Consider the following 72,089-nt stretch of genomic DNA (forward strand, 5'->3'; position numbering starts at 1 on the left):
CAGCCCTCCTGTAGGGGGCCCAGGCACACAGGGGGGCCCCAACAGCACGGGGAATTGGTGTGGTCGGGTGGCGAGGCAGTTATAGGAGGAATCCCTGTGCGGCTCTCTGCAGCAGCTGAAAGCCAGTTTCTCCCTCTCCTACCAGCTTTCAGCTGCTGCAGGGAGAGACACAGTGCATCATTCCTGTTATTGCTTCTCCGACACCGATCCCTCTCCCTGTTCTGCCTGCTTTTGACCCCCCCCCTTCCTGTGTGTCCCCCTTTCACAAAGGGCCTGGTATGGATTGTGACGGGAGGGGAGGGGGGGGATGGGGGCCACACGATTATTTTTTTTCTGTTTTTTTTTTATTGCTGGAAATTATTTTTTTACATTCAGAAATGCAACACACAAATACAAATATTGAAGTGTACATTCAGAAATGCATAACGCATGTTTACGGTCCATTGAAGTCTATTACACGCAAAATGCAATCTGCTGCGACAGCCGCATAGATGTGAACCTAATAAAAGAGTTTGGAATGCTGGGGAGGTGGGAAAGATCAGCAGATCATGTGAGCACTGGGATCGGCTGTCACAGTGGTCACATGATTGGCAGTTGGTCCCGCCACCTACCAATCATTAATAGGACCAAGAGCTGTCTCAGTCTCTGTGATGGAAGTGTGCAATGAGGGTGCTCTCAAAACAGAAACACTGGGCACCCAGTGACACATATGTGCGGTATGTGGGTGTTAAAGCGCACGCTTTTTATGCTGCAATTATGTGTTATGCAGTGGCGGCCGGTGTGTTGGGGCGCAGGGGCGCTGCCCCCATCCATGCGTCCGGCCCCCTAATCTGCATGCAGGGCGCCGGTCGCATGGAGCTTAATGGGGATTTTTTTTTTTTACATCACCTGATTAGAGCCAGAGGTTTTAATAGGGCAAAGCAAAGGGTGGGCTCGGGGCGCAGAGCAGTGCGTCCCGATCCCACCCATTGTGTCACAATAGCGAATGAAAATTCAGCATGGAAATGTTTACATTTGGGACGCATAGATTGGACCCCTCTTCATTAAAGTCCACCCACCGAGAGGCCTCCTATATGTGTACAGCCAGTAGGAAGAGGTTAAAGTGGTTATAAAGGAATTTTTTTTTTTTTAAACAAACATGTCTATATTTACCTGCACTCTTGCTGGTGCCCCCAATAGGAAACCGATTCCCATGGGGGCACTGGTGTGGACTCCACACAGACAGCGGGACCTAGCCCCGCCCTCTTCTCCCTTTTCACTGGAGTTGAAGGACTGGAGCTCCCACAGCTACCAATCTTCTCAATGAGGAGGGAGACAGCGGCTCTTGTGCAGATCGCTGGATTGGATCAGGCTCAGTTAAGAATGGGGGGGGGGGGGGTGACAGGTTGTGTTTAACCTGCAGCAGAGAAGGTTTTCTTTCTTTTTTTTTTTAGCTCAATGCATAAAATGCACTAAGGACCTTGAGGCTTTGGGGTGTACAAATGCCGCAGCTGCGACACTTTGCTGCAAAAACGATCCCCCGTGTTGCATTCGGCCAGGGCCATCTTACTAAATGGGCACGCTGGGCAGTTGCCCGGGGGCCCCACTTGCCTGGGGGGCCCCACCTGCCCAGCGACCCGGCCAAGCATTATTTCCGATTCCCGTGTGCATCCCGCCGCCGAACTTAGCAGGTGGCAAGCGTCTGTCGGTCCTGCCCTGCTGTCAGGCCACTTGGGCCGTGGAGGGGGAGCCCACAACTGCAGGAATGCCTGTCCTCCTCCACAGGAACACACAGGACAGTCGAGTGACTCCCGTCCGTGTGTGTGTTCACCGGACCCAGCCATCAAACTTGGAAGCTGTCATTAGCCTGGCACTGCTGTACCAATAAATATCATCAATAATTTTCATTTTTATTCTCGTGGGTGATTGTGTAGGCGGAGCCCCAGTGCACTGCATTGCCCAGGGGCCTTTAATGTTCTTAAGATGGCACTGCGTTCAGCTGCCAGTACTGCTGCCGAAAGTGACCCATTCAAGCAAACAGGGTCGTGCCGCAAACACACAGCAACCATTGCCAATGCATGCAGTTGCAACACAGTGGTTTACGTGCGCACAAGGTGTGTAGGATGTGCTTGGGCACACTCTAATCACCTAGTGCTCATTAACATTATCGCTCTGTGTTCAGGTGTAGAGATGGGTAAGATCTCTCTCTTACCGGCTCTGCCATAAGAGAAGTGCTTACGTACTTCTCTTTCACTGTGTCAGCAGGGAGATCAATGTATCGGGGCCATATATATCTAGACACACAAACACATGCATATGTGTTTGAGCTTTGGGGTGCAGACCCTAATGCTATAGACTGCGCACACCTATAGATGCACCATTTGCAGGGCTAAAGCAGATGTGAAGAGGTGACATGTTGGCTGTCAAATGCCTCTGTAAGGCGATTCAACTGCTGATCGCTTTTCAGCAGAGTGGCAGTGACACCCCTAGTAGAAATGCAGCTTAATGGTTGGTTCACACCTCTGACCATGCGTATTTTTTTGCACGTTTTAGCACAGCATGTTTCTGGCAACCCAATCTTTCCAGTTGGCTGCCCTAAGCATGTGAAATGTGAAAAGAAAGTGCAGGCATGAATTTCTATTTGCCCCACACTAAAACACATACTACCGCGGTATCATGCGTTTTGATGGGCGCAAATGCATATGCGTTGGTCAGATGAGGTGGCTGCCATTAAATGATTATTGACATATGCGCACGTCTGCAAAAGGCAACGCGTTTTCATGTGGTTCAGGAAAATTTTAAGTGCGTTTCTAGACCACACCTGGAGTGAACAAGTCCTTAGACTGTGTCCACACCTTGGCGTTTTAAATCGCGGTTGGATTTACTGCGATTCTGCCTGCAATTTCAAAGTGTGAATGTTTAACCACTTTAAGATGGGAAGGATTTGCCCCTTTAATGACCAGGCCCTATTTTGCGATTCGGCACTGCGTTAGTTTAACGGACAATTGCGCGATGGTGCGACGCTGTACCCAAATAAAATTGATGTCCTTTTTTTCCCCACAAACAGAACTTTCTTTTGGTGGTATTTGATCACCTGTGCGATTTTTACTTTTTGCGCTATAAACAAAAAAAGAGCGACAATTTTGAAAAAAATATATATATTTTCACATTCTCCTATATGACATTCTCAAAAAAAGAAATTAAAAAATCTAAATTTTTTAACATTTTAGGCCAATTTGTTTTCTGCTACATATTTTTGGTAAAAAAAAATCGCAATAAGCGTATTTTGATTGGTTTGCACAAAAGTTATTGCGTCTACAAACTAGGGGAAAGATTTACGTAATTTTTATTGGTTTTTTTTTTAGTAGTAATGGCGGCAATCTGCGATTTTTAGCGGGACTGCGACATTGCGGCGGACAATTTTGACACTTTTAGGGGGACCAGTGACATTACTACAGTAATCGGTGCTAAAAATATGCACTGTTATTGTAATAATGACACTGGCAGGGAAGGGGTTAACCCTGTGGGTGATCAAGGGGTTAAATGTGAGCCTAGGGGAGTGATTCTAACTGTGTGGGGGTGGGGGGGAGGGAGGGCATGGCTTCTGAAATGACCATAGAGAAATATACAGAAGGATCACAGGGGCTCTATGATCATTTCAGGGAGAAGAACGGTCAGCTGTGTTTACAACAGTCGACCGTCCTTCTCTCTCAGCGGGGAGCGATCGCGGGTGTCAGGCGGCAATCAGAGTCGCCTGACCCGTGCTTCGGCTTCCCCGCTGCCGAGTGGGGGCGGGAGCGCGCCGCCGGCGGTGCCCGCTCTCCCACTAGCTTCCCGCGCGCGTCCGACGTAGGTTTACGTCGGTTTGCGTAGGAGAGCCACCCTGCCGCTGTAAAAAGGCGGCGGGTAGTCGGGAAGGGGTTAATTGCGGGATGCACATTTGAGCTGCCCTTCATTTGAATGACACCTAAATAAATCGCGCTGCATTGGCGGCAGCCCGCATCAGGTGAAGCTCGTCGCCCCCCAAAAAATGGCTTCTTTTGGGTAAAATGCTTCACACCATGCGGGTTTCCGCGATTGGCGCTCGGTTTATTGTGTGGCAGACCCGCAACGCGGTATTAGATGTAATTTAAATGAATTAAATCTCAAATGTGCTTCCGGCGATTTGTCATTTATACATAGATCGCGGGCAGAATCACGCCAAATCTGCTAATGCCAACGTGCGAATGCAGCTGTAGAGGAGGCAAATGTTCAGAAACACCCCCATTATCCTGTATTGTAGGAATATAACAAGGTTGGACCAGAAAGAATGATCTCTACTATCAGTGATCAGTTAAATCAGAGATAAATGTTATCAGCGCCTCGTTAGCGCAGTAGGTAGCGCGTCAGTCTCATAATCTGAAGGTCGTGAGTTCGATCCTCACACGGGGCAAGTATTTTATTTCTTGTCCGGGAAGTCCCGCTTCCTCTATAGTCCTCTGTGTTTGTCTCACATCGTTACATTGTATCTCTTTTATGTTATTTTGTATCGCAACGTCTATCAGGGGCGGGACCTTTAAGGGTCATCAAGAGATGAAGTTACACCAGTCGGTGGGCGGAGCCGAAGCTACTAGACTGAGGGGGCGGTACTGTTGTTGGGCGGGGTAAAAGGCTGACCTGGAAGCTGTCAGTGTTTGTAGTAAAGGGCAGTGACGGGCGGTGGGCGTGTCGAGGAAACCTCCAGTGTAGCCAGAGGGCGGGGCAATCCAAGCATACTCTGATGTGGATGGTGGAGGGAAGGTGGGTGTGTCCCGCTGTCACAGAGAGCGCAGAAAGCAGGCGGGGCGGTGGGCGTGTCTCGCTGTCAGAATTAATCCGCAAGGATGCAGAGGAAGGCGGAGCGGTGGGCGGATCCCGGGTGTGTGCACGGAGGGGGCGGGGCCCCGCTGTCAGGCAGGCTCCGGTCAGGGATGGCGGTGTGCGCCCGGCTGTGCGGGGTGGGTCAGGCCGGGGGGTGCCGGCGGAGGGCTCCGGTGGAGGAGGAGGAAGAGGAGGAGGTCAGGGCGGACGAGGCCCCCCGCTCTCTGCTGCAGCTGCCGCCGGAGATCCTGGTGGAGATCTTCTCTTGCCTTCCCGGTACACAGCTTCCCCTCCTGGCCCTGGTGTGCCGCAAATTCCGCCAGATCCTCTCCACCGACACCATCTGGAGGAGGCGCTGCAGGACCGGTGAGATCTGGGGGGGTGGATCACTACCAAGGTGTGTGTGATGGGGGAGGGGGTATATGAGGAAGGGGAGGGGGTATCTGGGGGGTGTGATGGAGGGGAGGGGGGGTATATAGGGGGTGTGATGGAGAGAGGGGTATATAGGGGGTTTGATGGGGAGAGGGGTATATAGGGGGTTTGATGGGGGAGGGGGGTATATAGGGGGTGTGATGGGGAGGGGGGTATATAGGGGGTTTGATGGGGGAGGGGGGTATCTGGGGGGTGTGATGGAGGAGAGGGGTATATAGGGGGTGTGATGGAGGAGAGGGGTATATAGGGGGTGTGATGGGGAGGGGGGTATATAGGGGGTTTGATGGGGGAGGGGGGTATCTGGGGGTGTGATGAGGAAGGGGGTTTATAGGGGGTGTGATGGAGTAGAGGGGTATATAGGGGGTGTGATGGGGAGGGGGGTATATAGGGGGTTTGATGGAGGAGGGGGTATTTGGGGGTGTGATGAGGAAGGGGGTATATAGGGGGTGTGATGGGGAGAGGGCTATATAGGGGGTTTGATGGGGGAGTGGGGTATATAGGGGGTTTGATGGGGGAGGGGGGTATCTGGGGGGTGTGATGAGGAAGGGGGTATATAGGGGGTGTGATGGGGGAGTGGGATATATAGGGGGTTTGATGGGGGAGGGGGGTATCTGGGGGGTATATAGGGGAGGGGGGTATATAGGGGGTGTGATGGGGAGGGGGTGTGATGGGGAGAGGGGTATATAGGGGGTGTGATGGAGTGATGGGGAGGGGGGTATATAGGGGTTGTGATGGGGAGGGGGGTATATAGGGGGTGTGATGGGGAGGGGGTATATAGGGGGTGCGATGGAGAGAGGGGTATATAGGGGGTGCGATGGGGAGGGGGGTATATAGGGGGTGTGATGGGGAGGGGGTATATAGGGGGTGCGATGGAGAGAGGGGTATATAGGGGGTGCGATGGGGAGAGGGGTATATAGGGGGTTTGATGGGGGAGGGGGGTATATAGGGGGTGTGATGGGGAGGGGGGTATATAGGGGGTTTGATGGGGGAGGGGGGTATCTGGGGGGTGTGATGGAGGAGAGGGGTATATAGGGGGTGTGATGGAGGAGAGGGGTATATAGGGGGTGTGATGGGGAGGGGGGTATATAGGGGGTTTGATGGGGGAGGGGGGTATCTGGGGGTGTGATGAGGAAGGGGGTTTATAGGGGGTGTGATGGAGTAGAGGGGTATATAGGGGGTGTGATGGGGAGGGGGGTATATAGGGGGTTTGATGGAGGAGGGGGTATTTGGGGGTGTGATGAGGAAGGGGGTATATAGGGGGTGTGATGGGGAGAGGGCTATATAGGGGGTTTGATGGGGGAGTGGGGTATATAGGGGGTTTGATGGGGGAGGGGGGTATCTGGGGGGTGTGATGAGGAAGGGGGTATATAGGGGGTGTGATGGGGGAGTGGGATATATAGGGGGTTTGATGGGGGAGGGGGGTATCTGGGGGGTATATAGGGGAGGGGGGTATATAGGGGGTGTGATGGGGAGGGGGTGTGATGGGGAGAGGGGTATATAGGGGGTGTGATGGAGTGATGGGGAGGGGGGTATATAGGGGTTGTGATGGGGAGGGGGGTATATAGGGGGTGTGATGGGGAGGGGGTATATAGGGGGTGCGATGGAGAGAGGGGTATATAGGGGGTGCGATGGGGAGGGGGGTATATAGGGGGTGTGATGGGGAGGGGGTATATAGGGGGTGCGATGGAGAGAGGGGTATATAGGGGGTGCGATGGAGAGAGGGTATATAGGGGGTGTGATGAGGAGAGGGGTATATAGGGGGTGTGATGGAGAGAGGGGTATATAGGGGGTGTGATGGGGAGGGGGGTATATAGGGGGTTTGATGGGGGAGGGGGGTATATAGGGGGCATGTGCATTGGGATATTGGGTATCCTCTGGGGTATGTATGTTGTAATGTGGAGTATGTTATGGGGTTTGTATATTGGGATGGAGGGTATCCTCTGGAACATGTACGGTATATTGCAATGGATAGTATCCTTTGGGGTATGTTTATTGGAACATGTGGTTTGTGTATTGAGATGGAGGGTATCCTCTGAGGCATGTATATTGTGATGGAGGGTATCCTTTATAGTATGTTTTAGTATGTGGGGATACTCTCTGGGTATGTATATTTGGATAGAAGGTTTGTATATTGGTATGTTCCTCTGAGGTATGTATATTTGGGATGGAGGGTATCCTGTTGGGTATGTGTATGGGGATAGAGGGTATCTTCTGGGCTAAGTATGTTGAGATGGAGAATATCCTCTGGAGTATGTATACTTGGTTGGAGGGTATCCTCTGGGGTATGTATACTTGGGTGGAGGGTATCCTCTGGGGTATGTATACTTGGGTGGAGGGTATCCTCTGGGGTATGTATACTGGGGTGGAGGGTTTCCTCTGGGGTATGTATATTTGGGATGGAGGGTGTCCTCCTGAGGTATGTATATTTGGGATGGAGGGTGTCCTCTGGGGTATGTATATTTGGGATGGAGGGTGTCCTCTGGGGTATGTATACTTGGGTGGAGGGTATCCTCTGGGGTATGTATATTTGGGATGGAGGGTGTCTTCTGGGGTATGTATATTTGGGATGAAGGGTGTCCTCTGGGGTATGTATATTTGGGATGGAGGGTGTCTTCTGGGGTATGTATATTTGGGATGAAGGGTGTCCTCTGGGGTATGTATATTTGGGATGGAGGGTGTCCTCTGGGGTATGTATATTTGGGATGGAGGGTGTCCTCTGGGGTATGTATATTTGGGATGGAGGGTGTCTTCTGGGGTATGTATATTTGGGATGGAGGGTGTCTTCTGGGATATGTATATTTGGGATGGAGGGTGTCTTCTGGGGTATGTATATTTGGGATGGAGGGTGTCTTCTGGGGTATGTATATTTGGGATGGAGGGTGTCTTCTTGGGTATGTATATTTGGGATGGAGGGTGTCCTCTGGGGTATGTATATTTGGGATGGAGGGTGTCCTCTGGGGTATGTATATTTGGGATGGAGGGTGTCTTCTGGGGTATGTATATTTGGGATGGAGGGTGTCCTCTGGGGTATGTATATTTGGGATGGAGGGTGTCCTCTGGGGTATGTATACTTGGGTGGAGGGTATCCTCTGGGGTATGTATACTTGGGTGGAGGGTATCCTCTGGGGTATGTATATTTGGGATGGAGGGTGTCTTCTGGGGTATGTATATTTGGGATGAAGGGTGTCCTCTGGGGTATGTATATTTGGGATGGAGGGTGTCTTCTGGGGTATGTATATTTTGGATGGAGGGTGTCTTCTGGGGTATGTATATTTGTGATGAAGGGTGTCCTCTGGGGTATGTATATTTGGGATGGAGGGTGTCTTCTGGGGTATGTATATTTGGGATGAAGGGTGTCCTCTGGGGTATGCGGCCCGCCAGGGTCCTAAACCCGGCCCGCCGGGATCGACATGGGGCTGACTACCTGTCACTCACTGAAGCTCTAATATGCTTCAGGAAAGGGTGGACCCGAGGAGCAGAGCACTGCGTCCTAGCCCACCCATTTGTGTGACAATAGCGATTGAAAATTGTCTGAGACCCGCTTCCTGATTGGCCGAAAGGCGAACCCATGCCATTGGCCGAGGAGGAGGCGGGAGGACTCAAGGAGACGCCGCGGCTGCAGGTAAGTGCACTGACTGGTCTCTCTGCACGCTGTGGTCACTCTGGCATCGAGAGGGGGCACGCTGTGGTTTTATATATATATGTAACAAATATTCTATTGTTTTTCCTGTTTTTTTTTGTGCACTACAAATAAAATATGCGCATTGGAATTCGTTCATTTTTTTTTTTTCAAACTATAGTCCAGCCCCCGACAGTGTCTGAAGGACCGTGAACTGGCCCCCTGTTTAAAAAGTTTGAGGACCCCTGCTTTAAAGGGCTTCAACAAAATCTGCGTTAAACATTGCTTCTGTTATTTAGAGGACTTTTGTTTAGTTTTTCTTTTTTTGGTTATTTATTTTTTTAATTTATCGTGTTCTTTGTATTTTTGTTTTTACCTTTTTTTGTGTAGATTTGTGTTCTGTCAATTTATACGTTTTTATTTATTTATTTATTTTGCTCATTTTCTTTCTGTACACTTAAAAAAACCTTAAACACTGAGACCAATAGTGAAAAAAAACAGGCCAGGATGGTTGAAAGAAGTTAATTAAATCCCATTGCACCATTAAAACCACCAAAACCCACCTTCATCTTTCCTTTCCCATTGACTAATGCAGTTCACCCAAATTTTAACTATGTTTTTAGCAAATTGAATTGAAAATTCTCACTGTAGCTCATCTCTAGAGGTTACCAGTTGAGGTAAAGGCATGTGGTGGTGGTGGTGGTGGGAGGAAGGTTTGCAGACCTCATCTGTCAGCCGCTGATCGCATGACACGGTCATGCAATCTGAACGATAATTTGGCAGAAAATTAATTCTTCTGGTCTCTTACTTTCCATCAATGTGATGGAGCAAAAAAAAAGAAAAAAAACTTTTTTAGTTCAAAAGGGTGTCTGTTGTTGGGGATCTAACACCTTTTTGGTCTGGAAGGGGTTACGTAAGGTTCCTGTTGACAGGGTGACCTCTGCATGCGCTGTGATGTGACACACGTTGTGTAACTCAAACAGTCTCATTTGCCACTAACCTCCCCTATCAGATCGCAGGTTGGAGGGGAGGCACACAGTCAGCGGGTTCATGTGGCATCACCCAGGAGTTTTGTAGATGACTCTTTTCTGTATCACAAACACAAACCCGCCACACAGTGAAGGCCTGTGTGTGAAGCCTCGGCTGTAAGCTGCAAACTTCTGGTTGGTTCGCTAGGCCCATGCAGGTGCAATGTTGTGCGTGCGCTTTCTGTGCATTGTGTGTGGGGTAGCCCAAACATTTCAATGGGCTGCCTTACCTACGAGAATTGTGAAAAAAGTAGTCCCTGGTACAGCTGTACCAGATTCTGGGTGCAACAGTTTTAGTATATCTACCCCAGTGTAACAAGAAACGGGTAAAGACTGTCTCGGTGTAACAAGAAACGGGTAAAGACTGTCTCGGTGTAACAAGAAACTGGTAAAGACTGTCTCGGTGTAACAAGAAACGGGTAAAGACTGTCTCGGTGTAACAAGAAACGGGTAAAGACTGTCTCGGTGTAACAAGAAACTGGTAAAGACTGTCTCGGTGTAACAAGAAACTGGTAAAGACTGTCTCGGTGTAACAAGAAACGGGTAAAGACTGTCTCGGTGTAACAAGAAACTGGTAAAGACTGTCTCGGTGTAACAAGAAACGGGTAAAGACTGTCTCGGTGTAACAAGAAACGGGTAAAGACTGTCTCGGTGTAACAAGAAACTGGTAAAGACTGTCTCGGTGTAACAAGAAACTGGTAAAGACTGTCTCGGTGTAACAAGAAACTGGTAAAGACTGTCTCGGTGTAACAAGAAACTGGTAAAGACTGTCTCGGTGTAACAAGAAACTGGTAAAGACTGTCTCGGTGTAACAAGAAACGGGTAAAGACTGTCTAGGTGTAACGAGAAACTGGTAAAGACTGTCTCGGTGTAACATGAATCTGGTAAAGACTGTCTCAGTGTAACAAGAAACTGGCAAAGAGTAAGACTGTCTCAGTGTAACAAGAAATTGTTGAGACAAAAAAATTGCTGACACTTTTACAAAATCACATCAAAGTCTTTTACCGTGATGATACTCAACATAATTGAGACTGCTCGTGGATCTAAAGAATCTGAAAAAGGCTGTCGCAATGTAACAAGCAACTGGTAAAAACGGCCTCAATGTAACAAGCAACTGGTAAATACTGCCTCAATGTAACAAGCAACTGGTAAAAACGGCCTCAATGTAACAAGCAACTGGTAAAAACGGCCTCAATGTAACAAGCAACTGGTAAAAACGGCCTCAATGTAACAAGCAACTGGTAAATACTGCCTCAATGTAACAAGCAACTGGTAAAAACTGCCTCAATGTAACAAGCAACTGGTAAAAACGGCCTCAATGTAACAAGCAACTGGTAAAAACGGCCTCAATGTAACAAGCAACTGGTAAAAACTGCCTCAATGTAACAAGCAACTGGTAAATACTGCCACAATGTAACAAGCAACTGGTAAAAACTGCCTCAATGTAACAAGCAACTGGTAAAAACGGCCTCAATGTAACAAGCAACTGGTAAAAACTGCCTCAATGTAACAAGCAACTGGTAAAAACTGCCTCAATGTAACAAGCAACTGGTAAAAACGGCCTCAATGTAACAAGCAACTGGTAAAAACGGCCTCAATGTAACAAGCAACTGGTAAAAACGGCCTCAATGTAACAAGCAACTGGTAAAAACGGCCTCAATGTAACAAGCAACTGGTAAAAACTGCCTCAATGTAACAAGCAACTGGTAAAAACGGCCTTAATGTAACAAGCAACTGGTAAAAACGGCCTCAATGTAACAAGCAACTGGTAAAAACTGCCACAATGTAACAAGAAACTGGTAAAGGCTGTTGCAATGTAACAAGAAATTTGTAAGACAAAAATACTGCTGACACTTTACCAAATCACATCAAAAAGTCTTTTGCTGTGATACTCAACATAAATGAGACTGCTCGCTGATCTAAAGAATCTGACAGGGACTGCTGCAATGTAACAATAAACTGGTACAGACTGTTTCAGTGTGACAAGCAACTGGTAAAAGCTACCACAATGTAACAAGAAACTGGCGAAGACTGCCGCAATGTAACAAGAAATTGTTAAAAGCTGCTTCGATGTAGCGAGAGACTGCTGACACTTTCACATCAACCTCTTATACACAACACAATTGAGACTGCTTAAGGATCTAAAAAATCTGACAGAGACTGCCTGGATATCAGAAACTTGCTGACACCCTGCAAGAGACTGCTAAATTCTGCTGACCTTCTCCAATAGAGTGTTAAGGCCATCTGCCGTGTTATAAGCGACAGCTGCTTATGCAGTATTACAAGAAAGTATTAGAGACTGCTGTAATATAACAAAAATCAGCTAACACTTAATAAAGAATGTCAGTCTTCTACCACATTACAAGAGATTGTTTTGACTTCTGAATCCATACATCTAACTGTTGGAGACTTTTTTTTTCTTCTTCTACTCCCTATTCTCACAGCAGCCATTTTCACTAAGGGCAGATGAATCCATTTCCCTCTACTTCCTGGACTTTGCACATTATTTAAAGGGGAAGGCACTCGTGATGTAGCCTTCCCAGGATGCATCTGTGAGATCCTGGTGACATCACCAGTGCCTCACCCAACCAGAAACTGGTAAAACAGTAATGATTAGTAAGGACTTGTACACACCAGGTGTGACCATGTGGGTGTGAATAATTCTTAATGGCACACCCATGTATCTAGGAAACACGCATGCCAGAATACATGGTATTGTGGTACGGTGCGTTATGGTGTGGCGTGATTTGAAAAATTGCGTCATCACCTTTTGCACGTTCATTGCGCATACAACGGCCCATTGAATGTACTGGGACTGCTTATGCTGCTAGCGGGTGCCATGTTAAAACTTGCCGCCAAATCACGCACCTGTACGTCATTTGACTTCAAGTGGCTGTACCGGGGACATGCGTGCAGCTCACCCCGGTACCGGCTGTTTTGGCCGACAGTCGGCTCTCTTGTAATAACAACCGAAGCGCCTCGCTCAGGCTCTCCCGTCCCACCGGGAGACCCGAGCTTACTAGCCAGTACGGAATAAAAGGGGGGGAGGGTACCCTCACACCCAAATGGTATATAAATATGATTAAAAAATCTTAACGTACATAATCAATAATAAAACCATAACAATGCAATAAAAGTGGTCAGTGTAAGTGATATAGAAGGAATAAATGACAGGTTTCCTCTGTCGGGTAATTCCTGTGTGCTGGACTCATGGAAAGGATCCCTGGATCGTCTCACTCACATTTACAATATGTATTCAGTAAGATTGATACAGCCTCATATCCCCATCCATCATAGGTACGTAAGTATCCCAGATGATATGCAAGAAGAAGGCCTCGTATAGTGATGTACCGTTTTAAAATGAATGCTTTATTTAGAATAAGTAAATGTACTCGCATAAAAGAACTGGTAAACGACCATACAAAGGATTAGGGGCCGCAAAAGCCTCGTTAGCGGCTGCTTCCGGGATGCTATGCGTGTCAGCGGGCCTGATCTGCGTTCCAGTGGGGCGGAAATGACGTAAACCGCGCACGGCGCGTTTCGTCACCATTGACGTCATCAGGAACGTCTCACTTTAGCACCTTGTATGTGCACATATGCACTGTAGCACCTTTTTGTTTATATTTATATAATCTTTATTAGTAGAATTCATTTTATGTTCTGGATTTTCCCATTTTAAACCAGACATTTACTGTTCACTTCGGCACTTTATATTTATTCCTTCTATATCACTTACACTGACCATTTTTATTGCATTGTTATGGTTTTATTATTGATTATGTACGTTTAAGATTTTTTTAATCATATTTATATACCACTTGGGTGTGAGTGTACCCCCCCCCTCCCTTTTTATTCCATACCTACATCCACATACAGGCAGCGCCACCTACCTCCCTACACCTTACTTTTTATTGATATAGTCTTTTTGACTATATTTTGAGGTTGGCTGCAGCCCTATTCTTTGTTCCTTAGTGCGGAAGTTTTTACCCAGTTTTACTAGCCAGTACGTCCGCCAGCTATTCGGAGACCCATACAAAGCCGGATTCAGCTTTAAATGAGTCGCCACTATGGTAATCTGGAAGCAATGACATGACATCACTTACAGTTTACCCGCATCTTAACTGCACCATTTTTTTTAAGATTGAAAGTATTAAAAAACATGGATTGTGGAATTTTTATTTTTTTTTTATAAATGCTTTCAAGTGCAAATGAGGAATTTGGGGTCTTATAGACCCCAGATCTCTCTATAAAGAGTACCTGTCACTGCCTATTACTGTCACAAGGATGTTTACATTTTCCTTGTGACAGCAATTAAAGTGATAAAAAAAAAAAAAATAATTGAAAAAAAGAAATAATAAAAAATATATATATATAATAAATATATATATATATATATATATATATATATATATATATAAATTCAGTGCCCCCATCCCCCCCTGTGCTAGCAAGCAAAGTCGAACGCGTGCATCGGTCCCGCACATGTGAGGTATCCCCAAGAACGTTGGATCATGGGCAGTAATTCTAGCACTAGGCCACCTCTGTAAATCTAGAGTGGTCACCTGTAAAGGCTTTCAGGGCCGGTTCACAACATAAAAATGCAGTCCGAATGCTTTTCTACATGCGCATTTTTGACACGTTTTTTAACCTTGAGGGCTGGTTCACACTCCAGATCCATTCCGGATAAGCGTTTTCTTAAGGAGTTTTTATGCTTTCCGGTGCTATTTTGATGTGTTTCCAGATGCTATTTTCTTCTTTTTTCACTGTACCGGGGTCTGGTGTGTTTTTGATGCATTTTACCGCATTCCAGTATAGTCCAGTGCAGGCTAAATGCAGCATGTTCTACTTTTTTTTTTTTGTTTTTTTCTGGAACTGGAACGCACTGGTGTGAACTATGTCATTGGAAATCATATAATCTACTATCTTTGCCATTTTGATGCAGGAAGAAAAACGCACTGGACTGCATGTGGTGTGAACTGGCCCTCAGTTGGGACATGTGTGTTTTTGGTGCGTTCCGGTGCGATTTTTTTAATGTGTTTTACTGTGTTCCGGTACAGTCCAGTGCAGAAAAAAATGCAGCATGTTCTACTTTTTTTTTTCTTTTCTGAAACTGGAACACAGTGGAACTAACTGCACTGATGTGAACTATGCAATTGAAAACCATGTAACTTACTATCCATGCATTTTTTTTTGATACAGAAATGTATATCAATTAGGAAAAAGGTACTTAGATGTGTTTTTTATTTATTTTTTTTAAATTAACCATTTTCCGATCACGCTATAGCCGGAAGACAGCTACAGCACAGTTGTCCAGTTCTGGGAGGGCATCTATTGACGTCCTCTTAGAACCCCGCCCCCTTGCGCGCCCTCGGGGCATGCATCGGGCCCTCTTTATGATTTCTGTCCTAGGGACACAGCTGATCACAGATCGAGGTAAAGGGCTAATCACAGCGGCCCTTTACCACGTGATCAGCTGTGTCCAATCACAGCTTCATCATATGTAAACAAATGCCGGTCATCGTCATTTCCTTTCCTGAGCACTGTCACAGCGTGAAGAGAGGAGAGCGGATACCCGACCTTTCCTGTGACAGGGGACATTTACACTGATAGACTGCACTGCAGTGCCCTGATTATCAGTGCAGTCTCCATCAGCGCTCATCGGGGGTGCGGCCTCCAACAGCGCTCATCGGGGGTGCGGCCTCCATCAGCGCTCATCGGGGGTGCGGCCTCCATCAGCGCTCATCGGGGGTGCGGCCTCCATCGGCGCTCATCGGGGGTGCGGCCTCCATCGGCGCACATCGGCGGTGTGGCCTCCATCGGCGGTGCGGCCTCCATCGGCGCACATCGGCGGTGCGGCCTCCACCACCGCACATCGGCGGTGCAGCCTCCATCAGTGCAGCCTCATCACATCAGTGAAAAATTACTTATTTGCAAAATTTGATAACAAAAAGTAAGAAAGTGTGTGTGTTTTTTTTTTTTTTTCTAATTTTCTGTCTTTTTTATTTATTTATTTTTTATTTGTTATTTCAAAAAAATAAAAAAAGCCCAGTGGTGATTAAATACCACCAAAAGAAAGCTCTATCTATCTAAAAAAAAAAAAGAGAAAAATGTCATATGGGGACCGTGCAATTGTCGAAAAGTGCGACAGTGCTGAAAGCTGAAAATTGACCTTGGCAGGAAGGGGGTGAAAGGGATTAAAATAATGACAGTGCAAACATCCACATACAGAACATCCACATACAGAAATAGAAGGAACAATGTAAATTAAATGGCGCCTGTTTAGTATCATTTTAAGGTCCTCGTCCCTGACTCAGTTAACCCCACCCAAAGTCTGCCTCGGGCAGGCCTGTCCAGACTCCGCCCACTTACAGGAGTAGCCAGACCTAACCCTGCCTCTGCTCATGTCGGGACTGCCCACGAATAGCCTGTGTACACTGTAATGAATGCCTTCTTGAGTTATCCAATAGGGGTGACCCTGTGATCCCAGGACACGGCTTCATCTGAATATTAAGGTCCAAGATGCGGGACTGTCGCATCTATACATTATAAGTTAATATGTGATCATTAGTGAACGGCTATGAAGCAATATAAGGTTGACGTGACACATAAATGCGTGACGCAGCGTTCAGCGCAGGTTTCATGTGACCCGTTGGATGTCATGCATGTGTTAATTTCCTGGCATAGGCTGTTCTGTTTCTTCTATTAATTGTGATCGGCTAATTGGGGAATTCCTGCACTTCTACTGATGATAAAAAGATAGCGCCTTCTAATACGGCGACTTTTATATCCACTTAGCGCTCTCTGGGGACCCGCGTGCATAATTACAGAAGATTAAAGTCCTCTCGCTGGAAGTGGTGTGCAGAGCTGCCAATGCCGGAGCTGTCATCTGCACGGGAATAGGGGGGGTAATTTTCTTCGCATCTCTGCCAGATATTAGAGCTCCAAATCTCCGGCCCCCGGGCTAAAAATACCGCCTGGCGCAGCTGGCGACAATGGCGTTCCCAATCTCGCTTTTATTCGGAGTCTCTGATCGCCCCTCTGATCCCTCATTAATATGCAGCACTCTGCGCTGCTGAAATTAATCCTTACTGCTGTTTAAAGTCACCCCGTCTTGTCACACACGTGGCCTCATCGCCAAGCCGCCTGTTTTATCGCTCACTTTTATTTGAAGTGATTCACTAAACTGTCAGCATTCTGATGTCATAAGCTAGTTGTTTTGTACACAATAAATGGATGTGCGGGAAATCTTGCTTGCGAGTAAGCACGGGTGGACTACAGAACCCCCCCGACCCAAAGGCGGCAGACAGGTGCATGTCCATGTGTAATCCCAATCCAAAAATGATGCTCCTGTTTTGTTCAGCAGGCAGTACCTGCCTCCGCCATTACCCCCGAGCAGTAGTGTCACTGTAGTGGAGAATTAAAATGGATCTGTATCTCATGAAGAAGCAGGGAGTGCATAACTAGCATTAAACAGGAGGGGGAACATGCTAAAGGCACACGCAAAAACAGGCTGCTTTGGCTTCATACTATGTAAAATGTTCAGATATAAAGTATATAATTAAAAGGACTTTCATGACTTTGCATCATAGTGCTGTGTGGGGAAAAAAAAAAAACTTTCTTGAATATGGTGCATAAGCAAACATGGACAAATTTTGGGATTTTACAGTTTAGTTCAGGGCCATAGTGCATCGCACCGGCTTGTGAAAACTCCATTCCAGCACAGTATGTGGCCCTAGGCTGAGTTCCAAGTCTGAGCACCGCACAATGTAGCCTGTGTTTCTCAGCAGTCTATTAGAAAGCTGCAATACTGCATTGTGGGATCCTAGTGGGTGGGGCTGAGACCCGACTTGGAGGCAAGTCAGAATTTATAGTAATATGACACCAAGGCAGAAGCTCCATGGTTCTGGGAGGATGTCACATGACCTCCTCCTAGGTGCGCGCCTCCTGCGGGCTCTGACAGCCGAGCTGTGGCTTGATCAGGCTGTCCCGGTACCATGTGATCACTGTGATTGGTCACAACGATCACACAATCCCGGGGCCAGCCCGGTACACTGACAGTTGTACACAATAAATGGCTTTCATTCATGGCCATTCATTGTGCATACCTCCCAAATTTTGAACTTTAGAATGAGAAACACTTGAGGGAGGAAAGGACCTGCGGCACACATATGGGGCAAAATGGGTGTGGCCAAATGCTTAAGAGTGGGAGGGGCTGAAAGGACAAGGTTTAAAAAAAAAAAACATGCTTCCTTGTACTTATATAAAAAGCTTTGATTGCTGTGCCACAAGCTGGAGACCCAAGGACACAAACCCCAGCACAATAATTAGAAAAAAATAATAATAAAAATAAAAAGCTTCCATTACAGTTGTTTTTTCACAAACTGTAGAAGAGTGCGTTACGCTAAGTGTGGAAGGATTCAGGTGTGCATTTCATACAGAGTGCAAGGTTCAGGGGTGCATTTCATACAGAGTGCAAGGTTCAGGGGTGCATTTCATACAGAGTGCAAGGTTCAGGGGTGCATTTCATACAGAGTGCAAGGTTCAGGAATGTGTTAGGTGCAACGTCTAGGAGTGTGTTTTTTGTACAGAGTGCAAGGTACAGGAGTGCCTTTTGTACAGAGTGCAAGGTACAGGAGTGCCTTTTGTATAGAGTGCAAGGTACAGGAGTGCCTTTTGCACAGAGTGCAAGGTACAGGAGTGCCTTTTGCACAGAGTGCAAGGTACAGGAGTGCCTTTTGCACAGAGTGCAAGGTACAGGAGTGCCTTTTGCACAGAGTGCAAGGTACAGGAGTGCCTTTTGCACAGAGTGCAAGGTACAGGAGTGCCTTTTGCACAGAGTGCAAGGTACAGGAGTGCCTTTTGCACAGAGTGCAAGGTACAGGAGTGCCTTTTGCACAGAGTGCAAGGTACAGGAGTGCCTTTTGCACAGAGTGCAAGGTACAGGAGTGCCTTTTGCACAGAGTGCAAGGTACAGGAGTGCCTTTTGTACAGAGTGCAAGGTACAGGAGTGCCTTTTGTACAGAGTGCAAGGTTCAGGAGTGTTTTTTGTACAGAGTGCAAGGTTCAGAAGTGTGTTTTGTACAGAGTGCAAGGTTCAGGAGTGCGTTTTGTACAGAATGCAAGGTTTAGGAGAGCACCCAGTGAACCCATTGCACCCATGGATGATATGCCACTGGGATTAGGCTGTATATAGGAGTGGGTTAGGGTAGTATATGGGCAGGCTAGGGTAGTATATAGGCAGGCTAGGGCAGTATAATGGAAAGCTAGGGCTGTATAGTGATTTTTGAGCATGACAAGTTATGCAACATTTTGCCATCCGGCAGATCAGCAGCCACTACTAGAAGAAATTATGGACACCCTTTGTGTCCTGCCACACAGAACTAACTTATATGACCTCTCTGTTGGTTTCTCCCAGTGCTCCTTCAGTGCCTAGCATCAGAGCAGAAGGAAGCGGGCCGGGCGCGAGGCCCACTGCACCCCTTCTCCTGTTCCACCCAATAGAAATGCAAGCCTCACAAGCTGCGCCCAAACATCGGCTACTGAGGTAGGCGTTGGGGAAGGGATCTTTCATTGCTCTCTGTCTCTTGTGGGCGCCTCGCCCCCCGGGAGCACACACTTGAGCTCTTCATGTGTGCTCGGGTGTTTAACAGCCTGTGCTAGACTGTGTGCGAGCACTCTCGCACCCGGCAGAAGACAGGACTAATTGTAACTGCTGCATGTGGACCCACTGCCGTGTATATTAAACCTGAATTATAATAAACCTGAATTATACACAGCTGTGGGTCCACATGCAGTATTTACAATTAGTCCCGTCTCCTGCCACCTTCTCTCCCGTTTATACATTGCTGGCCGTTTGTCTATGCACAGGTTGCCTGACAAAGGGGGCGCAGCCCAGCATACTGTCTCCCCCCCCCCCCCACATCCCCGACATCAGAGGTTGGATTTGACAGCTGCACTAATTATTATTGGGCCACCCCCCACCCCACCAATCCCTGGCTGTACTGGAGTGATGTTCCCACTGCTGCATTTCCAGGTCTGCGGGACAAAGATTAAAATGCAGGAAAGTCCCGCCCAATTCAGGACGTTGGGAGGTACTATTGTGTTGATCTCTGTGATTGGTCACAGCGATCACATGGTACAGGCAGGGCCAATCACAGCACACTGTACCATGTGCTAGCTGTGGCCAATCACAGCTACCCCAATAGTACGTACATAATGGCTATGAATGGATGGTTCCAGCACAGTGTGTGGCCCTAGGCTGAGTTCCAAGTCTGAGCAGCGCACAATGTATGAAATAACAAGCCGCTAAGAGTAGACTGTAAACAATTTAATGCACAGTTAAAACCTAGGCAACTCACATTGAGTAGAGTATAAAAAGCACATCAGATGGGGAGGAAAGTCCAGATGGATTTCGGTGGACGTGTGGCTTTCCGCTGACAAGGCAGCACCGTGCAAACTGCTCCTCACTGGTCACCTCAAAGGCCAGCTGTGCGGTGGATGGTAGTCCAAAACGAGGCTTGAAGCACAGATGGTATGGCGGCGTGGGTGGATGACGTCACCAGGATGCGACGCATTTCTGAGCGTGCATGCTGCGAGTGTTGCGGCAGCCGTGCTCCTTCTTCATGGCAGAGATCCAACTGATGGCAGCCCTAAGTCTCTGGACTATTTAATTTATTTTCCCTTTTTATGGACATATACATGCAGGGGAGGACTGGGCCAGGGGGCAGGGGGGAAATTGCCCCCCTGGCCCCCTTAGATGGCCCATAAAAAGGCTGCACCGCTTCTGCCAAAGACATGCCTAAAGGATTCCTGGTGAAGAAATGTTCCCCACTGCTGACCTACTGAGTGCGGGATGAAGACAAAGATAAAGCTCCCCCCCCCCCCCCCAGCATGGATGGTGTAAACTGTCTGAGCAGAGTCCGGTTCCATGCCCCACTGGAGACTTTCCTCCCCCGGCCAGCCTCAACTGAGCTGTCCCCAGCTCCCCCCCCAACCGCCCCCTGCTGGCCAGATCAGGAGCCCAGATTCGGCCGGTGAGTAGAGAGTACTTGGAGCGGAGCTTCAGTCTGGAATGGGGGTCAGCAGGAGGCTGGGAAAAGGGAGAGTGGGAGGGGGGCCGAGTCACTGCACCATGGGCCTCTGGTTTGTACTTGCCCCCTGGGTTGAAAGTCAGCCCCTGTTTACATGGACTTGCATATGGACTTGTTTGGAGCCTGCAGCCCATGCGCCTTTTAACTTTTGTTTCAGCGCACCGTGTAGCCTGGCCTTCTTAGCAGTCTATTAGAAAACTGCAATACTGCGTTGTGGGATCCTAGGGGGCGGGACCGAGACCCGACTTGGAGGCAAGTCAGAATTTACATGCAGTTGCTTCTGGAGCATTACTACAAGTCATTGCTATTCCCTGTAGATTTACAAATCCTAACTGTCTTTATTTTTATTTTTTTTTCGCAGAATATGGGGTGCAGGAAAACCTGCGCAAGATGGAGGTGACGGGAGTCTCTTGCCGAGAAGTCTACGTGAAACGTGAGTGCGAATACATGCAACGCTATCTTGTTACACCGCAGGACCACTGCTTTACCTGAAAGTCAAAGTGGACCTGTTATGTGCTGCTATTTTGTGGGTGCAGCCCCAATCGAAACGCAGCCAATTGTTTTTTTTTTTTGGGGGGGGGGGGGCCTTTTGATGCCACTGGTGAAATATATGGTCTGCTCCCACAAAATAGCCGCTACTCATACATCCTGTACGTGAGGGAGTAACGCGCTCCTGTGTCTGTTCAGGTATAAACCCGCGGGTGAAGTCGGGTCGCTTTATGAAAATCCTTCCAGACTATGAAAACATGGAGTACAGGGATGTGTACGCTCATCGTATGTATCCGAGTGTGTGGGCGTGCTGATGGTTGCATGGAGTGGTGTCTCATCTATTAACCTTTACTCTGCTGGTGATTACGTAGTGAACCCATTAACAAAAAAATTCTGATTTCCTGTAGCAGAGTTTATTGTATTTTACAATATTATCCAGGATATGAAAATATATAAAATGCAATACATTGCAGTACATTGAACCTGTCCATAATACATACAGAGCACAGATCCTCTCCACCATCTCTGCCGGCCCGGAAAATCTTTACATATCAATGTTCCAATCAACATGTGAGAACGAACAACATCCACCCAGGCTCCACCTCTTTCCATCTCACGTCAGGGCTGCTGTAAAACAGTAAGTCTAAGCATGGGCAGGGATTATACTCATGGGCGGGTCACCACACATACACTATATTACCAAAAGTATTGGGACGCCTGCCTTTACACAACCTGAACTTTAATGGCATCCCAGTCTTAGTCTGTAGGGTTCAATATTGAGTTGGTCCACCCTTTGCAGCTATAACAGCTTCAACTCTTCTGGGAAGGCTGTCCACAAGGTTTAGGAGTGTGTCTATGGGAATGTATGACCGTTCTTCCAGAAACACATTTATGAGGTCAGGCACTAATGTTAGATGAGAAGGCCCAGCTGGCAGTCTCCGCTCTAATTCATCCCAATTGGGTTGAGGTCAGGACTCTGTCCAGGCCAGTCAAGTTCCTCCACCCCAAAACTTGTCATCCATGTCTTTATGGACCTTGCTTTGTGCACTGATCCAAATCAATTGGTGGAGGTAGGATCGTGGTGTGGGGTTGTGTTTTTTTTTTTCAGGGGTTGAGCTTGGCCCCTTAGTCCCAGTGAAGGGAACTCTTAAGGCAGGGGTTGACACATTTTCTTTGAATCTAGGAGCCAGCTAAAAAAGTTAGGCGCCAGTTTTTAAAAAAAGCTGCCCTGCGCCCAGAAAAAGAAGGAAAGAAGAGAAAATAAAAAGAGGGGAGGGAGGTAGAGAAGAGGAGATTGGGGGGGGGGGGTGTGAGAGAAGGAAAGAGAGGGGAGGGGGAGGGAGATAGAGGGTGGGAGAGAGTGAAAGTCTCAGGCAGATGTGCATATGTGGTCCCCTCAGCTCTATGGTGTGTACAGAAGAATTCTCCAGAAGTGTGGCACTCCCCCACCTCCACCTTCCTCCTATACACTCAGAAAATGGCCTGCTCTGCTCCCCCACACACGTGTCTATGGGGGGGGGCTCCCACACCTGGCCAATAAAAGGTAATCTGTGCCCCCCAACTAATTGTAGGTGATTCCCTTCCCTTAGCCACGGCAGGATGGGCTCAGTCTGCATTCCCACCTCCCCCAGGGGCTGAGGAAGCAGTGACACACAGGCAGGCTGGAGCAGTGGGATGGGGAGCGGCTGACAGTTGAAATTCTGTGCAGAGCCCAGACCTGGTGCACCATTTCCCCGCCTCACATACTGCTCAGCCGCGGACCCAGCACTCTTACCTGATGTCAGATGGATGTGTGCCGGGTGACCGAGGAGGGCTGACAGTGGCAGAAGTCGAGCAGTGCGTCCTATGGATGTGCTGAAAGTGGAGAAGAGGCAACCGGTTCTGATTGGTCAGCGCCGTCCATGTGACCAAATGTAACAAATTTAAACGAAACTGAAATAACAAGATGCAATTCAGCCGAAATCTGAATCCAATTTGAAATCGAATTCGAAAATAATAAAAAAGAATACAAAATGAAGGATAGAACAGGATAGAATAGAAAATAACATAAAAGAATCAAATAAAATAGAAAATAAAGGAATAGAATATAAAAGAATAGAATAGAAAAAATAGGATATAAAAGAATAGAGTAAAACAAAATAGAATATAAATATAAAATAAAATATAAATTAAAGGAAACGGAGAGAAAATAGTAGAATAGGTAAGAATAAAAAAGAAAGTAATTATATAGAATAGAATAAAATAGAATATAACCATCTTCTGAAATTTTGAATATCAAATAGAATACATTTTAATTTGAATAAAATAGAATAGAAAAAACAATAGACAAGAATAGAATAAAATAGAATATAACCGTCTTCCAAAATTTGAATGGCATAAATTTATATTAAAATAGAAAAGAATATGATAGAAAGGAGAATAGAATATTAAAGGGGAGCACACTGATCTCTGTGATCATAAATACCTGCTAGTATTGTACACATTACTGAGCACGAGTAATATATCTGGTGATAGGTCCACTTTAAGAACACTCATGACCCTATGAACTTCAGGCATATATATATGAATGTGAATTACATGCACGGGTACCTTTTTCAAAATAAATATTTAAAAAAAAAATATATATATATATATAATACATCGTCTCTACATGCGTTTAATATATAAAAAAATAATATATATATATATATATATATATATATATATATATATATATATATATATATATATATATATATATATGTATGTATATTCTAAAAAAAAATATATAGCTAAAGCTATAAAAAATACAGAAATCTGCCCTCATATTGGCTTCCTGTAATCTTCTGCATATCAGGACTGGGGGGGCTGGCACTGTGAGTCCCCCAGGCTCTGATGCATGTGCAGCTTCACCCATTCTTGACTATTAATTATTGATATATGCGACAAGCTGCATTCTTCCTGGCGCTGTTCAACTCCCTCGTTTTTTTTTTTTGTTTTTTTTTTTTTTTTTAATTTCTGAATAAATGATAACCTATTAATTCAGCAGAAAATGATTGGCTGTGCTATTTAAACTCTGCAAATACAAACTGGTAGGCGCTCAATCAATGTTTGCCCATCTCCTAGTGAAAGTGGAGGTCTCAGGTGTATACACTGAATGGATAAGTTTCAGGTCCAGTCATGTGACCCAATCTTGACTTCTCATTGGTCCATGCTGTGGTAACCTGAGTCCCGCTGTCATTTCTGTCACATGATCTGTTCATGACCCCACCACTCCCATAGATCAGGCTGCTTCATAGCGGAGATCAGCTTTAACATGTATGTAAATATATCTGCACCGGAGACCTCTGCTTTTATTAGCACTCTTTATTAAGATCCTTTTTTGTTAACTGGCAAATTAAAGTGTATGTAAATCTTAACAGCCACCTTTTTCTTGTTTTGTCTGTTAACACCGTATTTGCGCAGCGGTCTTACAAACGCAATTTGTTTGGAAAAAATACACTTTTTTTAATTAAAAAAAAAAAAAAGCCCAAATTTTTTCTATAATGTGAAAGATAATGTTATGCCAAGTAAATAGATACCCAACATGTCATGCTTCAAAATTGCGCACGCTCCTAGAATGGTGACAAACATTGGTACTTAAAAATCTCCATAGGCGACGCTTTAAAAATTTCTACAGGTTACCAGTTTAGAGTTAGAGGCGGTCTAGTGCTAGAAGTATTGCTCTCACTCTAATGATCACGGCGATACCTCACATGTGTGGTTTGAACACCATTTACACATGTGGGTGCGACTTACATATGCGTTCGCTTCTGCGTGTGAGCTCGGAGGGACAGGGCGCTTTAAATTTTTAAATTTTTTTTTTTTATTATTTACCTTGCCTTTTTTTATTTTCTATTTTTACACTGTCCCTTTAAAAATTATTTTCTTTGATCACTTTTATTCCTATTACAAGGAATGTAAACATCCCTTGTAATAGAAATAAGCATCACAGGTCCTCTTTAATGTGAGATCTGTGGTCAAAAAGACCTCACATCTCACATCTACACTAAAAGCAAAAAAAGTCTTTTTTTTTTTTTTTTAGCACGTAAAAAAAATGAGCCCTTTAACCACTTAAGCCCCGAAGATTTTACCCCCTTCCTGACCAGGGGGGTTTTTGCGATTTTTTTTTTTTTTTTTTTTTTTTTTTTTTTTTACTGCTTGACTTTAACGGACAATTGCGCGGTCGTGCGACACTGTACCTAAACAAATTTGACGTCCTTTTTTTCCCACAAACAGAGCTTTCTTTTGGTGGTAATTGATCACCTGTGCGATTTTATTTTTTTTTGTTTTTTGATCATGCGCTATAAACAAAAAAAAGAGCATAAATTTTGCAAAAATAATATTTTTCACATTTTTTTTTATATGAAATTCCCCAAAAAAAAAATGTAAAAATCTAAATTTTTTAACATTGTCAGCCAATCTGTTTTATGTTACATATGTTTGGTAAAAAAAAATCGGAAAAAGCGTATTTTGATTTGTTTGCGCAAAAGTTATCGCGTTTACTAACAAAGGGAAAGATTTTTTTTTTTTTTTTTTTTTTTTTTTTGCGGGACTGCGATATTGGGGCGGACAGATCGGACCCTTGACTGACATTTTTGACACTTTTGGGGTTACCAGTGACATTACTACAGTAATCAGTGCTATACATATGATGCACTGTTACTGTAAAAATGACACTGGCAGTGAAGGAGTTAACTAAGTGTGTCCTAGGGGCGTGCTTCTAACTGTGATTGGCTGTGGCTTGATGTGTAAGAACAGTGATCAACGGTCCTACATAGTAGAACTGTGTGATCTCCATTCTTACACAGGGGGGACTGACAGGCGGCTTTGTTTACATTAGCCGCCTGCCTTTCTGCCGCTGTCACAGACGACCGCAAGTGCCCAGCGGACATCGACCGAGCGGGAGCGCGCATCCGGCGGCGCGCGCTCGCTCCCAAAACCCTTACAGGCTAGTGACTTAGCCCTACGTCGCTTTCCTGTGAGGGGCTGACCGCCGATGTAAATAGTCGTGCGGCAGTCGGCAAGTGGATAAAGGCCATTGGGAGGAATCTGCGTATGATGTCGCTCCGGTCCTCCAAGGCCATAGAAGCCCTCACTTGACTTCCTGCCTAGGGCCTGAGAGGACCACATCATCGTTTTCCCCGCTACCAATGGCTCCAGTAATGGCTCCAGTAAGGGGGGAAAACAATCAGGAAGTGGCGGGAGGGGGCACCTCTCCCACCGCCCATAAAAGTGATTCTGCGGCAAATCCACCGCTGGGACCACTTTTATGTGAAAGAGGATCGCCCGCCCTGTAAGAAAATACCGGGGTTATGGCAGCTATCTGAGGCCATAACACCGGTATTTAATGTCAAAGTAACGACGTAAAACTGCGGCGGGCGTTCCGGAAGCTGTTAAATATACCAATGAAAGTGCTTTGTTAGATCTGTTTGATGAGGGTGGAAAAAATACCTGTTGATCCTGCCAGAAATCTTGTGAGCTGATAACTTTCTGTGCTCTTATCAGTTACATTGATCCCAGCTATCTCCGTGTACTACAGAGCACCTCCCCCCATGTTATAGAAGAGAGGAGAATTTTCTGTATTCCTGTACTAGGGTGACCACACTCTGAAAGTGAGTGAGTGTTGTCACCCTATGACAGGAAGTGTGTTATTGGCCGGATCACCCGGTGAAAATAAAGGGGGAAAAGCATGAAAAAAAAGAAAAAAATGCAGCCACCACAGACAATCGAAGGATTGGGGAAGCTACCATATAATACATTTTTTGTTTTCTGGTTTAGATGCACTTTAATTGCCAGGGACTTTCCTTTCCTGTCCTGCAGTGTGTGTGGCCTTGGAGTGAGCAGGGTTCGGATGTGTGCGGTGTTGTGCGGAGAGATCGAACCCGGCACGGCTGCAATGTTGCGATGAGGAAACGTTCGGTGATGTTACCATTGTTCATTTTTATTTTTTCTTAATTTAGTGCTCCACCAGTATCGGGACATCTTAGGCTTGTGGCAGCCTGACCTCGGCCCGTATGGAGGACTCCTCAACGTGGTGGTGAGCAATGGGGGAGGGGCAAAGGTCTGAAAAAATAAGTTATCATGATTAACTACTTAAGGACCGAGCCTATTTCTGACACATGTTGTTTACAAGTTAAAAATCAGTATTTTTTGCTAGAAAATTACTTAGGCCCTGTTCACACCTGAGCGTTTTTCAGCTCATAAAATGCTCACATCTGAAGTCTCAAAACTCCCAACAAGCAAAATCCCATTCATTTCAATGGCCCCTGTTCACATATGAGCGTTTTGTCGCCTGAAGCTCAAAAAGTACATGAGCTTCTTCTTTTTGCAGATTACCAGCATTTCCACCAAACACATGCAAACAACGCCTGAAAAATGCACAAAAAAACGCCTGAAATTGATACGCTCAGGTGTGAATGGAGCCTTAGAACTACCAAACATTATATATATATGTATGTATATGTATGTATGTATGTATGTGTGTGTGTGTGTGTGTGTGTGTGTGTGTGTGTGTGTGTATATATATATATATATATATATATATATATATATATATGTGTGTGTAATTTTTTTTAGCATAGACCCTGGAGAATAAAATGGCGGCCATTGCAATATTTTATGTCACATGGTATTTGCGCAGCGGTCTTTCAAACGCAATTTGTTTGGGGAAAAATACACTTCACTGAATTAAAAAATAAATAAATAAACAGTAAAGTTAGCCCAATTTTTTGGGATATTATGAAAGATGATGTCAAGCAGAGTAAATAAATAACTAACATGTTACCGTGTAAAATTGTGAACAATCACAGAATGGCGACAAACTACGGTACTTAAAAATCTCCATAGGCGGCTATTTAAATTTTTTTTAACAGTTACCTGTGAGGAGTTACAGAAAAGGTCTTTTGCTAGAATCATTGTTCTCGCGCTGACGATCGCGGCGATACCTCATATGTGTGATTACGTACGCGGGCACAAATTATGAGCGCAGGGGGACGGGGGCACAGGGGCACTTTTAAAAAAAATATATTTTTTTTTTCCTATTCATTTTATTGTATTTTATATTTTTTTTTTCACTGTTCCTTTAAAAAAAAAAAAATGTGATCACTTTTATTGCTGTCACAAGGAATGTAAATATCCCTTGTGACAGTAATAGGCAGTGACAGGTACTCTTTATGGAGGGATCTGGGGTCTAAAAGACCCCAAATCCCTCCTTTGCTCTTAAAACTATTCAAAACGCCAAAATCAGTGTTTTTTTGAATACTGTCTTTTTTTTTTTTTAAATCGGTGCCTTTGGCAGCTTAGGAGCCTGTGAGGCTCTAGGAAGTGAGCTCGCGCCACCGGAGGCGCGCTCCTGCTCAGTCACGGACGCCCCCCCCTGCCCCCCCCCCCACCGGGCACTCGCGATCGTCCGTGACACCGGAAGAAAGGCAGGCGGCTGATGTAAACAAAGCCGCCTGTCATTCTTCCCTGTGTAAGAATGGAGATCACATGGTTCTACTATGTAGGACCGTTGATCTCTGTTCTTACACTAGTAGCCACAGCCAATCACAGTTAGAAACACGCCCCTAGGACACACTTAACCCCTCCCTCTCCAATACAGTTAACTCCTTCACTGCCACTGTCATTTTTACAGTAACAGCGCATATGTATAGAACTGATTACTGCAGTAATGTCACTGGTAACCCCAAAAGTGTCAAAAATGTCAGTCAAGGGTCCGATCTGTCCGCCGCAATGTCGCAGTCCCGCAAAAAAAATTGCAGATCGCCGCCATTACTCGTTAAAAAAAAAAAAACAACAAAAATGACAAAAATCTTTCCCTTTGTTAGTAAACGCGATAACTTTTGCGCAAACCAATCAAAATATGCTTTTTGCGATTTTTTTTTTTTTTTTTTTTTTTTTTTTTTTTTTTTTTTTTAACCAAACATATGTAGCATAAAACAAATTGGCCAAAAATGTTAAAAAATTTTGATTTTTACATTTTTTTTGGGGGGAATTTCATATAAAAAAAAATGTGAAAAATATTATTATTTTTGCAAAATTGACGTTCTTTTTTTGTTTATAGCGCATGATCAAAAAATTGCACAGGTGATCAAATACCACCAAAAGAAAGCTCTGTTTGTGGGAAAAAAAAGGACGTCAAATTCGTTTAGGTACAGCGTCGCACGACCGTGCAATTGTCAGTTAAATTCACGCAGTGCCGAATCGCAAAATAGGCCCTGGTCAGGAAGGGGGTAAAATCTTCCGGGGCTTCAGTGGTTAAATGAAATGATCATTTAAATACTGCATTTACTCGGGTTATCTTTGCGTAATATTGTGTAATGTGACAAAAATGCAAAAAATCAGGGAGGGGGCAAATACTTTTTTACATCGTTGCATATGCTGTAGCAATGTACATTGTATTCAAGAATAGGTAACAGGATGCTATGGGAGGGCTGTTCATTAGAGCCATCAGTCTAATCACGCATCTGGTAAATGAGGACCATCATCTGTAAATAATATCCCAACTTAATATCATTACATGCCGGAGCTGCTCATGTCCTTGTCTTGTCCTCCTCGTCCTTGGATTACCTTCATGTCCTCGAATTGCTTGACTCGATTATTCCCAGAGGGCCCATTTGCCTTATAGTGTGTCGCCGTCTTGCCAGGCTTCAGACAGGTTTCTGTGAAAACGATGCTGCCGAATTCAGCTTGGCATTGAAACTTTGCCAAACCAATAGGACCGCACTTCTCCTGCAGACTTCCTGGTTTGCTGGTCAGGTGACGCCAGGAGCTCCTTCCTCCCCAGCCATAGATCTCTGCCTAGAGTGATGCACGGGACCCTGATCCCTTAGCGAGGAATCCTCGGCTATGCGTAATGGCTTGGCTTCGGCAGCTCTTCACAAAGCAGGGACGGACTCCCTCAAGAGATGGGGGGTCACCTGAATTGAGAAATGAAAATTGAAAATGAAAAAGAACGCACAAAACAATCAACTCAAGAGTCCAAGATTTTTTTATTGTTCTCATCACGTGACCACGGGTAGACAAAAGGTGGCTAATTGGGCCAAAAATCCCTCTTCATCAGGGCTTTAACAATGTAGGGGCCAAAACTCCCCCCTTCATTGGGGCTTCGACAATGTAGAGCCAAACCCCTCCTTCGTCAGTGCTTTGGACAGTGTAGGGCCAAACCCCCCCCCCCCCCATCAGGGCTTTGGACTATGTAGGGGCCAAAACTTTTTCCTCCTTAGGGCTTTGACAATTTGGGGGTAAAAATCCCCCTTTAACGGGGCTTGAACAATATAGGGGCCAAAACTCCCCTTCATCGGCGCTTGGACAATGTAGGGCCCAAAACCCCCTCTTACTTAGGGCTTGAACAATGTAGGGGCCAAAATTCCCCTTCATTGGGGCTTGGGCGATGTAGGGGCCAAAAATTCTCCTTCATTAGGGCTTCGACAATGTAGGGGCCAGAAAACGCCCTTTATCAGGGATTGGACAATGTAGGGGCCAAAACTCCCCCTTCATTGGGGCTTTGATAATGTAGGGCTAACCCCCCCCCCCTTTCATCAGGGCTTTGGACAGTGTAGGGCCCAACCCCCCCCCCCCTTCGTCAGAGCTTGGACATTGTAGGGGCCAAAACTCCCCCTTTATCGGAGCTTGGACATTGTAGGGGCTAAAAATTCCCCTTCCTTGGGGCTTGGACAATGTAGGGCCAAAAATCCCCCTTCATTAGGGCTTGGACCATGTAGGGGCTAAAACTCCCCCTCATTGGGGGATTGGGTGATGTAGGGGCCAAAACTCCCCTTCCATCTGGGCTTGGACATTGTAGGGGCCAAAAATCCCCCTTTATCAGTGCCCTGGCAATGTAGGGGGCCGAAATTCCCTTGTTCATCATGGCTTAGACCATGTAGGGGCCCAAACTCCCCATTCCTCTGGGCTTAGACTATGTAGAGGGCAGAGACTCCCCATTTATCTTGGCTTGAACAGTGTAGGGGCCAAAACTTTCCGTAATCAGGACTTGGGCAATAAAGAGACCCCCCCATAAGGGTTTGGACAATTGTAGTAGTGAAAATCTCCCCTAATCAGGGCTTGGGCACTGTAGGGGCTTAAACTCTCCCTTCATCAGGGCTTGGACAATGTCTGGTCCAAAACTTCCCCTTTACCAGGGCTTGGACAATGTAGGGCCCAAAACCCCTCCCCCCCCCGATGGACAATGTAGGGACCAAAACGCCTCCCCTTCATCAGGGATTGGACAACGTAGGGGCTAAAATTCCCCCTTCACCAGGGATTGGACAATGTCTCCTCCAAAACACCACCTTCATCAGGGTTGGACAATGTAGGGGCCAAAATTCCCCCTTCACCAGGGATTGGACAATGTAGCAAAAAGGTGTCTGTTGGACTTTCTGCTCCCTATAACAACCAATTGGATCCCAGCATGCATATTTCCAGGATAAGTTAACAAACTGAGCATGTGATTGGTTGGTTTGGGCTTGCTCAGTATCATTCGTTCAGCATTCCAGACTTGGAACCCTCGGTGTAAATGACGGAACAGTTATGACCGCAATGACGGTAATTAGGTCTATAGATAGAAACTGACCTCGAGCGCCTGGCCTGAAAGAGCCGACTGAATATTCCACATAGAGACGGCCAACAAAAACACCATGCGGGTGACCACGGCGGGGGCATGCTGGGTCCTACAAATCCCTGTCAGCTCAATAGCGCCCCCCTTTTCCAGTAGGTGAAGAGATGAATATCCATCATCTGCAGATTTACTCTATGACCTAAAGTATGTGAACCCCCCCCCCCCTCCCCCCAAATCATTCAACTCTCCAGCTAATATTATTCTTAGCGTAGTCACATTGTAACTCCATGTTTCGTATCGCAGACATGTGACCTCATCAGGTTCGAGGAGTTTGGCTGGGCTCCACCTTCTATTATCAGGCGTCCCTAATTCAAGTCTGCACTCCTCAGATAACAAACCCTCCCCCCCACCCCCTCCGGGGAAAAGCCGAGTCAGGACAGCGAGTCTCAGCGTTTCATAAAGCCGTTTTTCTGCTGACTTCCAGCAATCATCATAATTCCAGTGATTGCTGGTGGGCTGAGATGTGCACCACGCTCCGTGCCATCACCGGGGGAGGGGCTGTGCCAAGCCAGAGCCGCCTGGTACTAAATCGCATCACAGCTCACTAGGCAGCTTTTCCAAAATAGGGGGTTCTACGGCTTCACCCCAAGACTTTAAATCTGACCTCCGGCCTCCCCTTCAGTCTTGCACAGTTGTACCGGTTCCTCTCCTGTACTGATATCCAGGGCCGCTGATAGGGGGGGACCACCAGTCCTCCTGTAGGGGGCCCGGGCACACAAGGGGGCCCCAACAGCACGGGGAATCGGTGTGGTCAGGCAGAGGGGCAATCGGGCCCGGGACAAGGGGTGGGAAGGAGAGACGGTTGCCCGTGGTGCAATGGTTTATTGCAGGGATAAGGGGGCGCCTTGACCCTAACCCTAAGGGAAGGGGTGGGGGGGGGGGCGCAGTTTGCCATCCTTGCCCTGGGCCTGGATGACCTTGTCCCAGCACTGGGGGCAATTACAGAAGAAAGCCCTGTGCGGCTCTCTGCAGCAGCTGAAAGCCAATTCTCCCCCCCCCCCCCCGCCAGCTTTTAGCTGCTGTGGGGAGAGACACAGACACCCCTCCCATGTTCTGCCTGCTTCTGGCTCCCCCCCCCCCAAACATTGTCTTGATATATTCGGGAGGGGGAGGTTGGAGTTGAGGGGTGGGGGAGGGGCTGCTAGGTAGGCCGTGCGGGGCCCCTTAACTTCTAACAGCAGCCCTGCTGATATCGCTTACTCTGATTTCACTGCACACTGTGAGCTTCTCACAATGTGCATTAGAAGCTGCAGCAAGCTCCAGCCCCTCCTGGCTGCAGGGCGCCCAGCATCATCTACCTCCCAGCCTGACTACCCCTAGCCCACCCCCTTTTATTCGTTGGATATAAAAATTTTTTTTTTCAGTCATGAAGGCTCTGCATCACATGTGGTCGGTCTGCATGTACATAAAGCCTTCCTAGGAACACCCACCCCTGAGACTGACAGCCACCCATCAAGGCATTTTGATATTTGCATAACTCCTCCCAAGAGCCAGCTCACTGCTTGCATCAGGACTGAGGGCTCTTGGGAGGAGTACTGAGGCAGGGGGCAGGGATGTTTTCAGGAAGCTATGTGTACAGCACTCTGCTGGCCCCTCCAACCAGCCATAAACTGTCTATGTTGCCTAGAGAAGCACAGAGCCCCAGTGATGACATCACTAGATCTAAAATAAAGAACATAATGAAAATGGAAAGTATGTATTTAAAAATATCAGATGCATACTGAAAGGGGAACTTTGAAGAGATTGTAAACCCCAAAAAAAAGAGAGTGGCTGGAGCCGCAATGACGTCACTCCCGCGCATGTGCGTGAGAGCCGCCGTTTACGGCACAGGCTCTGGAGGTCCAGCATGGTAAGCGCATGCGCTGATGACATCATCGGCTGCATGCACTCTGAATATCTCCCAAACTGTGCAAGTTTAGGAGATATTCACAGTACCTACAGGTAAGCCTTATTGTAGATACAATTAAAAAAAATAAGACTTTACTTCCTCTTTAAACCACTTGCCGCCCGCCCGCCAGCGTTTTACTGCGGCAGGGCGGCTCGGCTGCGTCCAGTCACGTAGTACTACGTGACTGGAGTACATGTGGTTTTGGCGGGTCGAGCGCGCCACCGAAGCCGCGCTCCCGCTGTGTTTAGGCGGGCCACGGGAGGAGCGGCGGCGATCGTCGGAAAAACCGAGAGAAGACCCGCCTGCTTATGTAAACAAAGCAGGCGGATCTTCTCTTAGACAGGCAGGGAGAGATCAGCAGTTTCAGCTAAGCTAAAACTGCATCTCTCTGTCTCTGTCACAGAACCCTTCCCCCACACACAGTCAGTAAGCATTAGGCGGACATTTAACCCCTTGATCACCCCCAGTATTAACCCCTTCCCTGCCAGTGTCATTATTACAGTAACAGTGCATATGTTTAGCACTGATTACTGTAGTAATGTCACTGGTCCCCCCCAAAAGTGTCAAAAATGTCAGTTAGGGGTCCGATCTGTCCGCCGCAATGTCGCAGTCCCGCAAACAAATCACAGATCGCCGCCATTACTAGTAAAAAAAAAAAAAGACAATCAAAATGACATAAATCTCACCCGTAGTTAGTAGACGCAATAACCTTTAGCAAACCAATCAAAATACGCTTATTGTGATTTTCCTTTTTTTTTTTTTTTTTTTTTTTTTTTTTTTTGCTGCGTTCCAGATGCGTTTCCATACAGGTGTACACACCGCACTGGTGTGAACGAGGGCCATTGGAATCTATGTAAAACACAGTGCATGCTTTTTTGATGCAGAATAAAAAAACATTGGACTGCATATAGTGTGAACCAGCCCTTCATTTGCTCTGTGAACTGTGTATCATAAACAGTGGCCATATTTTAACCCTTTAACGTCGACGCCTCCTGGCCCTTTAAGGAAGCGAGGCAGGGTTTATGATTATGTGACTGCCGTGATTGGCTGTCAGTGGTCAGCTGATCAGAAAGCTCTTGATTGCAAGTGGCGATCAGGAGCTTTCTTTTAGGCGCTGGTAACTGTGTCGGGAGCGCGCTGTCAGCACAGGTTTGATTACATTTAGGTACGCAAATATGCGGCCTCTTGCCGTCAAGGCCCAGCCGCATGTTTGCGTACTCTCAGCGCGTCAAGGCCCAGCCACACATTTTATTACTATTTTACTTTTTTACATTTTTTCATCTGAGCAGAAAATCGCACAAAAACACGTGACAAAACGCGCAAATGTACACAAAAACACATGACTGGCGGGTTTCTATATGTTTCTATGGGAACAAAAATGCGCCAAAAACGCTCAAATCTGTCAGATTCAAGCTACAAAAAAATTCTCCAGAACTCTTTTGAGCTTCAGGCGTCGTTTGGCTTCAGGCGACTTGGAGTGGTGATGTGAACCATCTCCATAGAGAATAATTGATTTTTATATATATGTATATACAGTACAGACCAAAAGTTTGGACACACCTTCTCAATCAAGGAGTTTTCTTTATTTTCATGACTATGAAAATTGTAGAGTCACCTGAAATGGTTTTCACTTCACAGGTGAGCCCTGTCAGGTTTAATAAGTGTGATTTCTTGCCTTATAAATGGGGTTGGGACCATCAGTTGTGTTGTGCAGAAGTCAGGTGGATACACAGCTGATCGTCCTACTGAATAGACTGTTAGAATTTGTATTATGGCAAGAAAAAAGCAGCTAAGTACAGGAAAACGAGTGACCATCATTACTTTAAGAAATGAAGGTCAGTCAGTCCGAAAAATTGGAAAAACTTTGAAAGTGTCCCCAAGTGCAGTCACAAAAACCATCAAGCGCTACAAAGAAACTGGCTGACATGCGGAGCGCCCCAGGAAAGGAAGACCAAGAGTCACCTCTGCTGCGGAGGATAAGTTCATCCGAGTCACCAGCCTCAGAAATCGCAGGTTAACAGCAGCTCAGATTAGAGACCAGGTCAATGGCACACGGAGTTCTAGCAGCAGACACATCTCTAGAACAACTGATAAGAGGAGACTGTGTGAATCCGGCCTTCATGGTAGAATATCTGCTAGGAAACCACTGCTAAAGAAAGGCAACAAGCAGAAGAGACTTGTTTGGGCTAAAGAACACAAGGAATGGACAGTAGACCAGTGGAAATCTGTGCTTTGGTCTGATGAGTCCAAATTTGAGACCTTTGGTTCCAACCACTGTGTCTTTGTGTGACGCAGAAAAGGTGAACGGATGGACTCTACATGCCTGGTTCCCACTGTGAAGCATGGAGGAGGAGGTATGATGATGTGGGGGTGCTTTGCTGGTGACACTGTTGGGGATTTATTCAAAATTGAAGGCATACTGAACCAGCATGGCTACCACAGCATCTTGCATCGGCATGCTATTCCATCCGGTTTGCGTTTAGTTGGACCATCATTTATTTTTCAACAGGACAATGACCCCAAACACACCTCCAGGCTGTGTAAGGGCTATTTGACCAAGAAGGAGAGTGATGGGGTGCTGTGCCAGATGACCTGGCCTCCACAGTCACCGGACCTGAACCCTATCGAGATGGTTTGGGGTGAGCTGGACCGCAGAGTGAAGGCAAAAGGGCCAACAAGTGCCAAGCATCTCTGGGAACTCCTTCAAGACTGTTGGAAGACCATTTCAGTTGACAAACTCTTGAAGTGTGACTCTACAATTTTCATAGTCATGAAAATAAAGAAAACTCTTTGAATGAGAAGGTGTGTCCAAACTTTTGGTCTGTACTGTATATACATGGGTGTATATATACACAGTATAGATATATATATGTATAGATATATATATTTTTTTCTATCTATAAATTTTGAGTGTCTCCAAAGTTGGAGCACATATATAATAATGGATAGATTAAGGGCGAGTGTAGTTCTTTGTGTCCCCCACTAGGGCGCCTAAGCCTCACCCACAGGCTTGTGGTGTTTAAAATCTAAAGTTCAGCAGACTGGGGAAAAGTTTCCCGAAAGAAAGGTCCTCTTCTATAGCCAAGTTCCTCCGAAATGGGAATCTCAGTTTTAGGTGGAGGCAGTGTGGCTGTTTTTTTACTTAATGACCCCCCCATGTGAGGGCAGGTCATTGTCCCGGTGACCCCCCTCACCGCCGGCTCTGAGGATGGGGGGCGCTTAGTAACCGTGGCTTTGCCTTGCAGGTGGACGGACTCTTCATCATCGGCTGGATGTACCTACCTCCTCACGATCCACATGTTGATGAGCCCATGAGGCTGAAACCCGTATTCCGGATCCACCTAATGGAGAAGAAAACTGCTACAGTGGAGTGCATGTACGGCCCCAAGGGGCCCCACAACGGACAGATACAGGTAAGAGGCCGGGGAAATACATATATTTTTTTTTTTTCTGTAAAAGGGAATTTTTGTTATTTCGTACATTATTACATTTTTTAAATACGTGGAGTTGACCTGGTATCAGCCTCCTGCAGTTCCTTTTACAGCAGAGTACCGTTCATATTTGTGCGACTTCAAGTTGCAACGACTTCAGTCTGACTTTGATGCGTTTTGAGGCCCATAGACACCGGCATTACTTCAAGTCCAGGCAAAATCACGGCAAAAAAAAATTGCGTTAAAATCGCACGACTGTTAGATCTCACAAGTGTGAAAGGGGCCTTATGTATGAAATGTATTTTGTTAAATTTGAATGCATTATTTCTTTAGAACTGCCAAACATTATATACTCCTGGAGTAAAAATCGAATAACGTGTTTATTATTTATGATATTAAGATTTGAACATGCGCTACAGCCACAGATTTTGCCGTTGTGATATAAATTCAATTTAGTTTTGGTCGTAGTCTTTTGACTAAAATGCCCTTTTAGTTTTAGTCGACTAAAATAGTATTAATTTAGTCGACAAAAATATTTTACCCACATCCTACCCACCCACCGTCAAATGATGGCGGAGAGGTGCATCCATTTTCCTGGGACGCCATCCTATGACGGCGCACCAGAACAGCCTCTCTCGTGCGCCAATGACATGACTCTTTACCCATGTGATCGACTCTGTCCAATCACAGCCGGTCACATGTAAATGAGGAAGTGCCGTTATTCGGCTCTCCTCGCCTCACACTGTCAGTTTGTGAGGCGAGGAGAGCCGATCAGCAGCTCCTCCTCACAGGGGAGACAAGGACCCTGATTACCCTGATGCCTTGATTACAGAAAATTGCAATAGAGTGCCAATCAGTGCCCACAGTGCACACAATCATTGCCCATAGTGCTGCCAGTCAGTGCCTGCTCATCTAGGCACTGATGGGCACTGACTGGCAGCACTATGGGCACTGATAGGCGGCACTGATGGGTGGCACTGACGGGTGGCACTATCAGTGCTCAGCAGTGCCGCCTATCAGTGCTCATCAGTGCTGCCTATCAGTGCCACCTATCAGTGCCCATCAGTGCGGTATATTAGTGCCACCTCATCAGTGCCCATCAGTGCCGCCTCATCAGCGCACATCAGTGCCACCTCATCAGCGCACATCAGTGTAGGAGAAAAATGATTTTTCTCTTACGTCCTCCGACAGTCGCCGCCCCTTCAAATTCGTCACAATAAGGTTATTGACCTTTGCTCCGTAGGAGTAGCTAGGCAACAGAATATGTTAATATCAAAGCTTTAAGCATACCCCACCCCCAGGGGGTGGTCCCCTCAGTCAATACCCTCCTGCTTCCTGCATTCCAACCTCAGTTTCATTTGTCTAGCTCAGGAGTAGGTTAGGCGTTTCCTGTGCTGGGGCTTTTCAGTCTCAGCTTCTTTTCTCTTTTTGATTTTATTTGGAGTTTTTTTCTCTTTCTTTACTTAGCTGTTTATTTTCAGCTCTAGTTAGATCTTCTGATGAAGATGATTGTGCGGTGCTGGGTCTCGGGCTGGCCTCCCTGGTTATCCGGGGTTCAGGGCCAGTGGCTTCCCAGCCTGCCATCGAGCGTTCAGCTAGGTTTCCCTGGCAAATATGAATGACCCATCCCTGTTCGCTGCAAGGATGCTGCGGTGAGGTGGCTACCTCACTGGACGCCATGTGGTTTCGCACCGCAATTCCACTGCGTCCTGGCTGCGACTCTCCTTGTCCTTAGTGCAGCGGTTTGATCGCTTGTGCAGGCTCCCCACGCCATCCGGATGGTAAGTGTATTTCTGTGTGGGGACCTGTCTGTCTTGGGTGTCAGTCTGGGACTGTGGGACCCTGCATGTCTGTGCATATTGTTGAGCTCCCTGTCAGTATAGCTGCTCTCTGTGGGCTGCAGGGGGGGGGGGGGGGGGGGGCTCTCTTGCTCTGCTCTGTGTAACGGGCTGTGTGACATGCTGTGTGCTGTGAAGGACATGATTGTGAGACATGTTGTGGGCACACTGTGCGGCGACCGCTGCTGTGGTCCGCCATTTTTTTGTGACAGTTTTGTGGTGGCCGATCCTGTGTGGTGAGAGCGCCATTTTGGCGGCGATCGCGCGGGCCACATGTCAGTGTTTCTGCCTCTACAGCCTCGGCCGGCGGCCATGTTTGTGTAGCCTTACATAGGCTTTATGGGGGCGGTCAGTCTCGCATCACTTCCTTTTGCTCTGAGGACAGCGATCGATGCAGCAGCCTGTGTGACCTCTCCAGGCTTTACCTTCCATTCCTGTATTCCTTGCCTTGTATTCCTAGCCCGGTGGGTCAGTGTGTTTTGTGAGTGCGGTGGGCTACGATCGCCGCGACCTTAAAGGGGCAGTACTCCTTTTTTTCCTAAGTTACTGGGGCATGGATTCTCAGGAAAGCAAGTTTCCTCCCTCCTTGGTAGGGGGCTGCTGCTGCTTCCCCCGAGGGGGCTGATCTGGCTACTATTGTGGCTAACCTTTCTGCTCAGGTGCAGATGCTGGTGGCTGATCGATCCACAAAAAGGCCCAGAGTGTCCATTTCCTCTGATTCAGAGGGCGATGGGGATGCTATGGCTGGTGTGCCCTTCTCAGGGTCTCGTTCTTCTCTAGACCTTGCGGGGTCTGAAGGGGATGCTGAGGTGGAAGGGGTTGATAATTCTCCCCCTGGCTCGTCTGAAGAGCTTGCACTCATGGATGAGTTGGTTGCTTCTATCAAACAAACGCTGCATTTGGAGGATGAACCGTGTCCTCCTGCTTTGATGTCCTCTTATGGGACGCAGAGAAAACGCAAAACGTCGCAGGTTTTTCCTTGCTCTACGGAATTTCAGCGCGCTGTTGAGGAGCAATGGCGCAACATAAAGAAGCCTTTTGCTGTGCCGAGTAGGTTCAAGCTGCGTTATCCTTTTACACCAGCTACTGATGAGCGTTGGTGTGTGCCGCCTCAGGTGGATCACGCGGTGGGGATTTTGAATAAATCCACTGCGATTCCTGCTGAGGATATCCCGGTGTTCCGGGACCCTACGGACAGGAGATTGGAGTCTCTGGCCCGTCACTCTTATACGGTTGCGGGCTCTATGCTGAAGCCTATTTTTGCTTCCATTATGGCAGCCCAGGCTATTGCCGATTGGACGCAGGTGCTTAGGCGCACTCTGGTGGCTGACTCTGCTTCGCCGTCGACCTTGGCTATGGTGGATCAGATTCATCAGGGTGTCATGTATTTGTGTGATGCGGACCTAGATATGGTCCCTTTGGCTGCGCGTCTGCAGAGTGTGGCGGTGTTGAACCGTCGCCTGATCTGGCTGAAATGTTGGTCTGTTGACCAATCTTCTCGCAAAACTTTGGCTAATTTGCCTTACGCGGGCTCTCCCCTTTTTGGCGAATCTTTGGATACTCTGATAAAGGGTGTTTCTGGGGGTAAGAGTACTCTTTTGCCCCAGACTCACAAGTCTAAGTTTGTTCGTAGTAAGAAGAATGCCTCGTTTAGACCCTCTCAGGGGTCCTTTCGTACCTTTCGGTCGCACTATAAGGGTAAGCCCTTCAAGGGACAAGGCTCCCAGAAAAAGCCGTGGGCAGATAAGCAGAAGTCCGGCCAGTCCGGGTCCGCTGCCCATAACAATGCGGCCTGAAGGGGCGCCCTCACCCAGTTCTGGGGTGGGGGGACGTTTGCTCGGTTTTCTTCAACCCTGGCTGGCCCGCGTTCGGGACAGGTGGGTTCAGGAAATCGTTCGATCTGGATACAAGATCGAGTTTCTCTCTCGGCCGGCGGGCAGATTTTTTCCCTCAAATCTTCAGCTGTCTCCGGAGCGCTTGCGGGATCTGCACCTGGCGGTGCGGGACCTGCGGGCTCAGGGAGTGGTGATTCCGGTGCCTCATTGGGACAGATTTCGGGGATTCTATTCAAATCTGTTCACTGTGCCCAGGAAGGAGGGCAAGGTACGTCCGATTCTGGACTTGAAAGCTCTGAACCGCTTTGTGCGGGTTCGCAAGTTCCGCATGGAATCCCTGCGCTCGGTGGTGGCTGCCCTGGTTCCGGGGGAATTCATGGCCTCCATCGACTTGAAGGATGCGTACCTTCACATTCCCATTTTCGAGGGTCACCAGCAGTACCTTCGATTCGCCATTGCGGAGGATCACTACCAATTCGTGGCGTTGCCCTTTGGTCTCGCCTCAGCTCCGCGGGTTTTCACCAAGGTGCTTGCGCCGGTCCTGGCTTTGTTGAGAGCCCAAGGCATCTCGATCCTGGGGTATCTGGATGACATTCTGGTTCGGTCTGCGACCAGTCAGGGTCTGGTGAGCGACCTGTCCATCACGATGCAGACTCTGCAGGAGTTCGGTTGGACGATAAATTTTCCAAAGTCGACGCTGTGTCCGTCGGTTCGTCTTCCTTACCTGGGAATGATCCTGGATTCTGTTCAGGCGAAGGTCTTCCTGCTGGAAGACAAGCAACGGAAGCTTCAAGAAGAAGTCGGGTCCCTCAGGGACGTTCAGTGCTCGTCCCTCCGGACGTGCATGAGGTGTCTGGGGCTGATGGTCTCAGCTTTCGAGGCGATCCCCTTTGCCCAGTTTCACACGCGGGGTCTCCAAAGGGAGATTCTGGCCAGGTGGGACGGACGACCGCAATCTCTGGATCTCCAGATTTCGTTGAGTCATCGCACCAGAAGGGACCTTCTGTGGTGGCTCCAGTCCCCGGCGGTGTCGGGGGGCAAGTCCTTTCGCCCTTGCTCGTGGACAGTGATCACCACGGATGCCAGCCTGTCGGGCTGGGGTGGTGTTCTGGGCGTTCTGTCCGCCCAGGGAACTTGGGTCGGAGGAGGAGTCCTCCCTTCCGATCAACATTCTGGAATTGCGAGCGATAAATCTCTGCCTTCGGCGTTGGTCGGACAGGCTGCAGGGCCGTCCGGTTCGGGTGCAGACGGACAATGCCACAGCGGTGGCCTACATCAACCACCAAGGGGGCACCAGGAGTGCCCGAGCGGCTCGGGAAGTAGCCGACATTCTATCTTGGGCCGAGACGCACGTCCCGGCAATATCTGCTGTTCACATTCCGGGGGTGGAGAACTGGCAGGCGGATTATCTGAGCCGCCAGACCCTGGACCAGGGAGAATGGTCCCTTCACCCAGATGTCTTTCTGATGTTGTGCGAGAAGTGGGGGTCCCCAGATGTGGACCTGTTTGCGTCTCGTCTGAACAACAAGGTGGAAAGGTTCGTGGCAAGGACGCGCGATCCTCGGGCAGACGCCTCAGACGCGTTGGTGGCGCCCTGGCATCAGTATCGTCTGATGTATGCCTTTTCACCGATTCAGCTGCTGTCCAGGTTCCTTCGCAGGTTGGCCTCGGAACCGAAAACGGTGATTTTAGTGGCACTAGACTGGCCTCGCCGGTCTTGGTACGCAGACCTCGTGAATCTGGCGGTCGACGCTCCATGGCGTCTGCCTCTTCGAGACGATCTACTGTCTCAAGGGCCGATATTCCATCCTGCTTTACAGTCGCTGGCTTTAACGGCCTGGCTGTTGAAACCCAGATCCTGAAGGATAGGGGTCTCTCCCCTGAGGTCATTCCCACTTTGCTCAAGGCTAGAAAGTCCTCTTCGGGGAAGGTTTACTACCGTACTTGGAAGGCCTATTTTGCTTGGTGTGAGTCCAGGGGGTATTCCCCTCGCTCATACTCGGTATCAAGGGTGTTGGCTTTTCTTCAAACGGGCGTGGACCATCGTTTGGCGTTGGCCACGATTAAGGGTCAGATTTCTGCTCTGGCCGTTCTCTTTCGGCCGTTCTCTTTCAACGCCCTGTGGCATCTAATTCTTTGGTTGGCACCTTTGTTCAAGGGGTGCGGCATCTGGTCCCTCCTAGGAGGGAGCCTTTGCCTCCATGGGACTTGAATCTTGTTCTGTCCGTATTGCAACATGCTCCCTTTGAAAAAATCAGGGAGATCTTGTTGTCTATGTTGTCCAAGAAGGTCGTTTTTTTGGTGGCAATCACCTCGGCTCGTAGGGTGTCGGAGCTGGCTGCTTTGTCCTGCAGATCTCCGTATTTGGTGGTTCACTTGGATAAGGTGGTCTTGCGACCTAACCCGTCCTTCCTTCCAAAAAGGATTTCGGAATTTCACCTCAATGAGGACATTGTCTTGCCTTCGCTTTGCGCAAAGCCAAAACATCCAAAGGAAGTGGCTTTGCATTCCTTGGATGTTGTTCGGGCGATCAGGGTTTACCTGTCATCGACTGAACCCTTTCGCAAGACGGATTCTCTATTTGTCCTTCCAGAGGGGCCTCGGAAGGGCATGGCGGCGTTGGCTTCTACCATCGCCAAATGGATCAGGCAGGTCATTGAACAGGCCTATGCTTTGAAGGGGAAAGTTCCCCCCCATGCCTGTGAAGGCGCACTCTACAAGATCTCGGAGTACGTCTTGGGCCTGTCATCATCGGGCTTCTGTGGCCCAGGTGTGTAAGGCGGCGATTTGGTTGTCCGTTCACACCTTCTCAAAATTCTACAAGGTGGATGTTCAGGCATCGGCAGATGCTTCCTTTGGCCGTAAAGTTCTTAGTGCGGCAGTGCCTTAGGGTCCTTTGTTTGGGTCCTTGGCTGTTGGGGTATTTTTACCCCTAGGTTACTTGTTCTTTCCTGGGTTGTTGTTCCTGTTGAGCAAGTTTTTTTCATGTTGCCCAGTTGGTTTCCTTCCTTTGGTAAGGTTCCTTTCTCTGATGTGGGTATTGCGTTGCCTTAGGCGCGGCTGCTTTTTTTCCCACCCCTCATGTCTACACTGCTTTGGGACGTCCCTATTGTGACGAATATGAAGGGGCGGCGACTGTCGGAGGACGTAAGAGAAAATGGAATTTTTGTAAAATCTTACCTGTAAAATTCCTTTCTCTGAGTCCTCCGACAGTCGCCGCCCCCGCCCCTCTTTTGGGGTTTTGTTTATGTACTCTACTGCTATGCTACTGAAACTGAGGTAGGAATGCAGGAAGCAGGAGGGTATTGACTGAGGGGACCACCCCCTGGGGGTGGGGTATGCTAAAAGCTTTGATATTAACATATTCTGTTGCCTAGCTACTCCTACGGAGCAAAGGTCAATAACCCTATTGTGATGAATATGAAGGGGCGGCGACTGTCGGAGGACTCAGAGAAAGGAATTTTACAGGTAAGATTTTACAAAAATTCCGTTATTTTCTAAATTTACTCACCGAAAATAAGAAACTTTTTTTTTTCAAAATTTTGTCTTTTTTTTTTTTTTTTTTGTAAGAAATAAAAAAAAAACAGCGGTGATTAAATACCACCAAAAGAAAGCTCTATTTGTGTGAAAAAAACGTATACAAATTTCATATGGGTACAGTGTAGCATGGCCGTGCAATTGTCATTCAAAATTTGAGAGCCCTGAAAATTGGCCTGGGCAGGAAGGGATGAAAGTGCCCGGTATTGAAGTGGTTAACGAAATGAACACTGCTGTCCAGTCACAGAGTGGTGAAACTGAATGAGAGAACTCCACACCATCAGGAGGGAGCCTGTGTCCAAACAAAAGTACCAGTACCATACCACCACAGTCTTTTAAATAGTTGGTATGTGAATTGAAAGATTAGGAGAGCTGGCGCATTTCGGGGAGCTCAGTCCCCTTCATCAGGGATAATAATTAATAAAATATAAATACATAATTCTGTAAAACTTTATATAAAAGCATGTAATGGTTAGAGTGAGAGAGATGGGGGGCCGTTCACACGGGAAAGTGTGTGTTCCCGTGCATTATCTTTTAAACCGCCCATTCCAATGAATGGGCTGCAAAACGCACCGGACTCGGAAAAAAGTGGTGCTTGCACTACTTCAAAAAATGCACTGCACCAAACTGCATGGTAGCATGTGATTGGTGTCCACAAACGCACTGCATTTGGGGTGCTGTTAACAATACATAGGCCTCAGGCACACAGAACTTAAAACATGGCGCTCACACAGGCAGTCATCTTTTTTTTTTTTTAATGCCTGTAAAAGCACCTCTATGTAAGCCTGTGTGGCCATGAACACATAGACGTTTACAGGCGTATTTGAAAAGGCGCGCTCACCAAAAGCACGTTCTGGAAGGATCTTTTGAGCTTGTATTTATTTTTCTGAATACATTATGATTATAGATTTTTTTTTTTTTTTTTGTGCATAATGATTGATTTATTCCTAATTATCATCAGCAGAGCTGGGAAAAGGAGTGGGCAGGAATATATATATATATATATATATATATATATATATATATATATATATATATATATATATATATATATATATATATATATATATATATATATATATTCCTGCCTATATATATATATATATATATATATATATAATATATGTGTGTGTATGTATGTATGTATATATATATATATATATATATATATATATATATATATATATATATATATATATAATGTGTATGTATGTATGTGTATATATATATATATATATATATATATATATATATGCATATGTGTGTATGTATATATATATATATTATATATTCCTGCCCACTCCTTTTCCCAGCTCTGCTGATGATAATTATTAGAAATAAATCAATCATTCTGCAAAAAAAAGAAAAAAATATATATATAATAAATTATTATTTTATATATTATACATACTTATACACACACACACAGAGTATACGTGTGTTTGTGTTTTACAGGACACCTTAGGGAGACCTGACCTACGTTTTCTGCTGTCAATGCTCAGATTGCATATACACTATATTGTCAAAAGTATTGGGACGCCTGCCTTTACACACACATGAACTTTAATGACATCCCAGTCTTAGTCCGTAGGGTTCAATATTGAGTTTGCCCAACCTTTGCAGCTATAACAGCTTCAACTCTTCTGGGAAGGCACTGGTGTTGGAGAGAAGGCCTGACTCGGTCTCCACTCTAATTCATCCCAAATGTGTTCTATTGGGTTGAGGTCCGGACTCTGTGCAGGCCAGTCGAGTTCCTCCCCCCCCCCCCCCCCCAAACTCACTCATCCATGTCTTTATTTTTTTTATTATCAATTTATGACATGTGTTTCTGCCGTTTCTGACCAATCACTTTGTCGCTACAGATGGTGAATAAGGATGAATTCTGTACCAAATGTCTTCAGACCGACTACCACCGGATGTCCGGAGGGCGGCAGGAGGTAAGGAGAGGACCTGTCATCGCTCGGTCAGCTGCCATCCTTGCACATTGATGTATTACCGATCTTACGCTTTTTTATTTTTTTGCTGCAGGAATTTCGCACGTGGCTGCGAGATGACTTAGGGAGGACGCTAGACGATATTTTCCACGAACACATGCAGGAGCTTATCCTGATGAAATTCATCTACATCTGCCAATATGAGTAAGTGAGAGGACATTGGGAAAAATTTAATGTGGCTCTTCTTTACATCTGAGCACTACAAACCAAAAACACTATTTAATTTATTTCTAACCACTTCTTGACCAGAGGGATTTGCCCCCTTAATGACCAGGCCATTTTTTGCGATTCGGCACTGTTATTTTAACCAACAATTGCGCGGTCGTGCGACGCTGTACCCAAATAAAACTGATGTCCTTTTTTTCCCACAAATAGAGCTTTCTTTTGGTGATATTTAATCGCCTCTGCGATTTTTTTTATTTTTTTAGTTTTCACGCTATAAACAAAAAAAGTGACAATTCTGAAAGAAAAAAAAAAAAAATATATATATATATAATTTCACATTCTGCTATATAACATTCCCTGAAAAAAAAAAAAAAAATTAAAATCAAATTTTTTTCATCCTTTTAGGCCAATTTGTTTTGTGCTACATATTTTTAGTAAAGAAAAAAAAAATCAAAATAAGCGTATTTTGATTGGTTTGGGCAAAGGTTATCACATCTACAAACTAGGGGAAAGATTTATGTAATTTTTATTTATTTATTGTTTACTAGTAATGGCGGCCAGCAGCGATTTTTAGTGGGACTGCGACATTGCGGCAGACAGATCGGACCCCTAACTGACATTTTTGGGGGGGGACCGGTGACATTACTACAGTAATCAGTGCTAAAAATATGCATCTATTCAAATATTGTTACTGTAATAATGACACTGGCAGCGAAGGGCTTAACCCAGGGGTGATCAAAGGGTTAAGTGTGAGCCTAGACAGGGCTTTTTTTCTCAGAGAATAGGTGCAGGAACTCCCCTTTCTAAGTTACTTTGTGTCTCCGCCCCCTACCCACCTTCGAGCACTAGCCCTTGGTTCCACCCCCTACCCACCTCTGAGCACCGACACTTGGATCCGCCCCCTACCCAGCTTCCAATACAGCCCCTTTTAGAGAATATAGAGCCAAGTATAATTTTTTTAGTGGAATGTATGGAATTTGGTTATTAAAAACAAGAAAAGCAATAAAATTGATCCCTCACAGCCAGCAGCAATATACCCCTTCAGCAGCAATAGACCCCCAGCAGCAGCAAAAGATCTTCCAGCAGCCAGCATCAATAGGCTCTCTAGCTGCCAGCAACAGTAGACCCCCTCCCCAAACAGTAGATCCCTTCCAGCAACAATTAACCCACAGTATCAAAAGATCCTCCACCAGCAACAATAGATTGTCATCCAAAAATAGATCCCCTCCAGCATCAATAGATCCAGCATCAGTAGACCCTCCAGCACCCCTTGTCATGGCATACATTCAGTGCTAGAGGTGCCGGAACTGCATTCCCCCACGTTCCCTGCTGAAAAAAAGCCCTGCGCCTAGGGGAGTGTTTTCTAACTGTTGGGGGAGGGACTTGTGAAATGATCATAGAGACCTGAGAAGGCTGAGAAAACCCCTCCTGAAGACTCCTGGGATGTATGACCTTTATTGCCTAGGCAGTAAACCAGAAAGTAACTGAAGAAATGTAAAAAAAGAAAGTTTAAAACAAGTAAATATAATATACTTTCCTATCTATTTACTAATGCCAACAGTGCGAGGATTAGAAATAATTAATGTTCATTGGGAGAGTAAAGTTCCACTAAATTCTTCTGGGAATTTTCTATTAAAAAGGGGATGTTGATGTGTTTTCGGTGAGTCACATCTGCAGCTGTTATAAGGTTTACCTATGGATAGTTCCTGATAGGACTGGCACTTCTGATCCATATTTGCGTTGTTCTATTTCATATACGGCTTTGTAAGAGCTCCCTCTGGTGGCTGTTTGTATCAAGCTGGGTGAAAGGTTAAAGAGGACCTGTCAGTAACTTTCCATGAATACATTTCTGACCAATCGTAATATACAGCAACAGTTTAATTTATCAGAAAAGCTTCACCTTTTACCATTAACCCATTTTCTACCAAGGTACGTTTTATAAACAGTGCAGTATACAAGGGTTTAAAGCAGGCAGCAGCAGCCCTAAGCTTGCTATTGATTTGTAGAGACAGCGAAGGGCTTTCAAATTAAAGTGACCCCGTTTATGATCCCCGCCACCGGTACGTGCAGTGCTTCCCAGGCCCTCCCATTCCTCTGGGGTGCCCAACTGCCCAAGACAGCAGGAAATGGCTTCCACATTTGTTCCCCTTTAAGAATAATGAATCCAGAAGAGATGTGTATTACTCCATTTCCGGGTTCACAGCTGTCATTTCTTGGCTACTGGAGCAGAGGATGCAGCTAATCAAGCATGACCTGTGCTTGATTAGCTGTATTGGAGGACAGGGGGAAAATTAGTAGTTTAAAAGGCTAACAAGCCCTCTATGTTACTGCAATGGGCAGGTGACAGGCTCTCTTCATGGTGACATTGGGGGCCCCCCAATGTCTGCATAAAAATGACCGATCAACTACCTAATGCAGTAACATAGGGGGCTTGTTAGCCTATTAGACTACCAATTTCCCCCTGTCCTCCATTACAGCTAATGTATTATCCATTACATATGGGGGGTTGTTTTTCCTTTGTGATAACAACAACGTTAAATTTAGAAAGAAATGTTAAAAAAAAAAAAAAAATTCTATAAAAAAATACATTTTTGTTTTTTACCCCCCCCCCCCCCCCCCGTGTCTCCATTAAGAGGACCTGTCATCTGTCCAATGCTATTACATATGGTTTTATATGATATTTGTTTGCCCATTGTGATAGCAATAGAGTTAAGTAAAGAAAAAAAAAAGTGTAAAAAATGATTTAAAATAGATCAAATTCATTTTTTTTTACCCCCAATGTTTCCATAAAGAGGACCGGTCACCTGACCAATGCTATCACATAGGGGGCTTGCTTGTTAGTCCCCTTGTGATAGCAATGAAGTGAAATAATGAAAAAAATATATATAAATAAAATAAAAATACATTATTTTTGTTCTTTACCCCCAGTGTCTCCATAAAGAGGACCTGTCACCTGTGCGCTGCTATTACATGCGCTGCTGAAATGATGTCAATAAGTCTGCTGCAAGCAGGGGAAGCATTACCTCAGTCTCCACCCCCCCCCCCCCCTAGTGATCAGTCTTTGAATTGTAACTTTTTGGCAAGCAGGGGCTGATCTGCGTCAGACATTTGTGGACAACAAAGTAGTAGATGGTCCGCTGTATTCCTGAACTCTTCCGGCCCTGGGCAGCAGCCTGCACTGCCTTATCCTGTCTTTCTTTTTCTTTTGTGTCTCTTTGCAGCAATTGCCTTACTTACCGCCGGATTTATCACCCACCTAGCCGGCCGGATGATCTGGTAAAGCCTGGCTTTTTCAAGGGCACTTATGGAAGCCATGGCCTAGAGATAGTCATGCTGAGTTTCCATGGGACGACTGCCAAGGCCACGAAAATAACGGTGAGCGGGAGCCGGGCGTGTTTTTCTATAAGGAAGAATATTGGGTTCTGGGAAAAGAGCTGGATTTCTATCCTGCTTCAGCCCATGAGGAGGGGGAGGGGTGGCCACACACAGACAGTATTTCATTTCTTCATGTCTGTATGTTTGGTTAGCGGGCACCATATGATATCATTATACAAATAATTTATAATAAAGTAATAATATTATTTACTATATTATAATAATTTAATAATCTAATAAAATAAAAATGTAGTATTATTTCCATGTATAAACAATGTATCCATGCTTCAACCTTCGCCTAACTTCTCTAAGCTCTGCTATTTTCTAGAGGTAAGCCCCTCCCATTATTTAGCGTTACTTACCTCACAGCCATGTAAGGGAGGACTCTGTTAGGGAATCTGATGTAAGGGAGACTCTGGGGACCCTGATGAAAGCAGGGAGTCTGATGGGGACCCTGATGAAAGCAGGGAGTCTGATGGGGACCCTGAAGAAAGCAGGGAGTCTGATGGGGACCCTGACGAAAGCAGGGAGTCTGATGGGGACCCTGACGAAAGCGGGGAGTCTGATGGGGACCCTGATGTAACCGAGGAGTCTGATGGGGACCCTGATGTAACCGAGGAGTCTGATGGGGACCCTGATGAAAGCAGGGAGTCTGATGGGGACTCTGATGAAAGCAGGGAGTCTGATGGGGACCCTGACGAAAGCGGGGAGTCTGATGGGGACCCTGATGAAAGCGGGGAGTCTGATGGGGACCCTGATGAAAGCGGGGAGTCTGATGGGGACCCTGATGAAAGCAGGGAGTCTGATGGGGACCCTGAAGAAAGCGGGGAGTCTGATGGGGACCCTGACGAAAGCGGGGAGTCTGATGGGGACCCTGATGAAAGCAGGGAGTCTGATGGGGACCCTGATGAAAGCAGGGAGTCTGATGGGGACCCTGACGAAAGCGGGGAGTCTGATGGGGACCCTGACGAAAGCGGGGAGTCTGATGGGGACCCTGATGAAAGCGGGGAGTCTGATGGGGACCCTGATGAAAGCAGGGAGTCTGATGGGGACCCTGATGAAAGCAGGGAGTCTGATGGGGACCCTGATGAAAGCAGGGAGTCTGATGGGGACCCTGACGAAAGCGGGGAGTCTGATGGGGACCCTGACGAAAGCGGGGAGTCTGATGGGGACCCTGATGAAAGCGGGGAGTCTGATGGGGACCCTGATGAAAGCAGGGAGTCTGATGGGGACCCTGACGAAAGCGGGGAGTCTGATGGGGACCCTGATTAAATCAGGGAGTCTGATGGGAACCCTGATGTAACCGAGGAGTCTGATGGGGACCCTGATGTAACCGAGGAGTCTGATGGGGACCCTGATGAAAGCAGGGAGTCTGATGGGGACCCTGATGAAAGCAGGGAGTCTGATGGGGACCCTGATGAAAGCAGGGAGTCTGATGGGGACTCTGATGAAAGCAGGGAGTCTGATGGGGACCCTGATGAAAGCGAGGAGTCTGATGGGGACCCTGACGAAAGCGGGGAGTCTGATGGGGACCCTGATTAAATCAGGGAGTCTGATGGGAACCCTGATGTAACCGAGGAGTCTGATGGGGACCCTGATGAAAGCAGGGAGTCTGATGGGGACCCTGATGAAAGCAGGGAGTCTGATGGGGACCCTGATGAAAGCAGGGAGTCTGATGGGGACTCTGATGAAAGCAGGGAGTCTGATGGGGACCCTGATGAAAGCGAGGAGTCTGATGGGGAACCTGAGGAAAGCAGGGAGTCTGATGGGGACTCTAATGGGGACCCTGATGTAACCAAGGAGTCTGATGGGGACTCTGATGAAAGCAGGGAGTCTGATGCGGACCCTGATGTAACCGAGGAGTCTGATGGGAATCCTGATGAAAGCAGGGAGTCTGATGCGGACCCTGATGTAAGGGAAACTCCATTGGGGACCTTGATGTAAGTGGGGAGTCTGATGGGGACCCTGATGAAAGCAGGGAGTCTGATGGGGACCCTGATGGTAAGGGAAAGCTATCATTTAAAAGGGGACTCTGATGTAAGGGAGGACAAATATTTTTGAGCACCCTTCGGGAAGACCTATAAAGCAGAAGTTGAATATGCCTATATTTTGCATTCCCTGGTTCCTCCCTTCTCCTTTCATCAGCATGATAATTAAATTTTTACCTAAAATATTTCCATTTTCACAAACATACCTTATTTTAGAACCCATGATATAACCACTGGGTCTCTGTGCTTCTCTATGCAATGTAGGCAGAACATGGCTGGTGGGAGGGGCCAGCAGTGTGCTGTACAAAGCTTCCTGAAACCATCACAGCACCCTGCCTCAGTACTCCTCTCAGGAGCCCTCAGTATTAATGCTAGGTGTGGGCTGGCTCATAGGACGTATGCAAATATTAAAATGCCTTGCAGGGCGGGTGTCAGTCTTGAGCAGAGGGGATTCCTTACACTGACACTGGCAGGGAAGGGGTTAATCTAGTGGGTGATCTGTATTTGCATACAGACCTCACTAAGTAACGCCCACATGTGATGCTGAGCTTCCATGATTGAAAGATCTGGAATCCAATGAATGAAAGGGGCGGGCCAAGGACAGTCAGGCTGGAGAGGAAAGAGCTAGACGATGCTGGAAGTCCTCCAGTCGGGAAATGAGGTGGTCTCTATCTGACTTGCTGCAGCTTCTAATGCACATTGTCAGAAGCTCACAGTGTGCAGTGAAATCAGAGGAAGCCATTTCAGTCAAGGAGAGGAGCCGCTACAACTGTGCAAGACTGGCGGGAAGGGCGGAGGTCCTATTTATAGTACAATGTGTATATTTACAGTGCCTTGCGAAAAGTATTCGGCCCCCTTGAACTTTGCGACCTTTTGCCACATTTCAGGCTTCAAATATAAAGATATAAAACTGTAATTTTTTGTGAAGAATCAACAACAAGTGGGACACAATCATGAAGTGGAACGAAATTTATTGGATATTTCAAACTTTGTTAGCAAATAAAAAACTGAAAAATTGGGCGTGTAAAACTATTCAGCCCCTTTACTTTCAGTTCAGCAAACTCTCTCCAGAAGTTCATTGAGGATCTCTGAATGATCCAATGTTGACCTAAATGACTAATGATGATAAATAGAATCCACCTGTGTGTAATCAAGTCTCCGTATAAATGCACCTGCACTGTGATAGTCTCAGAGGTCCGTTTAAAGCGCAGAGAGCATCATGAAGAACAAGGAACACACCAGGCAGGTCCGAGATACTGTTGTGGAGAAGTTTAAAGCCGGATTTGGATACAAAAAGATTTCCCAAGCTTTAAACATCCCAAGGAGCACTGTGCAAGCTATAATATTGAAATGGAAGGAGTATCAGACTGCAAATCTACGAAGACCTGGCCGTCCCTCTAAACTTTCAGCTCATACAAGGAGAAGACTGATCAGAGATGCAGCCAAGAGGCCCATGATCACTCTGGATGAACTGCAGAGATCTACAGCTGAGGTGGGAGACTCTGTCCATAGGACAACAATCAGTCGTATACTGCACAAATCTGGCCTTTATGGAAGAGTAGCAAGAAGAAAGCCATTTCTTAAAGATATCCATAAAAAGTGTCGTTTAAAGTTTGCCACAAGCCACCTGGGAGACACCAAACATGTGGAAGAAGGTGCTCTGGTCAGATGAAACCAAAATCGTACTTTTTGGCAACAATGCAAAACGTTATGTTTGGCGTAAAAGCAGCACAGTTCATCACCCTGAACACACCATCCCCACTGTCAAACATGGTGGTGGCAGCATCATGGTTTGGGCCTGCTTTTCTTCAGCAGGGACAGGGAAGATGGTTAAAATTGATGGGAAGATGGATGGAGCCAAATACAGGACCCTGGAAGAAAACCTGATGGAGTCTGCCTGAGACTGGGACGGAGATTTGTCTTCCAACAAGACAAAGATCCAAAACATAAAGCAAAATCTACAATGGAATGGTTCACAAATAAACATATCCAGGTGTTAGAATGGCCAAGTCAAAGTCCAGACCTGAATCCAATCGAGAATCTGTGGAAAGAACTGAAAACTGCTGTTCACAAACGCTCTCCATCCAACCTCACTGAGCTCGAGCTGTTTTGCAAGGAGGAATGGGCATAAATTTCAGTCTCTCGGTGTGCAAAACTGATAGAGACATACCCCAAGCGACTTACAGCTGTAATCGCAGCAAAAGGTGGCACTACAAAGTATTAAGGGGGCCGAATACTTTTGCAAGGCACTGTATAGTACAATGTATATTTATAGTACAATGTATATTTTATAATCTGTGTATTGGTCCTGTAAAGGTGCGGACATACATGATGAATTTGTTCTCTTTGTATTCAGGGAGACCCCAATGTCCCAGCAGGACAGCCGACCCTGGAAGTAGACCTGACCCGGCCGATGCGCCTTCCCAGCATAGAGCAGCTACGCAATTTCTCCGAACTGTCGCGACTCGTCTTGGACATCCGGGACCTGATCAGTAGGGAGCAGCGGCTGGCGGGAGGTGTGGAGGATGCTGGGAGCAGCGGCAGGGCGGAACCTGTGCAGGCACCATCGCCCGTTGCCAGTGCGGAGGAGAACGCCGCCAATGGACCAGACGCCAGCGAGAACGAGGAGCAGCAACCTCAGGATCTGCAAGCGTTTGTCCTCCCGGAGGAGGTGATGGCACGGAATGGCGAATACCCCCGCAGCTGTAGAGTTTGGTGAGGACGTGCGCTATGCTGAATGGCTTTGACTCCGTTTACACAATGCGCCGTCAGACGGACTCCGTTCTGCTCAGCGGGGGATCGATTCACCGATCCCCGCTGAACAGGTGGATGACAGCTCAGTCTCCGCTCTATGTGCAGAGACTGAGCTGTCAGATCCCTGCTGTTCTCTATAGGGAGATAGGATGAGAACCGACCGCCTGTCCGTTCTCATCCGATCCGCCAGACGGATGGAAAATAGGGTTTCTATTTGTCCAGATTTCACGGACAGGATCGGATCGTATAGCAGCGGGTGTCAGTGGACATGTCTCTGCTGACACTCGCTGCCGCATAGGGATGCATGGGGCATTCGATCAGGTCCGCCTGAAAAACTGACAGGCGAATCGGATCGCCCGTGTGATAGGGGCCTTAGGCTCTGTTCACACCTATGCATTTATTGGCGCCTTTTGCAGAAGCACACTACAGTCTATTTAACATGTTTCCTATGGGACACGTTCACATCTATGCCTGTTTTAACAGCTGCGTTTTTTGGAAAGGGTCAAGAACTTCTTTCACCACTTTTACCCCCCTTCATGACCAGGCCTTTTTCTGCGATACGGCACTGCATTTCTTTAACCACTTCTGGACCGGAAGGATTTTCCCCCTTAATGACCAGGCCATTTTTTTTTGCAATTCGGCACTGCGTTACTTTAACGGACAATTGCGCGATAATGCGAAGCTGTACCTAAATAAAATTGATGTCCTTTTTTTCCCACAAACTTTTTGTTGGTGGTATTTGATCACCTGTGCCGTTTTTTTTTTATTTTTTGCGATATAAACAAAAAAAGACAGACAATTCTGGAAAAAAAAACAATATTTTTCACTTTCTGCTAGATGACATTCTCAAAGAAAATTGTAAAATCAACTTTTTTTTACATTTTAGGCCAATTTGTTTTCTGCTACATATTTTTGGTTAAAAAAAATTGCAATAAGCGTATTTTGATTGGTTTGCGCAAAAGTTATTGCATCTACTGACTACTGGAAAGATTTATGTAATTTTTATTGTTTTATTTTTTGCTATTAATGGCAGCGATCAGCGATTTTTAGAGGGACTGCGACATTGCGGCAGACAGATCAGACCCCTAACTGACATTTTTGACAGTTTTGGGGGGACCAGCTGACAGCTGATCACGTGGTAAAGGGCTGGAATGCGGTCCGGGTACCTCTTCCTGGCATTTTAGGCCCGCGCTGTAGCCGTCTTTCGGCTATAGCGCGGGCATTAATTGGTTAACTCATTTTCCAAAAAAGGACAACTTCAAAAAACTCGCCACGCCTCCTACATAATAATTTGGACTGTCTAATTTGCAAAAAGGGGTCATTTGGGGGACTATCCTGGCATTTTAGGGCCTCAAGAAATGAGATAGGCCATCAGTACATCAGGATTGATCAATTTTCAAATGTATATCCCATAGTTTTTAGACACTAAATCTTTAACGCAAACCAATTAATATACGCTTATTGCGATTTTTTTTTTTTTTTTTTTTTTTTTTTTTTTTTTTTGTAGCAGAATACAATTTGGCCTAAATTTATGAAGACATTTGATTTTATTATTTTGTGGTTTTTAAAGCCTAAACATTTTTTATCTTAATGCATTCGTGCATTAAGGTAAAAAATGTTTATGCATCAGCATCCCCCCCCCCCTTCCTCTTCTTATACTTTCCTGAGCCTTCACTTGACCCAGCGCTGTGGTCATCTGCAACTCTTCTCTCTCCTCCCTTCTGGGTCTCGCTGGCTTTGCTGGGGCATCAGAAGCCATTGGCTCCCAGTGCTGTCAAGCAAAGCCAGTGACGAAGTGGGGGGGGGGGGGGGGGGGGAACAGAGCCGAGGCACACACGAGTGCCCACATGGGAAATGGCTTCCAATTGGGGCACTGGACAGGGAGGAGGAGCCAGGAGCGCCGGCACGTGACCCGAGAAGGGGAGGTTGGGGGGCCACTTTATGCAATTCCATTACACAGAGCAGGTACATATACTCATGTTTTATTTTTTTTTATTAAATTTTTTAATCTTTACCTTTACAATCGCTTTAAGTTTTCAAGTTGTATAAACATGCACCTTTTCCCAAAATGTGTAAATATTACATTAAACTCTATCTGTAAACTCACTCTACCTTTCTAGATTAGACTTGGGTCCATAGAGCAGATCTCTCGAAGTGCCCAATTACAGTGGCGGCTGATGCTCTATGGGGTGGGGGTGGGGGGGTGTCGGTAGACACCATACCCTCCCGCCCAGTTGCCGGTGTTCTAAAATTTAGTCGGACCCGTGAAAATTCCGGACCCTCGTCACTTCCGGTGATACTACGTCACCACCAGCTGGAGCAACAGCTGTTGCGAGCCCCGGTGCGCATGCGCCCAATACATTTTCCAGGTCCGATGAAATTTTAAGACTTTGCTAACAGCTGACTGAGAGGAGGCGGGGCTGAGGTGGGACGACAACACCGCCGCGGGAAAATTTTACAACACCGCCGCATCAAGAGCTGACTTAGAGGGGACTGTCTGTTCCGAGGAGGCGGGAAGGAAGTGAATATATATAATTTTAGAACACTGCCTGAGGTCCCTAGACTTTCGCACTTAGAGCCACTTCCGCCTGTTCTCCTGATACTTCCGCCCTTACTGACACATACCTCCGCCTGAGGTCCATAGACTTCCGCCCTCACATAGAAGTGAATTCCGCATTCTCTATGGAAAGTAATAGAGAACTCCTCTAAGTCAGCTCTGCAACATGTTCCTTGCTCGATGATGCGGCGGTGTTATAAAATTTTCCCGCGGCGGTGTTGTCGTCCTACCTCAGCCCCTCCTCCTCCTCTCAGTCAGCTGTTAGCAAAGTCTTAAAATTTCATCGGACCTGGAAAATGTCTTGGGCGCATGCGTACCGGGGCTCGCAACAGCTGGTGGCTGACGTAGCGTCACCGGAAGTGACGAGGGTCCGGAATTTTCACGGGTCCGATGAAATTTTACAACACCGGCTCACTCACCCTGGACATGTGGAGGGCAGGTAGAAGCAGCAGCAGTGGCTTCCCCCTCAGTCTCCTGCGTCTCCTCCCTCCTCCTCGGCCAATGGCATGGCTTCTCCTTTCGACCAATTGGGAAACGGGACCCGCTTTCCTGATTGGCCAGGAGGAGAATCCGTGTGACAATAGTGAATATTTCTTCGCTATTGTCCCACAACGGGGTGGGCTCAGGGCGCAGTGCTCTGCTCCCCAAGCCCACTTTTTTTGGAAGCCTATTGGAGCCTCTGGCTGTAAACATGTGCTTGAAAAACAAAAGAAAAACCCCATTGGAATCCATACATCCGGCGCCCTGCATGTAGATTAGGGGGCCGGACGCATGGATGGGGGGAGCCCCCAATGGAGGGTTTGCCACTGCCCAATTACATCCTTGGGTTACCCAGTGCTCTCGGTTGGCACTGCATTCCCTGCTTTATCCTTTTATAGGTGTGTTGGTAGGGACACAATTTTCAAGGCAGCTCTCTATCAACCAGAATATCCTTGGGGATCCCCAGAGTAGATTGCAAAATGTGGGGGAAATGAAAGTGCCATAGATATGGTGTAAGCATAGTCACTCTTATATGCACACAAGGTCACAAGAAAAAGCCAACGTGATCCGAGACTCAGACTCCAATTCATCAGGGCTTAAATGCGGATAGTAAATAGAGAGATCACGGAACATCTGTTTATAAAATAAGATTTTTTTCGCTTAGGTGGCCTTCTATTATCTTTGGCAGATTTTCCTAATAGGCACCAAAGTGGGTCAGAGATCATCTGTGAAAAATAAATTCTATTTTGTCAGTGTGTGTTTTTTTTTTTTTTTAACAAAGTTTTCTGTTTTTGCCTCTTTTTAAAGCTTTTATGGAACTGGTCTCATAGCCGGCCACGGATTCAGCAGCCCGGAGCGGACACCTGGCCTTTTCATCCTCTTTGACGACAACCGTTTCGGATTCATATGGCTGGAGCTGAAATCCTTCAGCCTGTACAGCCGCATGACGGACAAGTTTCAGAACTCTCAGCCCCCATCACCGGAGGCCTTCGATGAAATGCTGCGAGTTATGCGACTATGGACAACCTAGGGGAGTGTGGTGGGAGAAGCTTAACGGAATTCGGGTCATTTCACTGTCTAGGTCTGACTCCCCCCCCCCCCCCCCCCCTTTCCCAACCTCAACAAGCAACTATGGTGACCTCCTGGATGGCAGAAAAAAACAATGCATGTACTCTTTAATCCTTGGTGCGCTGACAGGCCTTGCAATGCATTGCAATGTTTCCATAGGATACTAAAGAGTCTGAAAGTGATGCTTTTAAAAACAATGAAAACCAAGGGAAATGGAAAAAAAAAACCTTATTACATGTATATAATCAGCCTACCCTATGTAATAATATATAAATATATACCTAACTTATATATTAATGATCCCACCTTATCAGGGCAGGATAAACCAGGTCCTATTTTTGTACATCCGTCTGAAAGCAGGAACAAGCGGGGGTGTGGGTAAAGCTAAATGGCAAAAAAAGTAACTTACCCTGAACAACAAAGTAATGGTCTATTGCAATATTTAATTGGCAGTAAAAAAAAAAAAAAAGTCCAGGCGGTTCCATCTATACGTTGCACTAGCTAAATTTTAGATTTTAAAATTAAAATCTATATTTTTTAATTTGTATATAATAATGGGTTCATTTATACTTCTAGCAGTACCAATTATTGCCACAAGATGTCGCTCTTGTGTGCAGCTGGAATACAGAAGATAAAATGTTACTTTGTGGCTGCCCATACATCAGTTTTGTATCAATTTTGAAGATTTAATCTAATCTTTGATCGTGCTGTTTTGCTCAAAATAATACAAATTGTGAGGCAGAGCTGTGAAATATTTTTTATTTATTTTTTTTTTTAAATCCTCATTTGGTCTAGTAAAAGAATTAAAAATAATTTCTTTACATTTTTCCTGATTGCGATAACTAAACAATCAGATGATGATGTAATTAGGCTGAACTGGCACCAAACTGCAAGGTTCCAAAAGCTCTACTGGCCGGGCCAGGTTTGGGTGTATTTTAAGCCCTCTGATGCTACTGCGCCAATACGTCGTACCTCAGTCATGTGGGTAGGGTACTACGGTATATACTGTATTTGTTACAGTAGACCTAACTGGATGACCTTTAGTTTGCTAAAGCACTATGTACGATAAACAGTTGCCATGTGGTTTCCTTTTACTTTTTAGAATGCTTTTTTTCCTCCTTTTCAGTGCTGCCGATCTCCTCCTGCCACTTTTCAGCCACTTCCTGTTTATATGCACTCACATCAGCATCGGCTGCACATGGTTGCCTAGGACCAGCTTTTACAAGGGCAGACCATGCCTGTGTACAAAATGAGTGTATTTAGTTTCCACCAGGGGGCGTATGCGCCGGAGTGGGGTCACCTTTTAACAAGAAGTGGCTTGAACAACAAAGTAATATATATCGAACAGTGGCGGCCCGTCCATTGGGGGCATAGGGGCGCCGCCCCCCTATCCATGCGTCCGGCCCCCTAATCTACATGCAGGGCGCCAGACACACGGATTCCAATAGGGGATTTTTCTTCTTTTTTTTTTTAAGCACGTGATTAGAGCCAGAGGCTTTAATAGGCTTCAAAAAAAGGTGGGCGTGGGGCGCAGAGCACTGTGCCCTGAGCCCACCCAGTTGTGTGACAATAGCGAATTAATATTTGCTATTGCCACACTGATTCTCCTCCTAGCCAATCAGGAAGTGGGTCCTGAGACCTGTTTCCCAATTGGGCAAAAGGAGAGGCCATGCTATTGGCCAAGGAGGAGGAGGGAGGGGAAGCCCAACCCATGGAGGAGACGCAGGGGGAAGCCGCCACCGCCGCTGCCTCCCCAAGGCGCGTGAGCTGGCGACTGGGGGAGGGGGTTAGGTGTGCGGGCTGGAGCTGGTGTGGCCCGGGGGTATGGTGTGGTCCATCTGATGACAACCCCCCCCCCCCGGCCCATGGAGCACCAGCCGCCACTGATTATTGAAGCTTACTAGTCGTTGGATGACGTGGCTGCAATTGTTTTATCTTTTTCAGGCTTTGAATTACACACCTCCTGCCCCTAAGCGGCTACTCTCATTCCCCCTATTGTATTCATGGAGGGAGCCATGGTTGTCACCCAGGCTGGACATGCCTGCCTCTGTTTATCTCCATTACATGGGGTATGGGGGCATTGCAACATTGCTTGTACTTTCAGTTCAACTTACAGGAAGTGACGAGGACACAGCATTTCTGGCAGGATCAACAGGTATTTTCTGTACTTGCTGAAAATGCGATAGTGCGCATGTTACTGCAACACACATTTTTTAACATTGGTGTGCTGCAGTGTCATTCATTCCTAATGCCACCCCATTGCATCTTGGTTTTAGTGCACTACAATGCACTATCTTGGTGTGAGTGGTGATGCAGTAACACTGGGGGTTATTTACTAAAACTGGAGAGTGCAAAATCTGGTGCAGCTCTGCATAGAAACCAATCGGCTTCCAGGATTTTTTTTTGCCAAAGTGTAATTGAACAGGCCGAATTTAGAAGCTGATTGGCTACTATGCACAGCTGCACCAGAGTTTGCACTCTCCAGTCCTTCACACTGAATGGGGGTTTGAAATCATGCCAGTTCAGCTAAACGGGCACAATGCCAAACACCCATTTCGAAGCGAGTTGGGGGGCGATTTGAATGACTTCTGTGCGGGTTCATGCACAGATGTCTATTGAAATCGTCCCCGAAGTGGCCCATAGCAGTGCAGGAACTACTTTAGGAAATCGGAGCGGTGCCACAAAGTCGGCGTTGCACCAATTGGGACAGTGCCGTTGCTGGCAATAGGCTGCGATATGGCATGCAATATGACATGTCAAATCTCACCCATGTGAACAGGGGCCACTGTCACCATCCAATGGGGCTTTTGGAAAGGCCAGTGTGGAAGGGAGGATCACAATTACAACACAATATTTCGTAACAAAATACAAATATATTAGTTCAAAAATATAAAACTAACATTACAGACACATATGTAGATATATGTTCCCTGTGGGAGCGCTGATACATCTATATCAATTGGTTACAGTGGTCTCTCTTCAAGCGCAGCCTAAGACCCCTTTCACACATGTCCGTTCCGCCGATGGACTCCGTTTTTCTCAGCAGGGATCGATCCGCCGATCCCCGCTGAGCAGGCAGATGACAGCTCCGTCTCCACTCTGTGTGTGGAGACGGAGCTGTCAGATCCCCACTGTCCTCTATGGGGAGATCGGATGAGAACAGACCGCCTGTCCGGTTTCATCTGATCCGCCAGACGGATGGAAAAATAGGGTTTCCATCCGTCCGAATTTGACAGACAGGATCGGATCAGATGTCAGCGGACATGTCTCTGCTGACATCCGATGCCCCATAGAGATGCATAGGGGCATCCGTTCAGATCCGCCTGAAAAACTGTCAGGCGGATCTGAATGGCCTGTATGTGTAAAAGGGGCCTAAAGGTCCCAAGCAAGCCGACGCCTTTCGCACTAAGGCTTACTCAGGGCCAGAAAGACCAGAAAGACCGATATTCTACAGAAATACATATGAAAACATGTTATGTAATATAATTAATTGACATTATGCTATAAGGCAAAACATATCCTATATTATAGATTCTAATAACCCCATGGGGTTAGCGCGAAACGCGTCGTCTTGCTGTGGACCTTTAGACTGCGCTTGAACAGAGACCACTATTACCAATTTATATAGATGTATTAGCGCTCTCACAGGGAACATATATCTACATATGGTTTTAGTATGTGTCTGTGATGTTAGTTTTATATTTTTGAACTAATACATTTTTACTTTCAATTTTTTTTTTTTTTTTTTTTTTTTTTACGAAATATTGTGTTGTAATTGTGATCCTCCCTTCCACGCTGGCCTTTCCAAAAGCCCCATCTTTTTTCTTTACTGTATAGTTTTGTTTGATATTTAGGGGTGATGGCCAAACTATCATGGTAACTTTTTTGGTCACCATCCAATGAGGCACTAAGAGGGTGTACCCTCCTTTTTACTGCACTTACAATTAGTGATCGACCGATATCGGTTTTTCGTTGCCGATACCGATCTTTTGGCCAATGCATATCAGTATCGGCCGATATTTTTTTAAAATGTAAAAAAAAATAATTTTTGACAGGTACTTTTGTGGAGGGATGTAAATTACCCCAAACCCCTCCTCTGCACTTAAAAGCATTCAAAACGCCAAGTTTGGCTGTGTTGAATGCTATAATGTTTTTTTGAATCTGGCGCCAGACAGTACCAGGAAGTGATGTCATGACATGACTTCCGGTTTTTTGCATGGAGACCCAAACAGAGCAAAATGCAGCTTAGATCGGGTCTTTGGCGGCGGTGGAGATAGGATGCCTGGGTCTCTCTGTGGGGGGGATGTCCCCTCCTGCTCCTTGTAATGACAGCCGAGCGGCTTCTCAGCCGCATCGGTTGTCATTACAAGACAGCCGACCGTCGGCTATAGACGCCGGTACCGGGGTGATGCCTCTAGCTGCAGGGATCACTTCGGTACAAGCACTTTCCGAAATATCGGTAACCTCAGGGGCTGATTCCGATATATCGGGGAAAGTGCATATAGGCCCTCGATATATCGACTTTGCCGATAATTGGTCAATCCCTACTTACAATGGTCCTTTATGGCCGGGCATTGCAGGAAGTGCAGTGCAGGATCTGGGTAGACATTTGTTGGCTCATCTGTGGGGTGCCGAGACGCACACACTGGAAGGTAGCGCAACCTCCTGATGTCTATCTGCTGCAGCTGTATAGTTTGACCTTCCCTCCAGAAAAAAAAATTGCCAGTTTTTCACAATTTTTATATTTCCTTCCTTTTGTAGATTCTTATAATTATTGCAAGATGCTCTGATATCAGACCAGGCCCAGCGGGACTTGTAGGTGAGCAGATTTTGGAGACAGACCAACAAAGCGTATATACAAACAGGTTTACAATAGTCGGGGGGGGGGGTATATATATCAAAAAACAAAAAAACTGCAGAGCTTTGCATCCTGTGAAACATTCATTCTGTGTGAGTAAGGGCAAAATCGAATGTTATTAGATGCTTTTATCTCAAGGTCGAATGTTATTTATTCAAACATAATAGAGTGAATCAGGAAACATTATTGCTAGTAGATGGAGTCTATAATCAAAGGAAATGTATCCCTATTGGCTATAATCGCCCACTCCATCTAGTGGCCATAATGCAGTATTTTCCTGATTTGATTCTATGAAGGACAATTGATATGGAGAGAAAATAGCCTGAGAAAATTCAATTTTGCCCCCATTCGCAAAAAAAAAAAAAATGCAGTATTTTATAAATACACCCCAAAAAAAAAAATGTTGCAGTCAAATCATATCAAATAATAACACATCGAAACAAACACACAAGATCCAGATGTGGGCACGGGAGCTTGCGATCTAGCTGAACTGGGGATGTTTTTCGGCAAGGTTGCTAGTGCAGGATATGGATGGACTGCCGGGCTTCTTTATCAGGGCAGAAGAAGGGGAACGGCACCACGTCTGTATCAGAGTCCCATTGGATCGGTGCTGATGGGGTGGTGCGTGTATAGTGAGACGCTGTTGTGCAGTAACGCAGGAAGAGAAAACTTCACTCGATGGGTTTAATTATTGGACAAAGAAAAAAAAAAAAAAACTAAAATAATAAAGAGAGATTTTAACAAAAAATAAACTTGTTCTTATTAATTCAGACTATTGGGATCGGTCCGAATGCTACAAAGTGTCATTTTTATGATTTCTTGTGATCTGTGTCTGTTAGCCACAATAATGTTGATCAGTAAGCAGATTTTATTCATATTTTATTTTTTCATATAAATTTATTTTGCGGTCGAATGTTATAAAGGTCAGATGTGTTTCTGTACAATTCTTCCTGATAAGTATCAACACTGAGGTCTGTGCAGACCGCCGGGCATCTTAATTCATTTCTTATCATTTCTTATCCGTTTTGTATTGGTAATGGCTGCACGGCTCTTGAAGTATCTATTGTAACAGATTTTTCCTTTTTTTTTTTTTTTTTCTCTTTTGCGGTGGTGAAACGGCAGATACATACACTCACCGGCCACTTTATTAGGTACACCTGTTCAATTGCTTGCTAACACAAATTACTAATCAGCCAATCACATGGCAGCAACTCAACGCAATTAGGCATCTAGACGTGGTGAAGACGACTTGCTGAAGTTCAAACTAAGCATCAGAATGGGGAGGAAAGGGGATTTCAGTGACTTTTGAACGTGGCATGGTTTTTGGTGCCAGACAGGCTGGTCTGCATATTTAAACTGCTGATCTCCTGGGATTTTCACACACAACCATCTCTCGGGTTTACAGAGAATGATCCGAAAAAGAGAAAATATCCAGTGAGCGCGGAAGTTGTGTGGAGGAAAATGCTTTGTTGATGTCAGAGGAGAATTGGCAGACGAGGTGACAGAAAGGCATAAGTAACTAAAACAACCATTCGTTACAACCAAGGTATGCAGAATACCATCTCTGACCACATAACCCATTGAACCTTGAAGCAGATGGGTTACAGCAGCAGAAGATCACATCAGGTGCCACTCCTGTCAGCTAAGAACAGGAAACTGAGGCTAGAATTCGCACAGGCTCACCAAAATTGCACAATCGAAGATTGGAAAAATGTTACCCGGTCTGACGAGTCTCGATTTCAGCTGCAACATTCAGATGGTAGGGTCAGAATTTGGCATAAACATGAAAGCATGGATCCACCCTGCCTTGTATCAATGGTTCAGGCTGCTGCTGGTGGTGTATTGGTGTGAGCAGTGCTGTATCTCGGCCTAGGCCGACCAGGCCCAGGCCTAGGGCGACACTTCGCAGGGGGGCAGCAAAAAAGCTGCTCCCCGCACTAAAAAAAAAAACAGCCTCCTCCCGGCTCCCGTATGAAAAGGGCCCCCGCCTGCTTGTGCTACACTTTTAGTATAGTGCCGGATCTATGGGGCGAATTGGGCCTGAGGGCAGGGTCCAGGAAGCAAATCTGGCACCCCCATAAAGCGGTGACACTGCTGCCTGCCGGTATGATAATAGCGGCCGGCGAGGACATTCAGACAGACTGCAGGCCGCCAACCACATTTAATACAACTGGCCCGCCAATGCTAATAAGTGTAGCACTGCAGCCTAATGCTCTGCCTACCCTCCTCCGCCCCCGGGTATGGTAGGCATCATGTCAATAAAATAAATTAATTTCATTTTTGAATTGCATCATATACAATTAAGACTTTTAATTGTAAATGATGGCAATAATATTTTGGACCTGCTCACCTCATATGTCCTATCACAGTATATGTCACTGAGTTAGTAAGATTACTCCTTTCTTATAATATATTTGGACTTGTGTTTGCTGACACTGATTATTTCATTGATTTGTATAATGACTCCGGACTTCCCAATCATTATACAAATAAGTGAAATAATCCTATGATTACAATCAGTGGCAGCAAACACAAGTCCAAATATCTTAAAAGAAAGGAATAATCTTAGTAATCCAGTGACATAAGGCTGTACTAATGGAAACTGATGAGGTGGCACTGATAAGCTACATTGATATGCTGCACTGATGGGCACTTATGAGGCAGCAATGGTGGGTGATGATAAACTGCACTGATGGGCACTAATGAGGCTGCACTGATATGCTGCACTAATGGGCACTGATGAGGCTGCACTGATGGGCACAAGACGGCACTGATCAGCTTCACTGATGGGGCTGCACTGATATTCTGCCTTGATTATTGAAAAATGTGCCTTCAGACAGCAGCCATCTGGGCCCATATAGTTTACTGTTGGTGGTGCCCCTATCCTTTAATTAGTCATTAGAAATGGAAGGATTGGGAAACAAGGACTTCGGGCACACTATATCTATAAAATCAATTTTTATTTTGAATTCATTAAAAATCACAAAATCTACAAACAATCATGTGTTGGATAGGGCAACGGACCTAATAAACGGTCCACAATGTAATATATACACGGTTCACAAACGGATAGACCTCAATTTTCATACAAATTAGTGTAACAAAAGTTGACAATTAGAACAATCAAAGGGATACTTCACATCAGAAGATTCCTGCTGACGGATACCCAATTACACAAGGAGCCGGCCAACCGGGTCAACTGATGTCGTATTCTACTTTTAAGTGCCGGTTCACACTAGGGCGACCTGTGAGGCGACCTGGTCGCCTCACAGGTCGCCGCAGGTCGCCTCCCATAGGGAAGCTGCGGACCCGTTCTAATAGGAGCGACACAAGTCGCTCCGACCTAGAAAAAGGGTCCGGAGCTTCTTTGGGGCGACCCAGAGGCGACCGCCATAGACTTCAATGTTATGAAGTCCGTGGCGGCCGCTCCGAGGTCGCGGCGCGCTGCTTGCACCGCGACCTCTGATGTGAACCGGCGCTCACCTTACAGTATTTACTATTGTTTGCTCAACATGTTTCGCTTTACTTCGGAAAGCTTCATCTGGAGCTATTACTAGATTTATCTGTACATTGTATGGTGAGACCCAAATCTCAATGTTCTTGATATGTAACGAGGAGGATTGTTGTGAGTTTACAGGAGACTCGTATGGTACTAGGTAGTCATTCGCACAGCGATAGGGGTAATCTGATTATATTCAGTATCAAAAGCCATATAGCTAAGTATCTGCTGTGTTACAAATCACAGCCAATAGGGCCCAGTAGCCTGTATGCCCCTGTAGAGCTCCTGTTCACTCGTACATGTCTCCTCCCCGGATGGGGAACCACCGCCGCTAAACTCTGTCCAAGTTCAGCAATACATCCACTCACTTCCCAGGTGGGCATGCCTAATATCACAACTAATTTATGGGTTGTCCCACCCACACCCTGCTAATAGCATTCATCACACGTACTTAACCACTTCAGCCCCGGAAGATTTTACCCCCTTCCTAAGGCCCGTACACACTTGACGAAAATCGGACAAAATATCCTCCGATTTTTCTCTCTCTTGCTCAGCGGTCATTACCGTTTTTAGGTGACAGTGCATAATGTTCAAAAAATTTCTCGTCCGATTTTTCTTTTTTTTGGCACATTTGTTCCTAGACTTCCGGGTTGTCAGCAACTTCAGATCATGCGCGGTCTTTCGTATCCGATTTTTCACGGACGTACTGCATACACATTAAACGAAAAGTCGGTCGTCTGGGGACGGACGAAAAAAAATTTGGTGTTTGTCCCTCCGTTTTTTTTTTCGTTGAAAATATCGGCATCGGCTGCTGAAAGTTGTGTACACGCTAGGTGAAAATCGGACGATTTCACATCGGGTGGGAATTTTCCGCAGATTTTCTACTAGTGTGTACCCCACTTTAACCAGGCCCTATTTTGCGATTTGGCATTACGTTATTTTAACGGACAATTGCGCGGCCATGCGACGCTGTACCCAAACGAAATTTACATCCTTTTTTTCCCCACAAATAGGGCTTTCTTTTGGTGGTATTTGATCACCTGTGCGATTTTAATTTTAATTTTTCTCTATAAACAAAAAAAAGCTACAATTTTGAAAAGAAAAAAAAAAAATATTTTTCACCTTCTGCTATGACATTCCCAAAAAAAAAATTAAAAATCAAATTTTTTTAACATTTTAGGCCAGTTTGTTTTCTGCTACATATTTTTGGTAAACAAAATGGCAATAAGCGTATTTTCATTGGTTTGAGAAAAAGTTATTGCGTCTACTAAATACGGGAAAGATTTTATGTCATTTTTATTTTTTTATTTTTTTTTTTACTAGTAATGGCAGCGATCTACGATTTTTTTTTTTTATCGGGACTGCGACATTGCGGCGCACAGATCGGACCCCTAACTGACATTTTTGACACTTTTGGGGGTATCAGTGACATTATTACAGTAATCAGTGCTAAAAATATGCACTGCTACTGTAATAATGCCATTGGCAGGGAAGGGATTAACAGTAAAGGTGATCAAGGAGTTAAATGTGACCCTAGGAGAGTGATTCTAACTGTACGGGGGATGGGCTTGTGAAATGATTACATATCTATATACCAGGATCACATGAGCTCTGTGATCATTCCAGGGAGAAGGACGGTCGGCTGTGTTTACAACAGCTGACCGTTCTTCTCTCTCAGCGGAGTTATCAAGGAGTTAAATGTGACCCTAGGAGAGTGATTCTAACTGTACGGGGGATGGGCTTGTGAAATGATTACATATCTATATACCAGGATCACATGAGCTCTGTGGATCATTCCAGGGAGAAGGACGGTCGGCTGTGTTTACAACAGCTGACCGTTCTTCTCTCTCAGCGGGGAGCGATCGCGGGTGTCAGATGGCAATTGGAGCCGCCTGACACATGCATCGGCTTCCCCACTGAAGAGCGAGGGCAGGAGCGCGCCGGCGGCGGTGCGCGCTCGCCCCCTACACTCCCGAGAGCGAGCGCCGTACATGTACGGCGATTCGCCCAGGAGTGGCTGCCTGCCGCAGTACATCTGCGGCGGGTGGTCGTAAACAGGTTAAAGTGAATAACTCCACACCAAGTTGACTATATGGACCCCTTTTATATATATATATTTATATATATATATATATATATATATATATATATATATATATATATACACATATGTTTACATGGTGATCACATCCCCCTTAATCTCCTCTTCTCAAGAGAGAATTAATTAAATTAATCTTTCCTCATAGCTGAGCTCCTCCATGCCTCTTATCAGTTTGGTTGCTGTTCTCTGCACTTTCTCCAGTTCCCCAATATCCTTTTTGTGATCTGGAGCCCAAAACTGAACTGCGTATTCCAGATTAGGGTTGGGTCGAACACCCCCCTGGTTGGTTCGCACTAGAACATCTCGAATAGGTAAAACGTTTATGTGACACAAACACGAAAAATCAAAAGTCCTCATTTTCAAGGCTTATATGCAAGTTATTGCCATAAAAAGTGTATGGGGACCCGGGTACTGCCCTGGGGGGACATGTACCAATGCAAACACTTTTTTTTTTTTTTTTTAATTATCGTTTTTAACCACTTCCCGCCCGCCCTATAGGCAAATGACGGCGGGAATGTGGTTGAGTTATCCTGACCGGACGTCATATGACGGCGGCAGGATAACTCCGCTCTGGGCGCCCCCCTGACACCCTGCATCTCCGATCTCGGTAAAGAGCCTCTGACGGAGGCTCTTTACCATGTGATCAGCCGTGTCCAATCACGGCTGGTCACATAGTAAATAGGAACAGCCGTTGATCGGCTTTCCTTAGTTCGTGCCTGACAGGCACGAGTAAAGGAGCGCCGATCGGCGGCTCCCCTGACAGGGGGGGGGTCGGCACTGGTAATCAGATCATTGATTACCAGTGCAGACCCTCGGGGGGGGGGATGCCACTAGATCCACCAGGGATGCCCACTATGACCCCAGGGATGCCCACTATGACCCCAGGGATGCCCACTATGGCCACCAGGGATGGCAATCAGGGCTCAGGGAGCCCCCCATTGCCCACCCCATCAGTGCTGCCCACCAGTGCCCTCCCTATCAGTGCTGCCCACAAGTGCCCATCATTGCCATCCTTAAGTGTCGCCCACCAGTGCCCATTATTGCCCACCGGTGCCGCCTATCAGTGCCCATTAGTGCCCATCAGTGCCGCCCGTCAGTGCCGATCAGTGCCGCCCATCAGTGCCCATCAGTGCCCACCAGTGCCGCCTATCAGTGCCCATTAGTGCCCGTCAGTGCCACCTATCAGTGCCCGTCAGTGCCACCTATCAGTGCCCATCAATGCCGCCTATCAGTGCCCAGCAGTGCCGCCTATCAGTGCCCACCAATGCTGCATATCAGTGCTACCTATCAGTGCCACATATCAGTGCCTATCAGTGCCGCATATCAGTGCCGCCTATCAGTGCCGCCTATCAGTGCCACCCCATCAGTGCCACCCCATCAGTGCCACCCCATCAGTGCCTCCTCATCAGTGCCTGTCAGTGCAGTCTCATCAGTGCTCATCAGTGCAGGAAAAAAATTATTTATTTACAAAATTGTATAACATAAACAAAATTTTTTTTTTTTTTTTTAAACTTTTCGGTCTTTTTTTATTTGTTTAGCAAAAAGTAAAAATCGCACAGATGATCAAATACCACCGAAAGAAAGCTCTATTTGTGGGGGGAAAATGACATAAATTTGGTGTAGGTACAGTGTTGCATGACCGCGCAATTGTCATTCAAAATGCAACAGCGCTAAAAGGGGAAAATTGGCCTGGGCGGGAAGGGAGGGAAGTGCCCTGTATTAAAGTGGTTAAAGGAGCAGTGATTTTAATGATACTTAAAGTGAAACCATAAAAATGAAAAAATGTCTTTAAATGTCATGCCTGGGGGGATCCCCTTTTTTTGTGCCTGTAACGTGGCACATCTGTACGATGTATAGAGCCTGCTGCAGCAACACTGTCATTTCTAAAGGAAAAAAATGTAATTTAATTTTGCCGGCTCCCAGCAATACAGATTAAAAAGGCTTCACGCTGTATGCTCTCTCTTCAGCTTTGACAGTACATATATAGGCAAGGGGCGGGGCCATTGGGTGATTTAGCCAGGTGGCCCCACCTTTTGCCTATAAAAGAACTGTTAAAGAAAGATCGGGCATGTGGCGGGTAGCCTCTTAGAAGGCGAAGCATTTTTTAAATTTTTTTTTCTATTATTCAGGTCTGGTGGGCGTAGTGTTTGATGATGGATTTACATTGAGGTACACTATTTTTTTTTCTTTTAATAAAGGACTTTTCAAAAAATGTTTCCTGTTGTTTTTACTTTTTTTTACACTTTTTTGGTGAATGGGTACGATGTACCCGATACCCATTTACATAGGGGGGAAGCCGGGATCTGGGGACCCCCTTTTTTAAGTGGGCTTCCAGATTCTGATAAGCCCCACAACCACAGCCCAGGGTTGTCCTGAAGAGGCCTTTGTTCCTATCAACATGGGGACAAGGTGCTTTGGGGGTCACCCCAAAGCACCCTCCCCATGTTGAGGACAAGCAGCCTGGTATGGTTCAGTGTTTTTTTTCTGGCCTGCCAGGCTGCATGCTCGGATAAGGGTTTTATATGGACTTGGGGGGGGGGGGGGGATGCCAGTTTTTTGGTTTTAATTTTGGTGTGGAGTTCCCCTTAAATAGTTATACCAGACCTAAA

General features: G+C 46.3%; 1 protein-coding gene across 2 annotated transcripts; it reads left to right on the forward strand.

Annotated features, from left to right (window-relative positions):
• The first annotated feature begins 4,687 nt into the window (after window positions 1–4,687).
• Window positions 4,688–59,563, forward strand: FBXO31 (F-box protein 31). 2 transcript variants are annotated; one of them, XM_082269590.1, is made up of 10 exons: window positions 4,688–5,184; window positions 21,349–21,420; window positions 21,675–21,761; window positions 27,458–27,534; window positions 37,246–37,413; window positions 46,504–46,578; window positions 46,670–46,779; window positions 50,022–50,175; window positions 54,520–54,878; window positions 58,762–59,563. In XM_082269590.1, the coding sequence occupies exons 1-10, from the start codon at window positions 4,842–4,844 to the stop codon at window positions 58,982–58,984; spliced, it is 1,668 nt and encodes a 555-aa protein (XP_082125716.1). In that variant the 5' UTR covers window positions 4,688–4,841; the 3' UTR covers window positions 58,985–59,563. The 2 variants fall into 2 exon arrangements, with proteins under 2 accessions (XP_082125716.1, XP_082125717.1); XM_082269591.1 differs by lacking the exon at window positions 21,675–21,761 and having other exon boundaries at window positions 4,691–5,184.
• Window positions 59,564–72,089: the final 12,526 nt, after the last annotated feature.

Source organism: Pelophylax lessonae (genome assembly GCF_965119305.1).
Source record: "Pelophylax lessonae genome assembly, chromosome: 10".
Classification (NCBI taxonomy): domain Eukaryota; kingdom Metazoa; phylum Chordata; class Amphibia; order Anura; family Ranidae; genus Pelophylax; species Pelophylax lessonae.

Excerpts from the sequence above, each read along its gene's own strand:
- FBXO31 (XM_082269590.1), top strand. The coding sequence starts at position 4,842 with ATGCAGAGGAAGGCGGAGCGGTGGGCGGATCCCGGGTGTGTGCACGGA. Across the intron at positions 5,185-21,348 it reads GAGGAGGCGCTGCAGGACCG|AATATGGGGTGCAGGAAAAC; the intron begins GTGAGATCTGGG and ends TTTTTTTCGCAG. Across the intron at positions 50,176-54,519 it reads CCAAGGCCACGAAAATAACG|GGAGACCCCAATGTCCCAGC; the intron begins GTGAGCGGGAGC and ends CTTTGTATTCAG.